The sequence below is a fragment of the Nilaparvata lugens genome, chromosome 1, assembly GCF_014356525.2.
Source record: "Nilaparvata lugens isolate BPH chromosome 1, ASM1435652v1, whole genome shotgun sequence".
Classification (NCBI taxonomy): Eukaryota; Metazoa; Arthropoda; class Insecta; order Hemiptera; family Delphacidae; genus Nilaparvata; species Nilaparvata lugens.
Genome location: NC_052504.1, coordinates 56372523 through 56433470, shown reverse-complemented (window position 1 = coordinate 56433470; position 60948 = coordinate 56372523). Strand labels below are relative to the sequence as shown.

Here is a 60948-nt window from a genome sequence, read left to right as displayed (position 1 = left end):
TCCTAAATTTTGACACAAAGATCGGATCTCCTCGTACTACAGTAGCTCACTCTTCTCGGCTCGTCAAGGCGGTTCTAAATCACATATATCATAGGCCCTAAGTCAAATTCGGACGAAAAAAGGGAATTTTATCCATGATTTTACTTTAAAGTAAAGTTCGATTAACTCGTTTCAAAGTAATCAAGAAAATGAGCACTGAAGATTGAGACCTCCGAATTATTCAATTTTTTCGAAAGTTTATTATCTGAAAAAAGGGGAAAGTGACCAATTTTTCGATGGCTCGATTTGGCAGAAATAAAAGAAAACTGGAAAATGAACCAAAAATACAAGGTTGTTGAGGCACTCTGTAAAAAGCTCCAGCTTCAAAAATAGGGATACAATAACACATAGATTATTATATTAACCTTTCAAATAACCATAGATTAAACTACAATAATAATTATTGGAAACATTGGAGAAATATGAATAAAAACATTTGTTTCAAATTGATCTAATATTTATTAAATAAATAAATATACTTACATCAACACATTATTGAGACAAACTTCTCAATAAAAATTCTTTGATTTATATATTGTCATAACAATCAGAAATACCTACATCACTTACAGAATCACAAATTTTATAACAATCCGTTCAGGAGTGAATGAATTTAGACTAAGTTGCCTACTTTCAATAACGAAAAATAAGAACTCTCTCTAACAATGTTATGTACAATGGATTGAGCTTTAAAGATGATATGAAAAATTTTTCTATCAATAATGGTTCAAATTTAAAAAACAAAATGATAAAAGTGGTCGAAACTTTAGGTTAAATATCCTTCTAACTTTTTCACGCATGGTATTTTTTATGTCAGGACAGAATACTTGCTACTCGAACAAACTATTCACGGATAAGCACCTACTTATAATACTTTTGCAATTGGTTATTGGTCTAGACAAAATCAACGTAGATTGTTGATGATTGCGTATGTGAACTCGTTGGTTGTAGACTGGCCACCAAGATCCTTTGTTTTGATCTGAAATCAGAAAGTTGGTTAGTGAATGGAAACCCACAATTAATTACACTGAAACTTATAGCAGAGAATACTTGGCCTTAATTGTTTTACGAATACTTATACTGTAAATTACTTAACGTATCAGGAAGTTCGGACCACAAAAAAAAAACAGTGGAAACACCGTGTTCCCCATATGAAATAACAGTGTCGGAACTAGCTTTCTCACCAAAAAGTTTATTCAATAAAAATGCATCTATCAATGAACACAATAATGACTGAAAACAATAGTATCCGTAAAACACAATACGAATGAAAGCAATAAACTTTGTAAACTAATGACAATATTCATACAGAAGAAAATACAATAGATTACAGCACCTAACAAACAATATTTACTGACAAGCCATCAGGATTTTAAGAGACCAATACATTTTATTACTGAACATTATATTTTTCAGGTCACACACACTAACATTAAATTATGTAAAAAAAAACACTATACTGTATGTAAAAGTTATAGAAGAATACTGTCAAAAACCATGCAATGATTGGCAAAGTTTGACTTTTGATTGTACATCAATAGAAGTAGTGAAGAGCTATAAGTACTTGGGCACAATGTTTGACAACTTCCAATAGGTCAGCGCATAATGTTAACATGAAACACCAAGTTGTCAACTTTTCGCACGCCATGTGCAGAGTGAATAGAATGTGAGAATCATCTATTTTGCCAACAAACAGAGCATTGCAATCGTGTGACGGCAAAAATATGGTATAAATTCAATGATCAATTTAGAAGTTGAAGAAACAGATTATTACCTTTCCTTCTTGGAGTACACTGTTGACCGCATTGCGAATCATGGTACCATAGTAACCCAGATTGACATGGTGCAGCATTTTAGCTGAGCACAGCAGCATGGCCGTGGGATTGGCTACATTCTTACCAACAGCTTCCGAAAAAGTATGTCTTGCGCCCTGCAACAATCAAATTACACCATCACTGTAATTGAACGTTCAACAAGAACTAAAAATTGAAAAATTTTAAAAATTTAACATTCCACCTCAATGGGAGTTCTCACCAACACTTGATTCTCAGCTAATCGGAGGACATTCTGAATGTCATGACAATAAATGCCAGCCGACAATCGGTGAGAAATTAGGATAGGTTTAGGGCAGGTAGCTTATAAAACGTTTTCGCATGAAACGTATAAAATCCAAACATTTTGCAAGAAATTTTATAATTTTCAAGACAATTTTTGCTGTTGTGTGTGCACCACTAGAGAATGGCTTTGGTTTAGGTTTATCAGAGGCGTAAAAGGAGACATAGTAGGTAGTTATTGGCGACTTTAAAAATGTTAGTTTATTAGCAGTTTCCTACTCTGAGTTGTTTGTCGGCCAACCCTGATATTCTCAAAAAAAATCTTTCTATATTACCAACATTCATTGTGTTATAATTTATTTATAGTTTATAAAATATTCAGATTAACAGCTGTGCTGAGAGTGAAAGAGTTGGTGAATCCTGTTGCTTCAATTTTTTTGAAATAACTCAATTCTATTCATATTAACGGTATTTAACGAGTGCAATATTCAATTCCAATCCAATGTCTTGGAGCCCCATAATGCAGTCAGATAATACTAATAATAATATATGTGGTCAAATCTTTGATCAACTATCTTTGATGTTAAAATAGGTCTTACGGTATCATGTTTTATTAAATTTTGATAGTCTTAGGCTGGCCACTAACGGTTACTTGTTACTTCTGTTGTCTTCGCCGCAGTCTGCTGACCGTGGAATCGTCATTGTCCCTTGAACGGGGTTTTCCACGGCACTAGCCGCTATCTGAGGTGGGTATATGTATGCTCCTCAATGTATTCTGCAACAGTGTAATAAGGCTGGTCCATTACGTACCTCTTCAAACCCTTTGCTAGCGCGTCGTTGTTTTCTAGTAGTTATAGACTATCTAGGAGCAAGTTGAACAGGTATGCCCCTGCATTAGACGGAGAATCGCTGAGCTTTTTCAATCTATGTTGTGGGAGGTCTATGTTGTGATTATGTTTTGTCCCATAGCTGTGCCTGTCTTGTCTCAAGATTGGATTTGATTTCTTGACCAAAATAACGACTTCCAAGATATATATGGAGACTACCGTTAGTAATCCTGTTTTTTTTTTGAAAAGGGGTTTCAAAGGGGTATCAAATTATCCACTTATTGTCGGCATTGACGTGTTCAACGATTTAGCATTCATATCTGCAATAGAATTGCTCAGTTTAGTAATGGAGACGAATCTAAAGTTTGTTTTCTATTATGAACACTCCAACTACCTTTCATTCGTGGATATACCTGCTGTGAATATAGGGGAGTCAACTGTTTCGACCGAGTGCCCGAGAGGGTTTCTTCCTGTTGTAACCAGTTCCGAGAGATTCATGAACAGTATGATGGAGCTGCGGAATCTGCTGCAGGACCACGATGAGGCCAACGGAAAAATATACAGAGAGGTGTTTTCTACTCTGACTGATAAGTGTCTGCTGTCTTCATTAAGTGTAATCCAAAGTGTAGTAAAGCATTAAATGAATATCTATGACAATCACCTGAAGTTCTACTTGTGGCCAACAACTATTGTGTATAGTATGGGATACTCCCTTGAAAACGGAGGTATGTACACCAAATTCATAGAACATAGTAGGACGTTTGAGACAAAAGAAAGATTTATTCTAGTAACAAAAGACACACAATTAATGTTATTAATGTTCAATAGTGAATTAATAAAAAATATAGTCAACATTAACATAGTTAATTGTAATATGCCCAAAATATCATGGATTGATGGTGTACCAGGTTGCGGGAAAACTAGTTATATATTAGAAGAGCACAAACATGGTAAAGACTTGGTCTTGTGTCAAACAAGGGCAGATGTGCTTGAAATAAGATCAGCAATTAAATAATATCTTTGTAAATAGTAATAAGCAATTTAATTAATAATAAATCAATTGATAAGTTGAATATTGACTACAGAACCGTTTCATCTTATATCATGATGGGTCGAATAGCTTTAGTGACAACTTTGACGAACAGTATATTAGTCCAGGCGCTGGCTTACATTGAGCATACATGAGAGAGGCAGAGAATTTGACTTCGGATTATTGTTAGGGGGTCTTTAGTGTATATGAAACTCGATGTCGTGACGTCCTAGGGTGGTCGACAGCTTGGGGGGGAGGGGGGTAAGTTGTGAAAAACGCGCGTTCATAAAATCGCCTGTCCTGCAGTTACTATTCATAGTACAGCTTTTAATTTTTTCTCAATATTATGAACACATAACTGGCTTTCAATGTGGTCCTATACATTTTTGCGATAAACCGCATAGTTTTTCCGTAAAAAAATAAAATATCTCGAAAAATGTATTTTTTTATTATGGACTTTTTGTTATTTCTCGAATATTCAAGTAATTAGCCGACTTAAAGGAAAAGGCTCCCAATAAACGTTGTAGGCCGTTTCTTGCTGAATCCAATGATATATATATAGTTTGGGGGTTACGATCATAGATGCGGCGGTGGGAGGGGGATAAGTAGCACTGTTACGCTGCGGCGCGGTCCTCCCCTATGATTAATGCGCGTAATGGCCTGTCTATCGCATCGCTCCTACTAGTCTATGCATTCAAATTATGTATTTCAGGAACGCTATCCTATGTATTTTCGGTCGCTGAAAACGATTTTTCAACTCTCAAGCCTTAATAATTGATAATTCTCATCATAATATACTAATTACGGTCAAAATTACAAACTTCATCTCATTCTGCAAGTAAACTAAGAAATGACTGTTTGAAATAAACGAAACTTGGGTTTCAAGAAGTATATTAGGATAGAATAAAGATAATATTCATATATGTTCATGTTCTATTGTTTTTATCTCAAATTAATTAATTTTGATGCAGGCTAAATTATAATTGCACACTGGCCACGCTTACTTGATATAGTGGTCAGTTAATTTCCAAGAATTATTTGTGGAATTTCTTATTTCTTCATGGTGGAAATGGAATTCATCATTCATTCATTATCATAATAATTATGTTTAGTATGAAAATGTTAATCTTTCGTGAATCTTCAGTTTGTCGTGAACTTTTGAGAAATTATATCCAATATAATAATAGATATGTGTCAAATCAAAATGAAATGAAAATTTAAATATTCATTCATATTATTTCTAACAGTATTATTATAATGATATTTCACTAACTTTTGGTTGATTCATCCATTATGGTATTCCCGTTCAGACTGTTTTGAAATGGTAACAAGTTATTCAGTATCTTAATTTGGGATTCGAATAGTTTTGGGCCATGCCTGTTATTCTTTCCCAAACATATTTGTATGATGTGTAATTTTATCCACAAATGAATGAATGAATGTATGTATCCCTGCACGTAGCTAAAGTATGGATTATTCCTTTATAGATTCTTGCATGCCACATTAATAAATCTCTGCCACAGATTTAGAAATCAAGTCTCGATGGTTTGGAGAGCATATTATTGGAGTGATTCTTTTACTCTGCTGCTTCTAATATGTTCACTACCTTTGTTTGATTTTAGACCATAGACATGAAAAGCTATGTCCACCTGTATCACTCCATCTTTATTGAGAATTTTCGTAACTCTTCTCATCACAGAGTTTCCATAATCTTGCAGCGTATTGAAGTCTTGAAAAGTGAAGTAGGAGTTGAATTCAGGAGAGCCATGTCATCATTATGCGAATTTGTCAACGATATTTAGGGATTTAGTCAAATCCACAACTAGTTCCACTTACAATTTCATGGGCCAAGTAGTGAGATTAAGAGTTTTTTTCAAATATCCATCAGATGTTGACAGAGATTGCGGTTATTGTAGAAATGCATGCTGCACTAAAACTTCAATGCTGAATTATCTTTAAACAGCTACCTAGTAAAAATACAGAGATCAGATCTTTTTGTTCTAGAATTAACTAAGACTAGGATTTTTGTTTGATTGCATCGTGGAGAATGAAAGAACTCTGTTTCTTTTTATAGGTGAGAATACGCTTTTACAATTTGCCACAACTATGTTCAGATAAAAATCGTTGGAAACCGAATAACTATTTCTTTCTATACGTTCAAAAGGGAATCACACACTTCTTCACTTGCTTCCAGACCATTGATAACATTATGCAGATTCTGTTGTCCATCAGAGTCTTGAAGAAAAATGTTATGTTCTCTTGAGAAGATTATGCTTCTGGAAATCATTCTCATCTCTCATTATTCTTGTTTTACTTCATTAGATGACTTTCTTCACAATCTCCAGTGATATCCATAATGATGTCAACATACTTGAACAGAATATCTTTGATGGAAGATTTATTTATATAGTAGCAGCCATTTTAGGAAAGCCTTTGAAGAACTAGCTATTCCAATCACTCAGTTTTGGATGATCGAATGAGGGTTTGCTCCAAAGCATGATCGGTTGTCACATTTATTAAATTTTCAAGGTTTCATTTGACAGAGAATCAATGTATTGACTGTATAGATTTAATGTTTCCTTATTGGAAATTATTTTCTACTTCTATGGGTATTTTTCTATATTTTCTAGATATAACGCAGACTTTATAGCATAGTTTGTGTGATTGAATGAAAAAAGTATGGGATCTTTTCTCGTACAGTTTCTATGTGCAATACCAGAGTCCTTCCTTATGAGCATGAATACAATTTAAGATAATTTAAACTATGTTACAATAATCAGTCATAAATTTCAAGTAGTTATTGATTTTGATTCTAAAAAACTCCACAAATAGCTCCTGACTTCTTTCAAATATACTTTGACAATCTCTCATATTTGAACCGTTCATGAGTCCTTGTAGTTGTTTCATTGAATTGATTGCTTGCTCTCACATCTTAATTATACTGATTGATTATACAATAGATTTCCAACAGTACTCTCTCCAAATATTTCAAATTCAACAAAGATATCTCTCATTCCACTTTCATTCAAGTACCACCCCAAGACAATCAGTCGAACTCAGCCAGATGAAAAGTATCTATTCGTGGATATAAGTTACAGAAATCAGTTGATAAAGCTGCGTTTACACCAAAGTTATTAACAAAATGTTAATAACTTAATCTTTATAGATTCTATCAGATTGAACGGAACTTGGCAAACACATATGTCTATCATTGTATGATAAGTTATGTTCAATCTAATAGAATCTATAAAGATTAAGTTATATTAACATATCCTTAATAACTTTGGTGTAAACGCAGCTTTAAAGTTGTATTTACTTTGTAATCAAATATTTAGTCATATCACATGGGAGTAATTGGCATTATTTGTGCTTCAACTGTAAATTTATATTAAGAAAATATTTTACTCCTGTTACACGGTGCTCTATATGGGGTAGCCTATATTATTTCTTTAACTTACTCCATTACTTGACTTTCGCAATTCCAAAGTGATCATTGAACTAAATCGAATAATTATCCTCTCTTAACGGAATATCAGTTTTTTATCAACTGAGAAACACATTAGGATTCCTAACAGGATGGTTTATCATTACAATGTAATCATAAATAATGATAATGAGATGAAGTTTGTAATTTTGACCATAATTAGTATATTATGATGAGAATTATCAATTATTAAAGCTAGAGAGTTGATTATTTTAGGTGATTCTAGGCAGATTCCTTATATAGAGAGAAGTGGTCTTGAATCTAAATGGTTTCATATTTTAAATTTTTGTGTGCCAGCCCAAACATTTTCAGTTACTAAACGATGTCCGATTGATGTATGCTATGCACTCTCTAAATATTATGATAATAAAATTCTAACCACTAATCAAACAGTATCATCTGTTAGGAAGACTATTACAAATGGAGCTGATCATCAACTGATCAACTTAAACCTGAAACTCTTATACTTACTTTTACCCAAAACGAGAAACGGTTATTTTGTGGTATTTTGAAAGATAGAGTAAACCTAAAAATACATACTACAACATACATGAGGTAAAAGGACTAACATCAAAAAGAGTTGTACTGTTCAGGATGAATACAAAGACACTGCAGATTTACAATAGTATACCGCATGTAATAGTTGCTTTAAGTAGACACACTTATAGTTTCAGATATATATCATGATGGGACGAATAGCTTTAGTGACAACTTTGACGAACAGTATATTTGAAATGAGTAACTCATGTTTGTTGAAGTGGCATAGGCAGCAAATATGTTTAGATATCCCGAAATGTGGTCCATAACTGATAATATTCTTGGATTACTGGAAGTTGAAAAACTCACGCCGAAAATTGACGATTATACAAAAATTATGTTCCTACAATAACGGACAAAAATGTCGAGTTCCTCAATGTGCTCTCCACTAATATTCGTAGTATAAATGCAAATCTCAACCAATTCATCTGTTGTTTAAATAGCTTCAAAACTGACGTTCATCTAATTCTATTAACTGAAACTTGGCTGACTGAAAATATGCCCTTTTTTACAACATCCCAGGATACACTGCAGTTAACAGTTGTACTAAAATTAATAAATGTGATGGTTTGTGTGTTTACATCAAAAATAATATCGATTTCAATGTAATTCATGAGAAGTACATGAATGGAAGTCATGTACAGATATAACATTTTGGAAGTCATGAGAGCATTGACACACTTGTTGAGAAATTCGTAAACTGTTTGATAAATGCCATAAATAATAGTAAAACTGTAATTAAAATTCCTCGTAAAAATCGTCCCCTTAAACCTTGGATAACAGAAGGTATAGTTAAATCAATAATCGTTCGTGATAAAATGCATGATAAAGCTAAAAAAGACCCTTATAATGTAGATTTGATAAACAACTACAAAACTTATAGAAACACATTAAATAGTATAATAAGTAGAACAAAAGAAGTATATCACAAAACCAAAATTGAAGCGTGTAATAATAATAGTTCAAAACTTTGGAGATATATAAATGAAGCCATTGGTGAAGATAAAAAGGATGGTTGCAAAATTGGAGTTGACGCCGCTAATTTAAATGATTTCTTCACAAATGTGGGATCAATATTGGGATCAGGAATTGATAATATTAGTAATTCAATCCTTAAAAAAAGCCCACATAATTTCTGAACCACTAACTATTATTTTTAATAAATGTTTTGAGCAAGGCTACTTTCCTAAACATTTCAAAAAAGCTAAAATAAAACCGCTTTTCAAACAAGGTGATCCCTCAGACCCAAGTAACTATAGAACAATTAGTATTATCAGTAATTTAGCAAAAAATTTTGAAAAAATCATTAAGAAAAGACTTGTGATGTTCTTGAACAAGCATAATATGATAAATAATAATCAATATGGCTTTCAAATATGTAAAAATACCGAAGATGCTTTAAATGAGCTCTTACTAATTCTGTCTCCCAGAACCTTAATTCTAATCTAAAAACCATTGCTGTTTTATTATATATGAAAAAAGTTTTTTATACCATCCCTCATGATTCTCTTTTTGATAAACTCCAAATATATGGCTAGGGGAGTCTTCCTTGACCTTATTAAGAGCTACTTGTCTGATAGAACCCAATCCCTAACTGTGAATAATGAAACTAATACCACCGAACTCACCCCTTATGGCCTCCCTCAGGTCACTGTTTTATCGCCATTACTTTTCATAATTTACGTAAATGATCTATCAAGTTTGAAACTTAAAAACTCACAGACATGACTATTCTATAAGAAATTAAAGCTTACATAATTTCCTATAATATTGATCTAACAACTTTTTCTATATCTCTTTCACTTTTCGAGATATCTGCTCTAAAAGATGTGACATTTTTGAAAAAACACATTTTCCCTCAATTTTTCGCTATTTTTGCTCTTATAACTTTTTGAATATTGATGGGGAAAATCCATGCTGATCATGAGCTTATAGAGCATCAAATTCTCTTCAATTTGATGTATAATTTCGCAAGTTTACGCACATCCCCACGACTGTTACAGCAGCTTCAGTGTTTAGTGTGAGATCTTCAGTTATGCAAAAATAGACCAATTGACAAAGGAATTTGGAGAGAATGTTTTGAACACAATTTTTGACTTTGCAGCTTTGTTGGGACCATTTAGGGGGTGAACATATCAAAAGTCCCCATCCCTATCCCTTGTGCTAAAGGGATGAGGGTGGTTTAAAAGTTGAATTTTTCAATGTTTTGCTTACACGCTCATATCTTGAGAAAAATGCGTTCAACCGACATGACACGAGTATTCAGAAACGAAGCTTGATAAATTCTCTACAATATTTGTTCTGTGGTGATTTGTGATATCTCCAACAGTTTTCGATATATACGCTCTTAAAAGTGTAAAATTGTTGAAATAACAGATTTTAATCCTATTTTTTGATGTTTCAGGGCCTAAAACTCTCCAACAATGCATCATAAAAATGAATGCTCACCGTAGATTTGTAGAGCTTTGTTTTCTCTTTAATTTGATGTATTATTTCACTACTTAATGATTTCCTTTTATTGTTATAGCGGATTCAACTCTGCAACAAGTGTCAACATAGCAGTTCCACGCCTTCAATAGTCGGGCTAGAGATGCGTATTTTGGCTTAATGAAAAGTTTTGACAAAATGAAAATTTCACCCCCCACATTGAATCCGCTATAACAATAGAAGGAGAACATTAAGTAGTGAAATAATACATCAAATTAAAGAGAAAACAAAGCTCTACAAATCTACGGTGAGCATTCATTTTTATGATGCATTGTTGGAGAGTTGTAGGCCCTGAAACATCAACAAATAGGATTAAAAGCTGTTATTTTAACAATTTTACACTTTTAAGAGCGTATATCTCGAAAACTGTTGGAGATATCACAAATCACCACAGAACAAATATTCTAGAAAAATAATCAAGCTAATCAAAAATTATCAAAACGATCAATATTATAGGAAATTATGTAAGCTTTAATTTCTTATAGAATAGTCATGTCTGTAAAATGCATAGTTTTCGAGTTATATGCGAGAAACCAAAAAATGGTACCTTTGAACCACCCCCACCCCCTTAGCACTAGGGGTAGGGGTGGGGACTTTTGATTTTTACCTCCTCACTACCCTGAACAGAACTGCGGGGTCAAAAATTGTCTTCCAAACTTTTCCTTCTTATAACACTTCGTTGACTGGGCTACTAGTGCATCTGAGAGTTTGTCATTTTCAGATTTTAGTATTGTCACTTCTTTCTTATAGTTGTTTATGTCGTCAAGAAGGATTTTGATTATAACATCAAATTGTTTGTTATGCGGTTCGCTGTTTTTCTCATCTGTGCAAGTATTTAGAATTTGCTCAGAGTTTGAGCTGTCAGAATTGTTTAGCAACATTGATAAATGCATTGCTTCGTCACTTGAATGTTTCTTACACCTTTCACACATCCAGGAATTTGCGTCGGGAGACTCTTTCTTCATTTGATCATATTGCTCGTCCGTTATGCCTATATGTGTTATGTGTGTGGAGCACGGTAGAACATGCATGATACATATGTAGTCATATATTGTTGTGTCATCACAGTGAAAGGCTTCGAGCAAATTTTTTGAGGTAAGGTTTCTGTATTTCCGTTTTATTGTAGTTTAATTTTTCTTTACTGCTCTATTTAAGGTTGAATTATTTTCTCTATCATTAAAATTTGTAATTTTCCAGTGGTTTATCTATTATCATTGTTTTTACTTTCCTTGCCCTACTACCATAGGTAAGGAAAGCATTGCTTTCCAAAAAAAATTAAGGTACCCCAATTTCAAGTTTTCTATACGTTTCAAAGTCCCCTGAGTCCAAAAACATGATTTTTGGGTATTGGTCTGTGTGTGTGTATGTCTGTGAACACGATAACTCCATTCCTAATTAACCGATCGACTTGAAATTTTAAACTTAAGGTCCTTATACCATGAGGACCCGACAATAAGAAATTCAATAAAATTCAATCCAAGATGGAGGAAAAAATGGCGGATAATTACTAAAAAAACACGTTTTTCACGTTTTTCTCGAAAATGGCTCTAACGATTTTCTTCAAATTTATATCATGGATAGCTATTCATAAGCCCTATCAACTGGCATAAGTCTCATTTCAGGGAAAATTTCAGGAGCTCCGTAATATTCTTGAGAAAAATGGCGGAAAATGACTAAAAAACCATGTTTTTCACGGTTTTCTCGAAAACGGCTCCAACGATTTTCTTCAAATTCATACCATGGATAGCCATTCGTAAGCCCTATCAACTGGCATGAGTCTCATTTCTGGGAAAATTCCAGGAGCTCCGTAATATTCTTGAGAAAAATGGCGGATAATGACTGAAAAGCCATGTTTTTCACGGTTTTCTCGAAAACGGCTCTAACGATTTTCTTCAAATTTTTACCATGGATAGCTATTTATAAGCCCTATCAACTGACATGAGTCTCATTTCTGAGAAAATTGCAGGAGCTCCGTAATATTCTTGAGAAAAATGAGTTACTAAAAAACCATGTTTTTCACGATTTTCTCAAAAACGGCTCTAACGATTTTTTTTCAAATCCATACCCTGTATAGTTATTTATTAGCTCTATCAACTGACATGAGTCTTTTTCCTGGGGTACTAATGGGGGTCCACCCAATCCTTGAGAAATGGACTTTGTAAACCTCCTTCTCGTGCATGAGATAGGTAGGTACACGGTTTTTACTTTTTCTTCTTCCATATACCGTGGGTACGGTAGGTAGAGCAGTTTATAAAAAGAACACAGTCATAGTCAAGATATTTCATCTGTAGAACAGCTGTTTTGACGAATTTCAAAAAAATCATCGAATTTCACAATTTACATAAAGGAAAAAGTACTCTGAAAACAATTGTATATACACATATACAGTAGTCTGATCGTAGTTGCAAATATGTTGCCGTCAATCGTCATTATGTTATTCCCCTAAATTATTCTCGTTTGATAATGAGGCTTATAGTTCAATGAGCAAGGAAAGTTGTGTGAGTGCACCACACCAGATTTTTTTATTTTATGTTCCACTAACGGTAGAACATGTACATGTAAGTATGGTTTGTCATCATCGAGAGGCTTCTAGCATAAAATAAACAATAAATAAACTACTAGAAAATTACAAATTATAATGATGGAAAAATAATTTGAACTCAAATAGAGCAAGAAAGAAAAAATAAACACCAAGAAATCGGAGATACAAAAACCTAACTTCAAAAGATTTTGCTTGATGCCTTTCACTGTGATGACGCAAAAATGTTTAACGTCATGAGTATCATGCATGTTCTACCGTTAGTGGCTAACCTTAGAAGCCTCTCGCTGATAATTAATATATGTGTGTGCATGATAAACACGCATGTCCTACCGTTAGTGGCCAGCCTAACACGGGCGTAACAGTGAATCAAATCTTGTAATGAAAGTTGATGTATGATCTCATACCGGCTCGAAGACAACACACTCGGGACTGTAGGATGCGCCGGCGACAACACCTGCGCCGCCCACAATTCCCGAGAAGATGTTGTCGATGATGTTGCCGTAGAGGTTAGGTGTCACCATCACGTCAAACTGCTGCGGCTTGCTCACCATCTGCATCGTGCAGTTGTCCACGATCATCGCCTCGAACTCGATCTTCGGGTACAGTTTCGCCATCTGAAACCAATCAATTATCAACTTATAACTTACACACGCCATTAATTGTTATCATAATTATTTTATTTTAATTGTTGTTCATGCTCTTCTGGTTCTTCTTTTTGTTGTTATCATTGTTCTTCTTTTTATGATATCATGATAAGATAATTAATGTCTACAATTCTAAACTGCAAACTAACCGCTTCTTACAATCTACGATGAAATAACTTCTACACATCTAAACCACAACCTAACTACTTGAATTACAACCAGACTGACACGGGCCAAACAATAGTCTTGTCGCTAGAAATGAAATTACGGTACTGCTACTCTAATCTGAGATAAAGTCTGTGCCTGTAGGTACTTTGTTGTTGCGACCGTTAATCGAGTAATAATACCATTGATTCTTATGTGAGTGTTCACAGATTGCACAGTCTGACAATGCGTGAACAATTCCATAAAAACTGAAGGTATTCTTTCTAGGTTGTCCGCCGCAGTCCAGTCGCATAAACCTCAAGTTAGGCAGAAACAAAAAAAAAAAAATAAAATTTAAATATTTTTAATATATATATATATATATATATATATATATATATATATATATATATATATAATGGATTTGATAAAACAATTTGGTTTTATTCATAAATGTACATCAAAATGTTTTCTCTCTTATCAAGTATTATAATGACAAAATACTCATAATGAATACTCACATTACAAAAACATTATTCTATTGTAATATCCAACTTTATATTACTAAATTATACATTTTGAGTACCACCATTCTCATGGATATAGCGAAGAAGTGTCATAACTGGAAATAATGCTGAATCAAGTCAAAAGAGCCAATATTAAGTCATTTAGCCAAAATTACACCTTATCCTATCATTTTTTTTTAAATAAAATAGTATAATTCCAAAATAACTATAATAATAATATCTCTGATTGCCAATGAATTGCAACCAGAGTAGTTTATTGACAAAACGTATACATAGTTGTTATATGATATATACAAAATTGCTAATACTAAACTTAGTTCTAATTATGATACCCCACTATAATAATATGTGTCGAGGTGATCATATAGGCCTACATTAATATTATTTTCTAAAACATGTATAACAAATGTATATTTTGATATATAGGCTAATATGAATAACCTAAATTATTAATCACAATAATAATTATCATCATTGTTTACTAAAAAACACAGAATCACCTGACAATTACGTGAAATAGCTAGATCAACCTGATGCAAGAAAATAAGCTATGGAACATGGACTTACCTCCTGACAACTTTTTAAAAATAATCCGTCGCCCAATTTCATAATGTTGGCCTTGTGGATTGCTGTCACCTTCTTTCTGTTATTCCTGGTGGCGTAATCGAACGCGAACTTGGCTATTCGCTGCGACTTGGCCGCGGTTATGATCTTCAGACACTCAACTACTCCCTGCAAAATAAACCAACCATATCAATTTTTATTTATATAAAACGGGAAAGAGTAAAATTAAATATAGTAAAATGAAGGAATTAAAAACTTGAGTTTTTTTTGCTGGATTTTCATTTTGTTTTATTTTATAAGTTAATTCTTCTTTGCACCCTAAAACACATGACTTGTATTTGACACCTTCTGGGTCACAAATCGAATTATGGAGCCTTACAACAGGATTATCTTGCAAATTTATCATCATTCCTGTATTGTAAATCCATTCTTTTCCACTATTAAAAAAGTAGATTCGTACTCGTAGTTAGTTATAAGCTTTTCTTCAGACTGAGGAAACAAACCCTTGTTTCAAGGCTATTAATGGTATGGAGTGTAGGTGATGACCAACAACAGGTCATTGCTGAGAAAACAATTTCACAGATTTTATCTCATATTCTTATCATGCTTCACCTTCACAAGACAAAGATTCTGTTTCCATGTCTTCTGCCTTACTCAGCCTTAGGGTAGAAACTGATGAAGAGTTATCTTGGATTGTACAAAAATATTCAAATTTTGTTGTGGACAATTCCGCAACTAACTATGAGCTTCTCTCTGTTAAAAATGAAGTTGACATTCTTAGGGAGGATTACAAGAAAATCCATGAAAAAATACGCTTGGAAGCCTTCCGTATATGATTGGATACCTTCAGGTAATCAATTTCATTTGAAATTAACTCTGAAGTTTCGTGAATTTGTTGTTGCAACAAAGGCCTCTTTGAGTGCATTTGAAACTCAACGCTCAAATACATCAGCAGCAGCTAGAAACCCACAACCAGCTCCTGCTCCTGTTTCAGGACAGCTCCAGGGTAGCTGTCCTGAATTTTTAGGATGTATTTGATTTAAAATAATATAATCTGTAGAATACTTATTTCAAACATCCAATGAACGCTATACTCCCAATAGAAGTCCTAACTAGGGACTTCTGCTACTGCAAATATTGACCGAAGAACTAAATAGCAGAAGGAAATTTGAAGAATGGAACTGTCCAAAAATCGCGCCCAATTATGATGTAGCCAATCCGGCCAGGTATCAAAGATGGGAGATTTTATTAGAAATTGCATTTAACCTGCCTGAATATTATAACTGTACAATAATATTTATTTTATTTCAAATCTCCAATGAAAGCTATATAAATAGAACTAAGGATATAATATTAATGATATGAAATTGTACCTCCTTTATTCTTATTTATTCCCTCATCTATTTATATGTTCACTCTGTTGATAAGTGCACAGGACTATCCTAGCTGAGTAGTGTCAAGTAAATTATTTGAGGTTTTTTGTGGCTTGCTTTCGCAATGTTATGTGTAGGTTGAATAATTTCTTTCTTGACAATAAAGATAATAATGCTACTGTATTCTTGGATCGCTGTCTTGCTGCTGTATGTTATGTGTAGGTTCAATAATTTCTTTCTTGACAATAAAGATAATAATGCTACTGTATTCTTGGATCGCTGTACAAGCGAAGCGGGTGTCTCAAATCGTGACTAGTGCTTGAGAGGTTGTTAGTCTGGCCACTAACGGTAGAAAATTGTAGTGTCATCACAGCTGTGATTACCGCGAAACGCTTCGAGCAAAATTTGTCGAGGTTAGGTTTTTGTTCTCCATTTTTTGTTTATTTTCTTTGCTGCTCTATTCGAGGTTGAATTATTTTTCTATCATTATAAGTTGTGATTCTCCAGTGGTTTATTTATTGTTTATTTTATGTTAGAAGCATCTCGCTGATCATGAACATGTGTATGTGTTCATGTAAACATGTCATGCAGGTAGTGGCCAGCCTTATAGCAGTGTATGAATAGTGTGTACCTTGACACTCTCGTGTTCGAGCGCCGAGTACTCGCCCTCGGTCTGCTCGCGGATGATGACGGTGTCGATGTTCTGGTGGCGACACTTGATGCCCGGCAACGACTTCACGTGCACTACGTTCGCGTACAAGTCCAACACGCGGCGCAGCTTCATGTTCAGCGTCTGCAGTTCGCCCGTGTGGCTATAGTCCGGTGTGGCCAGGATGCCCTGAAACCAATGGCAAATGTGGAATAGTTGATCTGTACTGAAAGCACACCAATCGGTTCAAGTCCGGCGTGACGAGGTGCACTGGAGGCAAATTTTTCAGGAATGGTTTAGTCTGACCATAGAGAAAAGATAGCATAAAAAGATATCCCATGGTTTCACGTTTTTTTCCAAATTTGACTGTTAACTCAAGCCGATTGAGAAAGTTTTCTTGTGAAGCTATGTGACGCTTGTAGTCTCTCATGTTCCGTTCTTACACTTTCACCCGGCCAAAACAGTAATAATATACAGTAGTCGGCTTGAGTTAACAAAAAACGACTTGAAATGTGAAACATAAACGACCTTCACCATGAGATAGCTTATTATGCTATCTTTTCTCTATGGTTTTACTGATAGCACACAAGTCGTGTTAGGAATGTCAAGTCTGGCGTACCGGGGTGTACTGAAAGCACATTATTGAATAGATTAGAATTAAACATATAAATAATGTATATAATATAAATATTTATATATTATAAACATAATAATTCATTCCATACATAATTATAACAAAAAAGACAATACTAGATTATTGATTTTTCACGATTTTTCTAAGCATAGTAACAAGATCATGATTGGCTAGTAAAGAGGACTTATTTGTTAATGATGTATTAAAAAATAATTTATATCAATTTATTAATCTAAGCAACAGGTCAACACACACAACTGCCTCCTCAACATACAAGACACACAAGTAGTAATTTGGAACCTATTATAACATAATTAAATACTATTGGAAAAAAATCTGGTGTGGTACACTCACACAACTTTCCTTGCTCATATTTGAAACTACGATCAGACTTCTGTATATATAATTGTTTTCAAAATACTTTTTCCTTTGTGTACATTGTAAAATTCGATGATTTTTTATTGTCATTTCTTAAAAGTCGTCAAAACAGTTGTTCTACATATGAAATATCTCGACTATGTGTTCTTTTTATGAACTGCGCTACCTACCTACCTCATGCACTAGAAGGAGGTTACTAAGTCCATTTCTCAAGGATGGAGTGGACCCCCCATTAGTTTCCAAGAAAGGAGACTCATGCCAGTTGATAGAGCTGATAAATGACTATACAGGGTATGAATTTAAAAAAATCGGTCAAGCTATTTTTGAGAAAATCGTGAAAAACATGTTTTTTTTTAGTAATTATCCGCCATTTTTCTCAATAATATTACGGAGCTCCTGCAATTTTCCGAGAAATGAGACTCATGTCAGTTGATAGGGCTTATAAATAGCAATCAATGGTATAAATTTGAAGAAAATGGTTAAAGCCATTTTCAAGAAAACCGTGAAAAACATGGTTTTTTAGTAATTATCCGCCATTTTGAATGATTTAAAAGGGCGTTTGTCACTTACATGACATGCAGTCGTGACATGCTGTAGGGTATGGCCATCATTTTGAAAGCAATTTTATTGAATTTCTTATTGTCAGATCCTCATGGTATAAGGAAGGACCTCAAGTTTAAATTTTCAAGTCAATCGGTTGATTAGGAGTTATCGTGTTCACAGACATACACACACACACACACAGACCAACACCCAAAAATCATGTTTTTGGACTCAGGGGACCTTGAAACGTATAGAAAACTTGAAATTAGGGTACCTTAATTTTTTTTGGAAAGCAATACTATCCTTACCTATGGTAATAGGGCAAGGAAAGTAAAAATAGTGTCAATTTAAAAATATGGTTATTATATTATCAAAATCACAATAGGCACATGACCGTCACTACAGTTCAAATCATAGTTATTCAATTTTCGTAATTCAAACTGTATCTCATCTTTACTCGTTCATTAATTCTTTAGTCATGAACCAATCATTTTACTCACCTTGAGGCAGATACCATTCTTCTTGATTGAGTTGGATACATCGTCGAGTGGTGCACTAATAGCATGATGCACTTCAGACAGGAAGAACATCTCAAAATCAACGGGTACATTAGCAGCCTGCACAAACAAGTTCAGCTCAAAAATACATTTGATTTCTAATAACATAGAAATTGTAATAATTTTCAGGAAACAGGAAACCGGTGCTACGCAAGGGTCTATTTTAAGACTTGACAAACTGAAAACTTTACCGAGTGGAATCTTGAAGAATTGAAAATAGACTAGTTCTATAACCATCCTCGGTTAAGGCTGTGCAAAGGCTAAAAATGAACTTTGTATATTTTTCAAAGTTTTTCTATTTGTATTATATATCATCAAGCTATCAAAATAAAAAAGTTTTCTCAGGTATTTTTTCCCGAACATTACTTTTTGAGATATGAGCGCATAAAGTTTAAATTTTTGGGACAGAACATTTCCAATTCCATGAGATTTAAAGGATAAATTCTTCATGGTATTGTTAATTGAATGAAATAAAAAAATTTCTGAAATATCAATTTTTGAGAAAGTTATTCATTTACTAAAAATGACCAAAAATAACTTTTGGTTTAGTTATTTTTGGTCAATTTTGGTAAATTGAATAACTTTCTCTCAAAAAATTATATTAAAAAATTGTTTTATTGAATCAAAAATAACATGAAGAATTTATCCTCTAAATCTCACCGAATTTGAAATGTTGTCCCAAAAATTTGAACTTTAGGCGATCATATCTCCAAAATTAATGATCGGAAAAAATGTTTTCCTGAGAAAACTTTTTCATTTTGATAGCTTGTTAATATACCATAATTTGTGTCAAGTAATCATACAAGATCTCCTGGTCACGATAACTTAATATTAGGGTTTCCCTTCAAATATCTCGAAATGTTCATATCCAGCTGCTTCACCCGTGCAGGCAGCTTGGTTAAGTGGCGTAGCGCTAAAATATATGGCATAGCCAATAAAGCGTAGCCTGGGAATATTCAACATCTCTCAATGCTTGGTATTGTAGAGTTGCACATCTGACAGGGTAATCACCAGGTTGATTTTTATGTACATCAGGCAGAGAACAATGGAGTGGCTGTCAACTGTTGAGATACCTAGCCTGAAAAAGGGAGTTTCAGTATAAATGATGATAGCCTCTTGACCACTTCCTGAATGTGACTGGCCCAGTCGAATCAAAGACAAATCCCACAACTTCAAGGAGACTAGATCACCAGGCAGATGATGTGATGAGTCTTGTACTCAGTCAGCTGGGAGCGAATGACCTGTAACCATGAGGTTAAAGACCACATTTGTGGATAAGACCTTGGTTCTGAAAGGTTAATATGGCTATGTGCATAGGGCATGGTATGGTGTGACTGAGTACCCCAGAGACATGACTTCTAAATTTTGTCAAGGTATGTAACTCTTGACATAAAAGCTAGCAAAAATTAAAATCCGAATCAATATTCTAATAGCTTGAATCACAATCATTTCAAGTAATCCTTTGAAACCGACCGCAACGTTAAGTTTAGGTGCAGCCTATTTAAAATGTTCTTGGCCTTTTTATTCTCAACTGTGATATCTATAGTCCGAGAGATATTATTCTATCAACACGGCTTTCATTCAGCGACACTTCTTCCTTCACTAATCACTCCCACTATCTAACAGCATTCTCCCTACTTTTATGTCAGTATACAATTGTGCGCAGCATGCTTACTCCACTACTCTGTCCATGTAACAAACTGTGGAAGGACATAGTTTTCCCTCTTCATGTTAAAAGTAATATCTCTCGGACTATAGGTGGCATTATTGTACATATCTTGCGGCATAAGCACAAGTTCTGTAGAACAGACTTCACTTGTCACGTCACTAGTTGAATGGTAAGTACTTTTCTGGGATAGAGCTTGTAATTGCTGGTACTTGTCTTACAAAAATCAACAGTTACCAATAGACTAACCAATGAGTAAAGAATAATTAATAGGTGAGGATATGATCACATTAGATGTGTGCAAGTGCAAATGAGATAATGCATGTATGACCACGAGGGCAGATGAAAGATAAAATCTGGAAAGAGCCTTAAAACAAGTTGTGACTTTGTCGCTGCACTTGCTGGTAACGTTCAGTGTGAGTGCTCCTATTCTTTACAGGCTTTGTTTCTCATCTGAACGCGTGTTCAAGCATGATCACGCGTGGGTAGTTGCACATACCTGCATCTAATGTGATTATGCCCAAACAATAGTGGAGGTTAGAATGTTAGATGAAATCTACCTTGAAAACCTCCTGAACTGAATACACCAATTCTGGCCCAACTCCATCTCCTGGGATTAGAGTACATTTGGTACGACCCTCTGGAATCTGAGAAAAATTTACAATAAGAAATAAATTATTTGAAGTGTGAATAAAAAACTGAAGACGTTATCTTATCTAAATACTTAATATCAAGGCAAGAAATATCTCAATAAATTTGTGCTTAATCAAGGATCCATTGATATAAAAATAGACAAACATTTTATAATATTATTATTACAATTACAAAAAATTATCATAGAAATATTGAAACGTTTAGTTAAACCTAAACAAGAAACAAAAATTATTGATAAGTAGTAAATTAACTTACGTTTTCTGAAGATGTGTGGGCAAATTTAACCAAGCTGGAAGATGTTACTGGATGAAATTTCAGTCCCTAAAACAGAAATGATCTTTGTAAAGAAAGTCCTCTTAATAAATGGAACTAAATACGGAATAACTAAAATTATGATATTTAAAATACTTACTTTAGAGAGAAGGTTGAAAAGGTTCTTGGTAGCTAGAGCCATTTTGAACGAGGAGAGGTTAAAAAGTTAAAACGGTTCAAGAAGAGCAGATGACACCACAGATAGAAGCATCTGCATAGAAGAAGCACTAAACAGCAAACATTATCTATAAATTGAGGTTAGCCATTAGAGAGAAGGAATCACTATTGGGTTCGTTCTGAGAAAACGGTGAACGGTGTAGTTGATTGGGGCCGCGAAATTGGAAATATCTGGAACTCCGAATATTTGTCAGACAGCGAAATTGGAATTATCCGGAACTCGGAATATGCTGCTAGGCGGAATTGGGAGTATCTGGAACTCAAATTATTTGTTTGTCAGATGGCGGAATTGGAAATATCTGGACCTCAAAATATCAGTGCCAAAGTGGGAGTACTGGTAATGTGTTTGTTATTGAGAAATGGTTCAAGTCTGACTTATTTTCTGGAATAATATGGACTAATTAGCCCACTTGGGGTAATTCATAGCTCATTATATATTAATTTTGGACGGAAATATTGGACTTGAACTTTAAACAGTAGAAACAACTTGGCTGATCTTTTTGGACTTGTTTTTCATTATCGAAATTTGGGAATAGAATACTTTTGGACCTGGTCTGTCTTCCTTTTCCAATTATATTCATATGATTTGCGATTGCACCAACAAATAAATGGAAGTGATATAATATTATCATAATATTTACGAACATGAGAGTCAGTTTCTTTCTTGTTATAATAACGATTTTTTTATTAGGTAGGCTACATTATTGCGACTTCATTTTATAACTAATACCATAACCAACCGTGAAAACACGAATTAAAATTATATTGGTTTATAAAATAATAGTCATGTACATATCATGCAAGTTTTCAAATCTCTGTTATCTGTTTCAACAAACAAGACTGACGACTGTTGATGTGTTGATGAATTTATTTTAGGTTAACTATAGAGCCCTTCATTCGTTTTGCGATAAATTTGTTTCATCCCACATCTACACAGTCTCGCTAATAACGATCGATATTGTGAATTCGATATATTTCCAAATCCACATACTTCCAATTCCACCAGCTGACAAGATATTTTGAGTTCCACCGGTCTGTACGATATTCAGAGTTCTGCCTGTCAACATATTCGGAGTTCTATATATTTCCAATTCCGGCCAGCTGCAAGATATTTTGAGTTCCAGATATTCCCAATTCATGCGACTCGTTGATGCAAAAAGTAGGAGAACATCCTCTTCTCTGTGTTCCATGTTACGTGACTATAGTGAGGTCCACGTTATAATAACAGTAGATAAAGATAGAAGAATAGCAATGCCGATTCTCTGCATTAATTAATCATATTTCTACACTTTCAAAAACATAATTGGCAAGGTTGTGGACCTAGAAAACGATAGTACAACCGGCTTTGTCGAATGATAGACAAGGATAGCAAAACCAAAGTTGATCAAATACTGTCATTATAACGTGGACCTCACTATACCTATCATCACATGACTGGTGCAAAACTATTTGTTTCGGAACAAGGCCCGGTGCACACTTGCATCACAGTATACATACAGTATGGAAACTTGGCTAGTACCCTGACGCTAAAATCCGCCATCTTGTTAGGAAGCGCCGCATTGTAAGGCCACTTTCACACGATAGGAGACGTGCAACTTGAACACTAAACAGTGTTCACGTTTTTTTGTCGAAGTACATTGAGTCCAATCGTGTCTTTCACATGGTGACTCCCAGCCAGGAACCTCCTTTTGTCACGTCTTTTCCCCTCGAGGCAAGCAGAAACCCATTTGGATCGAGATACTAGTGGACATATCGTCGCTTTCACATGGTGATTCTACGTCTCTCCGGTCCTCACTTTTTCTCAAAATTTATCTTTCTTGAAAATGAAGATAGAAAGATTCTGAAGCGTAAGTCCCGTTTTCGAAAATATCCGAAAACAAGGAAGTTATGGCTGTTTTTAATAAAGCTTTCTATTATCATATAATTATATGGTAAAAACGAACAGGTATTGTACTATACACTACGTAAGTACTGTAGCTATTATAATACAACTTAAACTGTATTCGTGTAGGAAATTTGGTAGGATATTTATCTTGATTTCTGAAAATACCCCAAAATAAGGGAGTAAGATAACTTTGAAAAACCAAAGTTTTCCTGCCGATTGAAGAAACATTAAAAATTAGTCTCAGACATATTATGTCTTAGACTAAAAATGTGTAACAAATATCAGATCACTATTCAAGCTATCAAGCTTTTCATAAATTTATTTGTCTCCTCATGGCAGAAGGTTTGCGCCCAACGTTTTCACTTAAACATTTCTGTGATTAAATTGTGATAGAGCACATTATCGTATTGATCTTCTAAATCCAGTTACATGTACATTGATTTTCGTAAAAGTGATTTTTTACCGTTCCTATGAATTCTTTACATTACAAACAACATTATGTTTGATTCAACAGAATTCATAAGGACGAAAAACATCAAACAACAAAAAAACACTTTCTGAGTAACTGGCTTTAACAAAGCATGACTTCACGAAATACAGTATGATAATTTAGAAAAGTTGTTACAATGGTTATGCTCTTTGCATTATGGCAGCACTGTGCTTGCTCACTCACTTCTTCAGTTGACACTTGTTGACTTGTCAGTTGTTTACTTGACTTGACTTTGACACCTGCCATTACACGATGTCTGGGTTTGATGTGGAGCTGTTGATTACTGCAGTTTGCAACCGACCTGCTCTTTGGGATAAAAGTCTTGACATCTACAAGGACCGGAATGAAGTCACCAAAAGTTGGATGGAAGTTAAAAAGAAATAGTCAATAATTGCTGGGAATTTAAAGTGATATTCAACGATTTGAACCTGATAAATTGGATTGTTGAATGACAACTGAAATTTAGTGAATTTTACTGTACAACATTCCTTTTCCTCCTATTTTATTGGGTGATGAGTGGAGATGATTTATGATTTCATATTTGGATTCATCTTTTCACAGTTCAATATTTTTTTGGAAATCTAGAACTTTTAAAAATTAAAAATGTTTATGTTTAAACTTCTCAGATGTTCAAAAACTTCTTGAAACCTTTGCCTGTCCCTTTGTGAGGCAGGAGTATTATTATTATCATCTTAGTACGTACTATAATCATATGATAATGGAAAGCTATATTAAAAACAGCTATAAATCCCTTGTTTTTAGGTATTTTTGAAAATGGGACTTACGCTTTAAATAATTTGGGGTCGCTGAATCCAAATCCGAAATCCGAAATCTTCTATCTATATTTTTAAGGAAGTTAGACTTTGAGAAAAAGTGATGAGTCATACTTTGAGCAAACGTCGGCGTAGTTGTTAGATATGTCAGCTTATTCGTAAGATCCCCATGTGAAAGTACAGGAGAGCTGCAAAATATGAAATATGATCTTCAGTAATATGATCTTCCAGGAGCGAGGACTCTGCTGTGTGAAACTGGCCTAATAGTATCGATGGTAGGTTTGGATCACTTTAATGATCCAGATCAATTGATCTCGTTCACTGCCACGAGCCAATCAGAAGACCAGGATTGGAACTTCCCAAAGTCACGTGACGTGTTTAGTATTGGGGTCATGTAAAAAGCATTGGTTAGATAGGCATTTGATTACAAGTTTCCATTCTGTATCTATTCTGTGGTTTTATGACCATCAACAATGTCACTGGCATTAAAGTTGTTAAAAGTATATATGGGTTCCAGACAGAGCAGTTGCACATTAGGATTAAGCGCCTTCAAATGGTCAAATAATGGCCTCGCGGCTATCAAAAATAATCAAAATTGAAGAAGTTTTAATTGTATTGGATATTAAGCCATTCTATATGTACAGCACTCAATATTTTTCAAATGTTTTTTCGGAGTTTAATCTAACTGTCCTAGACTTTTCTACTATAAAAATATGATATGATAAATGAAAATTCATAATAGGAACTATATTGTTTTGGATTTAATCTTAATACAACAATGTACTTTGTTATTGCATTGAGATAAAAGTAATAAAATTGTACTATTATTACAGTACTTGATCAATAACATCTTGCCCTGAATAAAATTCCGAGAACTATTACCGTATTGGCTTTAAATTATATCCAAGTTCTGAGTAGTTAAAGATGATTTTTTTATGTTTTCATTGTTTGTTAACTCCATTCATACTTGTGTTTCTGTTTCCTCTGATCATTATTATTATTATGAATTATAGGAGCTTCAATCAAAAGGCTAATTGGAACAATAGATCTTTTGAAATAATAGACTATATACAATAAATACGGTACCTAACTACGAATGTCAGCTGGACGAGATTGATATTTGCATTGAAATAAAACACTTTTTGATATATATGTGGTCTGGTCAGGGAATTCGAACTGTAGCGCCAAAATCCCAGACTGCAGATCTGCCAATAGTTGGCATGTTGAGAATGGTCTGATCTATGCTCAACTTAAGTTGGTTGTAGCCTTGTTCTAGAGCAAGGTTTCTTGTCAATTTGTATTTGTCTGAAATTAAATTTATTTCAGTTAAAATTGTAATTTTCCTGAAACTAGGCTCATTGTGCTCTTTTTCGGGAATTTGTTTGTTTGTTGGAATTTGTATTGTCCATTTTGTTATACATGTTAGTGAAGGTTAATCACCAGCATGAATTTGTTTGTTCAATTCAACAAGTTATTGTTTGTTTGTGAGTTGTTGTAGGAACATTATCTAATCATATAGTTTTGTCTTCAGCAGTAACTTATCTTGTGAATTGATAATCAAAGTTTAACTTTGATAACTTACTAGTCATGATTCTTCCTTTCATCTAGTTTTGAACTCATTCTTGTTTTATTGTCTGTTGTTTGTATTGTCGGGGCTGAATTGTTTTGTGTATGAGTTCAAGATGGAGGAAAAATTACAGAAACAAATCAGGGTGCATCGCGCTAAACTGGAACAATTGTATGCCAGATTGCAAAGAATTTATGAACTGTCTAAAAATGTCTCTGATCCAAAAGTTGCTGAGCAATTTTCAATCTTGTATCCTTGGGTGTCTCAGACCATTTCGGATTATGAAAGGACAGAATTAGTGGTTAATGAGTTGGAACTTGAGTTGAATAAAGATCATGTTGTAGCATTCAACGACTCACACCTAGATCTGTTTCAGTATATTGAAGTAGCGGCTAACACTCTCAAACAGAAAGAGGTGACTAATGCTATTGCTCAATCTTCGGCAGCTACAGCAGCTAGTGCACAGCCGGTCGTGTCCGAGTCGGTACTGCCTAAAATCGACCTTCCGAAATTTGATGGGAACCAGACTCAATGGTCGGTGTTTTATGAACTATTTAAGACATTGGTACATGACAACAAGAGTTTGAATGATCAGCAGAAGGTCCAATATCTTGTAAGTAGACTTACTGGACAAGCAGCAAATATTTGTCGTCATTTGCCACCATTGGCTAACAATTATCAAAAAATTTGGCAGGCATTATTGACCTGCTATAACGATCTACGGGCGCAAGTCGATGCCTATTTCAAACAAATTTTTGAATTTCATCCAATAAAATCAGAATCAAAGGCAGGTTGTATTGCGATTTTGGATGGGTTTTGCAGTTTAATCAATGCAGTGAAGAGATTGCGACTCACTGATTTGTCAGACTCAATATTCCTCTATCATGGCTTGAGATTGCTGGATCCAAGTTCTTGTAGAAATTTTGAATCGGCCATCTGTGACAAGGCTATGCCAACTTATACCGATTATGTCAAATTCATTGAAAAGCAAATTAAGACTCCTCCTCTGATGAGAAACAGACTGAATCGTTTAATATGAGGCACAAAAAGGATAATAAATCAAAGGTGTTTGTGGTTCAATCTGACGATGCATCTAGTAAAAATCCCAATTGTCTGAAGTGCTCAAAACCGGGTCATCGGTTAGTAGATTGTGCAATTTTTTTGAAAATGACTCCTTGGGATCGTTATTGTTTGATTAAAGGAAAGTTTTGTTGTTTTCGTTGTCTTGATGTGGATCATTTGAGTAGAGATTGTCGTAGTAAAACTCAGTGTGCTCAATGTTGAGAATCTCATCATTCTTTATTGCACTTTTCCAGATCAAGTTCCAATGAAGGTGTTGCATCCTCGTCGAACTCCAAGGCAGGTGGCACATCACCTATTAGTTGTTGTTCTACATCCAACGATGTAGAAAATTCGACCGTTGTGTTGTCAACTGTCACTGCACACGTTCGATACTGTAATGATCAGCTTTGTGATTTTCGTTTCTTGATTGACACCGAGAGTCAGTGTCATTTTGTTACAGCCAAATTGTGTCGGCGTTTGAGACTACTATTCCAGCCCATGAAAACCTAGAACTAGTGAAGTTCGAGGTCGTACTTGTGTGTCAATTCAGTCAAAGTTGCATCCTACCGTCAAGTTTTCAATGGATGCCACAGTGGTAGATAAAATCATTGACAAGTTGCCTTTTTGTGAAATCAACAGATCCAAACTTCATCATCTTGAAAATCTCACACTGGCTGACAACAAATTCTACCTTCCTAGTAGAATAGATGGCATCATTGGTGCAGAGTTAGTTCCTCACTTTCTATGTGGGAGTCCTAGTATAGGTTAATTGCACGAATTGATGACTGTTTATAGTGTCTTTGGTCACATTCTGATGGGGAGAGCGCTGATTCTCACTTCAACAACGAATGTGTCAAATTGTTTTACAGCCATCTGTAGTCCATTCGTTATTAGTCCATCGTTGGATAGTTTTGTGGAACGTTTTTGGGAGTTGGAATTGTGCCCTGCACCAAGCTGTCAACTGAAACCGGAAGAGTTGGAGTGTGAGGTAAATTTTCGGAAGTCTGTACATCGTGTGAATTCTGGTCGTTTTGTTGTTGCCTTGTCATTTGCGGAGCCACCCAGCAGCTTGGGAGATTTGTATGCTGTCGCCAAACGCAGACTGCTGACTTTGGAGAGACGACTAGAGCTTGACAGCAATACTCATATTTCATATCATGAAATATTGATCGATTACCTACGTCAGGGTCACATGTCGTTTGTAGCAGATCAGACAGACCGAGGTGGTTACTACATACCGCATCACGCCATCGTGAAAGCAAGCAGCACTACCACGCCCATCCGAATTGTATTTGATGCTGGTTCCAGAACATCATCGGGTTTGTCATTGAACCAGGTTCTTCATGCTGGTCCCAAATTGCAGACTGACATTTTTGTTTTGTTAGTTAATTTTCGTTTGTTCCCAATCGCACTAACTGTCGACATTAAACAAATGTATCGACAGATATTAGTGGAGGATTCATGCTGTCGTTATCAGCGTGTATTGTGGAGACTTTCGTCGGAGGATCCTATCAAAATTTATCAGCTCAATTGTGTTGTTTTTGGTGTTTCAAGCTCTCCATATTTGGCGCTTCGCACAGTCCACCAGCTTGTAGAGGAGGATGGAAATCGTTTTCCAGCAGCCAAGGCGAGAATACAAAGAGACATGTTCATGGATGACTTAGTCACATCTGTCGCCACAGAGTCAGAGGCCGCGGAGCTGTATCGTCAGTCCAAGCAGCTGTTTGAGGGAGGAGGTTTCTCGCTCACAAAGTGGACTTCAAATTCACCATCAATGTTGGAGAAATTCTCGGAGGAAGAGAAATCGTTTTCGTACAAGGATTTCGAAGCAGACAACTCCTTGGCTATCTTGGATTGAATTGGCAACCTAGTACTGATCTGTTTCAGTTTTCAGTCAAGAGTGGCGAGGTCGTCGCTACTAAGCGTTCTATTCTGTCAGTGATGGCTCGTATCTATGATCCACTTGGTCTCTTGTCACCTTTTACATTATTTCTAAAGTGTCTTGTCCAGAAACTGTGGAAATTAGGAGTGGATTGGGATGAGAAGCCGCCTTAGTCTATCTGCACTCTTTGGGAGAATTGTCAAAAAGAGTTGCCTCTATTGTTGAAATTTGCTGTTCCACGTCACGTTGGTTTGTTTCAGGATTCTCACATCAGTTTGATTGGTTTTTGTGACGCATCATTGTCTGGTTATGGTGCAGTTATCTATGTGAAGTTGCAGAAGGAGAGCGAGGAGCCAAGAGTTGTATTATTGTGTTCAAAGTCCAAGGTAGCACCATCTAAAGTTGTTTCAATACCTCGTTTGGAGTTGTGTGCGTCACTCTTGTTGGCAGAACTCATGAATTCAGTAGTCACTATTATTAGTGAACGTTGTCATGTGTCTCATATTGTCACACTCTCTGATTCTACAGTCACCTTGTGTTGGATTAATGCTCCATTAGCAAAATGGCAAACTTTTGTTGGTAATCGCATCGCAAAAATACAGGATTCTTGTATACAGGAGTGGATGCATGTTGCCGGAATTGAAAATCCCGCTGACTGTTTGTCTAGAGGTTTATCACCAGTTGAGTTTGTGAACTTTCCGTTGTGGCTCTCAGGTTCATCATGGATAGCAGAGGACAAATGTGATTGGCCCGTCCGAACTCGATTGGAAGAGATCGTGGATCCACCAGAGGCGAAAAAACCGTCAGTGTTGACAGTCACAAAATCTCCTGATAGTAACAGCAATGCAGTATATTCATTGATTGATCGTTGTTCGGATTATGGTCGTCTTTTGAGAATTGTAATTCTTGTTCTCAAATTCTTACGAATCTCACCCCAATCAGAAGAATCAGATTTCGATGTTGCTGAGAGGTATCTATGTAAAGTGGTACAGAAGATTCATTTTTCATCTGAATTTGTGCAATAAAAAAAGAGCAAAAACTCACCAGAGTTATCCAATTTGTCTACTTGCCCTTCGAAGCCTTTATTAGGTGTTTTGGTCAGATTCGAGGTGGGAAGAAATCTGGGAAAAAGATAGGTTTTCGCTTCCAGGCTGTTTTTCCGTGTTCAACTTGCAGGCTCTGTATTGTATTTGAACAAAGCTCAAACCTGGATTCTTTATAAATTCAAATCCGATTCAAATTAATTCAATTTAACACTATTTACGCTGTTATACTCAATTCACACACACTATACTCAAACAATTATCTACAAGAAATTTATGATTGAAATTACATTACAAAATACAAATTCGTTCTTGCACAACAACGGGCTGACAAGAAGAACGACGACTGAATGACTAATGGACGAAAGCAAGAACAACTGGGCAAAACAGCTGGATGATCTGTGCTTGCGCAAACAAGCCTACTATTGGCAGAAGCATTCTGGCATTTGGCGCTACAATTTGAATGCTCTGGCTGGACCATACCCCCGCCTCTGAAAAACTATTTTTCAGCCAAGTTACAAAACTGAAAAAACCAAGGAAAGGAAAAATCCAGACATGCCAAAAAGAACAAAAACACCAACACCAAAAAACAACACAAAGAAAAAATGCAACAAACACAACAACTATTGAGTTGGGAGTGGATACAATTTTGTTACTAGGGCGAATATGGAAACAGCGATTACACTTAAAAACACAAATATGAATAATAGAGCGAGCAGACAGTATCCAGAATTTCTGTCTGATCAAGGACAACAATAACGAAGGTCAGGCATGACAGTTCTTCTTGAGATGATAATCAATCAACATCAATACAAAAGCGTCGGATTTTGGTAAGATCATCTGATGACAAGTCTCAAATTCCAGTCCAGCATGAGACAAACGACCACTGACGCGAATCACACCCTTTATCAATGAATGGAGACAGGCGACGTAGGCGCATAGAACAATCTTCTCCCTTCTCCAATTGCACAAATTCAGATGAAAAATACATCTTCTGTACCACTTTACATAGATACCTCTCAGCAACATCGAAATCTGATTCTTCTGATTGGGGTAAGATTCGTAAGAATTTGAGAACAAGAATTACAATTCTCAAAAGACGACCATAATCCGAACAACGACCAATCAATGAATATACTGCATTGCTGTTACAATCAGGAGATTTTGTGACTGTCAACACTGACTGTTTTTTCACCTCCGGTGGATCCATGGTCTCTTCCATTTGAGTTCGGACAGGCCAATCGCATTCGTCCTCTGCTATCCATGATGGACCTGAGAGCCACAACGGAAAGTTCACAAGTTCAACTGGTGATAAACCTCTAGACAACACAGTCAGCGGGATTTCAATTCCGGAAAATGCATCCACTCTGTATACAAGAATCCTGAATTTTTGTGACGCGATTACAACAAAAGTTTGCCATTTCGCGGATGGAGCATTAATCCAACACAAGGGGGACTGTCGAATCAGAGAGTGCAACAATACGAGACACATGACAACGTTCACTAATAATAGTGACTACTGAATTCATGAGCTCACAAAAGAGTGCCGCACAACAACTCAAAACAAGGTATTGAAACAACTTAGTGTGCTACCTTGGACTTTGAACAACAATAATACAACTCTTGACTCCTCACTTCCTTCTGCGACTTCACATAGATAACTGCCACCATAACCAGACAGCATGCGTCACAAAAACAATCAAAACTGATGTGAGAATCCTGAAACAAACCACGTGACGTGGAACAGAAATTAAAACAATAGAGGCAATCTTTGACAATGATCCCAAAGAGTGGCAGATAGACTAAGGCGGCTTCTCATCCCAATCCACTCTCTTTAATTCAGGCCTTTTCCCAAGTTATAATAGTAAATTTAATACGCAATAGACTAGAGCCATTATTGTAAGTGAGTTAGCGAAATAAATTATTTTCTCTCTCTATTATGAACGGCCATGACTTCGAGTTTCCCATGATAGATATTTAAAAATTGTGGCTCCGAGTCGTCGAGGAATGTAGATTATGGAATTATCTCTAAAACTTAGCCTTCTTGTCGCGACATAAAATGCGATAAGTTGGAAAACAGCAAGCATTGAAATTATAACAAACTACCGATTTTGCAGTTACTATTTGGTCCAAAGGCTGTAGAAGCCACGCGACGATTGGTCAAATTGATTCCATTCGCCCAATAGGAGACCTGTTTCTAAATACAGTAGTGGGGATTCCCCAGTCGAGAGACCAGATTACGTTCGGAGGACACTTTGCTAGGAGCACTACGAGAGTAAAGATGTAGTCACTATGTTTCCCCCTTTTTGGGCAGGTTTATAAGTTTATTTCAGTAGTTAATGTAGGAGCTAGTTTTATTTTTATTAATGTTTAAATTTACTAGTAGTGCCATGTCCTGAAAGGTTTAATTGTGTTTCTTCATCATGTACGAATAATTGTTTCTTCAAATAACCGCTAAGGTACGTAAAATAAGGTTAAAATATAATTTAGGGAATTTAATTGATTGAAACTTCCATAAGAGTATTGAATTAATTAAGCCTGTTATTTTTCAAGTTAATAATATTGATTGAGAATAATCCTTTTGATTTTATTAGTGATGGAAGATACTTATAATTTTTTTCTACAGAAGTATAGAAAGTTTTCAGTTACGTTACATTTGAGTTATTGTTTCTGGAGATATATTATCGTAGAGTATTGCTGAAAGTCAGGAAGATAGCCTTTAAATTGGAATGAAACTTTTAAGAATTGTTCATATTGAGTTTATGACATTTTTTAATTTATATTTTTCAGACTCTGTTTTCTTATGTCATTAAGGCTTTTGAATGATTTAGTAAATTTTTTATGATAGAAATCTTAATAGATGAAGAAGAAAGTTTTTCTTCTCCAGGAAATTAATATTAATGAATGTTCAAATTTTAATACAATTTAAATTATTTTCTATGTGTCTACTAATTTTATTTAATTAAAGGTAAAAACTATCCACAAGATGAATCTTATAAGGCAAACATTATCTTTCCTTAAAGTGAAATTTTCAATATTTTTTCTTTTATTGTGTTATAAAGTGTCTTGTTTTATTAGGTGATAAATTCATAATTTCAGTTGATACTAGTTTTTGGACTTGTATTTGTAGGTAAATCAAATCATAAACTCTGGAATGTTCATTTTTAATTAAGGTTCTGAGCAGTTTTGGGCGAATGCCCGTTATTTACACTTGGATTGCGTCCTATAGTTCATAAATAATAAATAAAATAATGTTGGCTGGCGCACAAGTTTCCAACAATACTAGCCGAGCTACTATATGAAAAATTATATTTGATTTCGCAAACCAAACGAAAAATATCATATAAGTTAGCATCATTTCAATTTGAATTATTTGTGAAGAAAGATCCATTAATTCTGATAAAAAGAATCAGTAGTTTAAAGATAAAAATCTATATAAAATGAGGATTCAAAGAATGAGAGAATTTAATTAATTGTAATCAATAGATAACTCCTGTTTTAGCTTTTGATGAATTGTAGGAAGAGTTAGAAATTAATGCTGTAATACATTTATTTACAGCGGTTCATGTGTGTCCCCAAACCAACTTCTTGTACTACCACCCCTTTGGTTCCGCAACTTTATGTAACACCGCTTCAAGACACCCGTTCAGACGACAGGTCTAGGGACGTAAGAGGACGTCGCCGTCAAGCCAAATTCAACCGGTAAAAGCTCACCGCCAAAAACAAGGTACTGTAACCCCGACGATAAAGCAACGTACAGACCAACGAAAGTGCAGTGTAGTGAAACAAAGGTTCATTCGAGAATGTCAATCAAAAGTGGGGATTCAAAATTATTATGAAATGGGTTATATGGGTTACTATCGACGAAACTTGGGTTCAACGGGCTTTTCTTTCTTGAGTAATTTTATGTTGAAGTTAATTATTTGTTATTTGATGACTGATTGTTTGGTTTTGTGACGTATTGCTATCTAAACGGGGATAGTAATGCGCCCCCGAATCAGATGAAGAATGTCAACAAAGTAACATGAAATTGTTGTTTCTGTTGTTCGATTTTAGTTGCCAATGTTTATTGAAGATGTTTGTATTTTTCAATTATTTCAAATTGTAGTGTTTTTCTATAGTATAAACCTATTAAATCAGGCATGGCAAGATTAATTGAAGTTTTCTTGACTCTAGCCCGTTCACCTGCATGAATTAGGTATAGACTCAGGTATTTTCTAGATGTGTCGGCCTATTTCTAAATTCTAAATTTTATTCAAAATTGGGGCAGGCACACAACTGCGCCACTGCTGCTGAATTTTAGCGAAAGGCACACAACTGCGCCGACTCTGCTGTCTAGAGATATTTAAATCTCTGGAATTCAAATTTTCTAAGAAATTAAATTTTTCATAACTTACTCTAATAATACTAGATCAATTTTTCTGAGTCTATACTTAATAATTCATTCTGTGAACGTGTTAACTGTCAATATTTTAGGTTTGGAGTTGAATGAATAATTATTGTTGCTACTCCAATTTTTCTGAAGTTTAAATAATTGTAGATGAAACAGGAAAGTTATTCAGTTATGTTAAACCATTAAAATGAAAATCTTTTGAAGTGCTTAAAGATAAAGTCAAGTATCATTGAGGCTTAAGTTGAAAGTATTCTGAAACTTCATATTGAAATTGATCATTAAGAAATTAATGGTTTAACGGTAGAATAAAAATGAGTAGAAGAAACTAGGATATGTGAGAAAAAACTGATTCTAAGTGCTGAATAAATTTTTTGCATTCTGTAATTCCGTGAATGATGATAGAAATTATTGTAATGTCAACGTACGTATTCTGGTCTCACGTCTGGTAGTTGAATATCAGTATAGTAGTAGTGAAAGTGAATATTGAGATTTTAAAGGTCAACCCAAGTAAATTAGGAAAATTCGGAAATTATTATGGGAGAATGTTTGAGGAAAATAGGAAATTTTTTTTGATAAGTTTAGGTAGATCGAAGGTAATCAGAGAATAAATAGGAAACTGTTTTATTAGTTATTGTTGATATGTAGTTTTGAAAAGTTGATGAGTAGTTTTGGCCTTGAGATGTTTAAACTAAATAATTAGATATTGTAGATTAAAGTTGAAACGATGATCAAATCCTTGGGAATTTGTATAAAAATAAGTTGATTGAGATGAGGTTGTTAAGTCCCTTTATCAGTAATGTTTATTCTCGAAAAGGTGAATCAGTTTTATTATTGGAAATATTTTTTTTTAGGTGTGATTTTTGCGGTAGGCATGCGTAGTGATAGTGTAAAGATCCGTTGTGTTGGTGACGTTTCCTGTAGACTGTGGGGAATTTTTTTTTGTTTAGTTGAGACTCAAGATTTAGAGGAGGACAAGGGGATGTCCTGCCTGTGTGTGTTGTTGTTGAATTTAGGTAATCGGCGCGAGTGTAGGTCCGTGTCCAGAGAGAACGGAGCACTGCCCGAAAGTTGTCCATGTAACAAATCAAGGAATTTAGCTGTGACTAACCTTGCAAATTTGTACGGTGGAATTGTATAATTTTAGCGAAAGGCACCGAAGATGGTGTGAGCTAAGATTTTTTTGTATCTAGTAAACGGTCTGGTTCATTCGAGAGTTATGGGGCTCGTCAGTAGAATAACGTAAACCGAAATCTAGAATATTTAGTGAGTCTTCGTAGTGATTGTAAGGAAAACAATCAGCGTAATGCAGTTTAGGGAAGCCCAGTCAAAAGGTTCGTTAATGTTTGGTAGGAAAGTCAGCCGCAAAAACACAAGTAATAATTGGTAAAAAAAGGGGTATTATTGAGTTTAAAGTTGCTTAGAAATTTGGTATGGTAACGAAAATTGAAGTTTTAGACAATGAATATTTAAAGTGATTAGTTAAGGTATACAAATAAAATAACAGAGAAACTTTTTCGAGTACCTAGGTAATGTTAAAATGGTTATCAGTGAAAGTAGAAATAAATATTGGAACAGTACTGAACGGGTTAAATTAAAATAAAATTAACAGTGAAATTCTTCTAGTTGAATTTGAAATGAAAAGGGAAAATCTCTTGAGTTAAGCATGAGTTTAAATTATTCTGTAGTTGAGAGTTGAAAGGTTGATTAAAAATTTAATTGGGGATATGAAAGTAGAAATATGTAGGAAAATTCGTGTCAAAAGGAAATAGAATTTTTGTTGGCAAAATTAAATTGAGGTAATTAACAGTAGTAGGACCCTTTAGAGATAAGTAGTCAAAAAGAATTAATAAATAAAAAAAAAAAAATAGGAAAATCTTTAATGAAATGATCAATTTTTTTAATGATGAATAGTAAAATTGCAATCAAGTTTTCCATGTGAATAAGTTGAGATATTTTGAGATCTAGTAGAGTAATTGAAACTAGTTGGATATGAAGTTTATTGTTGAGAAATAATTATGTGAGGCTCCAGTAAGGTTGAAAATGTCAGTGAACTTGAGAATCAGTAATAGTGTATTAGTAGCCTATTAATGTGTTAGTGTATTGGTAAATTCAATAATGTTGATAATCAGAAGTCAAGCAGTAGCAGGCCAATGCTAAGATAGTTGTTCCATCTGAATTTTCATATTATTAAATCATGCCTTGAAAATTATTCTTCCAGTGTTTAGAGAAAATGTCACGTACTTTGAGTTTGAGATAAATAACCATGATCGCTGTCGAGTCAATTATCTAGTTGAAGTTGTAGGCAGTGAGAAAATGACAATACTCTAGTGAGAAGCAAAATACAGAATTATTATTGTAGATTAAAGCCTGGCACTCGATCATAGTTTTGTTTTGACTAGCGTTCTGTGGTAGAGGTTTCCTACTGGAATATTATAATGAAAAGTGTTTTTCTCATGATTGTGGAATGCAAAATCGCGCTTGTGTCATATAGCTCTCGCGTTGATCTAATAATGCAGTTTCAATCATTGTTATCTTTGAATCGTAGTCGATGTAGAATAGTATTGCCTACTGAATTGCTTTATATTGTTAAAAATATGTTGCACTCTCAACTCTATAGTAATGATAGTTAGATTTCAATACATTCAGCTGAGTGAAAAAGTTTCATCCTTTACTATTATAATCAACGTACTTCATATTTTACAACAGCAGAGTAACATAGAACCAATTAAAACTATGATGTCTTTTAAACGTTTTCCCTTGTTAGAGTTTGCCAAGAAAATAACCAGGGACTCAATAAAGTGATTGAAGTATTCAAGATTATTATACTCGGTCCGTCTTTAGTACCTACTTAAAAGGTGGACACGCCCATATTGTTTTGTCCTGACTCTTGCCACAGTTTTAAAGACTCTTGCCACAAATCTCAATTAGTTATACATTTTGCTGAATTTCGGAATGATTAAAGAGATTTCTTTTGAAGAGGGCCCGCTTCAAATTGGATCCTACTATCAATCCAGAAATTCGACTCTCCAAATCATACAGAATGCCTCTATGGTAACATATCCTGATTAGATTTCTTTTTGCGTGTTTCACACCGGAAGGAAGGGGAGTGTGCCGGGCACTCTCTTTAATTCAGGCCTTTTCCAAGTTATAATAGTAAATTTAATACGCAATAGACTAGAGCCATTATTGTAAGTGAGTTAGCGAAATAAATTATTTTCTCTCTCTATTATGAACGGCCATGACTTCGAGTTTCCCATGATAGATATTTAAAAATTGTGGCTCCGAGTCGTCGAGGAATGTAGATTATGGAATTATCTCTAAAACTTAGCCTTCTTGTCGCGACATAAAATGCGATAAGTTGGAAAACAGCAAGCATTGAAATTATAACAAACTACCGATTTTGCAGTTACTATTTGGTCCAAAGGCTGTAGAAGCCACGCGACGATTGGTCAAATTGATTCCATTCGCCCAATAGGAGACCTGTTTCTAAATACAGTAGTGGGGATTCCCCAGTCGAGAGACCAGATTACGTTCCGGAGGACACTTTGCTAGGAGCACTACGAGAGTAAAGATGTAGTCACTATGTTTCGCCCTTTTTGGGCAGGTTTATAAGTTTATTTCAGTAGTTCATGTAGGAGCTAGTTTTATTTTTATTAATGTTTAAATTTACTAGTAGTGCCATGTCCTGAAAAGTTTAATTGTGTTTCTTCATCATGTACGAATAATTGTTTCTTCAAATAACCGCTAAGGTACGTAAAATAAGGTTAAAATATAATTTAGGGAATTTAATTGATTGAAACTTCCATAAGAGTATTGAATTAATTAAGCCTGTTATTTTTCAAGTTAATAATATTGATTGAGAATAATCCTTTTGATTTTATTAGTGATGGAAGATACTTATAATTTTTTTCTACAGAAGTATAGAAAGTTTTCAGTTACGTTACATTTGAGTTATTGTTTCTGGAGATATATTATCGTAGAGTATTGCTGAAAGTCAGGAAGATAGCCTTTAAATTGGAATGAAACTTTTAAGATTATGTTCATATTGAGTTTATGACATTTTTTAATTTATATTTTTCAGACTCTGTTTTCTTATGTCATTAAGGCTTTTGAATGATTTAGTAAATTTTTTATGATAGAAATCTTAATAGATGAAGAAGAAAGTTTTTCTTCTCCAGGAAATTAATATTAATGAATGTTCAAATTTTAATACAATTTAAATTATTTTCTATGTGTCTACTAATTTTATTTAATTAAAGGTAAAAACTATCCACAAGATGAATCTTATAAGGCAAACATTATCTTTCCTTAAAGTGAAATTTTCAATATTTTTTTCTTTTATTGTGTTATAAAGTGTCTTGTTTTATTAGGTGATAAATTCATAATTTCAGTTGATACTAGTTTTTGGACTTGTATTTGTAGGTAAATCAAATCATAAACTCTGGAATGTTCATTTTTAATTAAGGTTCTGAGCAGTTTTGGGCGAATGCCCGTTATTTACACTTGGATTGCGTCCTATAGTTCATAAATAATAAATAAAATAAATGTTGGCTGGCGCACAAGTTTCCAACAATACTAGCCGAGCTACTATATGAAAAATTATATTTGATTTCGCAAACCAAACGAAAAATATCATATAAGTTAGCATCATTTCAATTTGAATTATTTGTGAAGAAAGATCCATTAATTCTGATAAAAAGAATCAGTAGTTAAAGATAAAAATCTATATAAAATGAGGATTCAAAGAATGAGAGAATTTAATTAATTGTAATCAATAGATAACTCCTGTTTTAGCTTTTGATGAATTGTAGGAAGAGTTAGAAATTAATGCTGTAATACATTTATTTACAGCGGTTCATGTGTGTCCCCAAACCAACTTCTTGTACTACCACCCCTTTGGTTCCGCAACTTTATGTAACACCGCTTCAAGACACCCGTTCAGACGACAGGTCTAGGGACGTAAGAGGACGTCGCCGTCAAGCCAAATTCAACCGGTAAAAGCTCACCGCCAAAAACAAGGTACTGTAACCCCGACGATAAAGCAACGTACAGACCAACGAAAGTGCAGTGTAGTGAAACAAAGGTTCATTCGAGAATGTCAATAAAAAGTGGGGATTCAAAATTATTATGAAATGGGTTATATGGGTTACTATCGACGAAACTTGGGTTCAACGGGCTTTTCTTTCTTGAGTAATTTTATGTTGAAGTTAATTATTGTTATTTGATGACTGATATTGTTTGGTTTTGTGACGTATTGCTATCTAAACGGGGATAGTAATGCGCCCCCGAATCAGATGAAGAATGTCAACAAAGTAACATGAAATTGTTGTTTCTGTTGTTCGATTTTAGTTGCCAATGTTTATTGAAGCTGTTTGTATTTTTCAATTATTTCAAATTGTAGTGTTTTTCTATAGTATAAACCTATTAAATCAGGCATGGCAAGATTAATTGAAGTTTTCTTGACTCTAGCCCGTTCACCTGCATGAATTAGGTATAGACTCAGGTATTTTCTAGATGTGTCGGCCTATTTCTAAATTCTAAATTTTATTCAAAATTATCTTCTTAGGCACACAACTGCGCCACTGCTGCTGAATTTTAGCGAAAGGCACACAACTGCGCCGACTCTGCTGTCTAGAGATATTTAAATCTCTGGAATTCAAATTTTCTAAAAAATTAAATTTTTCATAACTTACTCTAATAATACTAGATCAATTTTTCTGAGTCTATACTTAATAATTCATTCTGTGAACGTGTTAACTGTCAATATTTTGGGTTTGGAGTTGAATGAATAATTTATTGTTGCTACTCCAATTTTTCTGAAGTTTAAATAATTGTAGATGAAACAGGAAAGTTATTCAGTTATGTTAAACCATTAAAATGAAAATCTTTTGAAGTGCTTAAAGATAAAGTTAGGTATCATTGATGCTTAAGTTGAAAGTATTCTGAAACTTCATATTGAAATTGATCATTGAGAAATTAAAGGTTTAACGTTAGAATAAAAATGAGTAGAAGAAACTAGGATATGTGAGAAACAACTGATTCTAAGTGCTGAATAAATTTTTTGCATTCTGTAATTCCGTGAATGATGATAGAAATTATTGTAATGTCAACGTACGTATTCTGGTCTCACGTCTGGTAGTTGAATATCAGTATAGTAGTAGTGAAAGTGAATATTGAGATTTTAAAGGTCAACCCAAGTAAATTAGGAAAATTCGGAAATTATTATGGGAGAATGTTTGAGGAAAATAGGAAATTTTTTTTGATAAGTTTAGGTAGATCGAAGGTAATCAGAGAATAAATAGGAAACTGTTTTATTAGTTATTGTTGATATGTAGTTTTGAAAAGTTGATGAGTAGTTTTGGCCTTGAGATGTTTAAACTAAATAATTAGATATTGTAGATTAAAGTTGAAACGATGATCAAATCCTTGGGAATTTGTATAAGAATAAGTTGATTGAGATGAGGTTGTTAAGTCCCTTTATCAGTAATGTTTATTCTCGAAAAGGTGAATCAGTTTTATTATTGGAGATATTTTTTTTTTAGGTGTGATTTTTGCGGTAGGCATGCGTAGTGATAGTGTAAAGATCCGTTGTGTTGGTGACGTTTCCTGTAGACTGTGGGGAATTTTTTTGTTTGTTTAGTTGAGACTCAAGATTTAGAGGAGGACAAGGGGATGTCCTGCCTGTGTGTGTTGTTGTTGAATTTAGGTAATCGGCGCGAGTGTAGGTCCGTGTCCAGAGAGAACGGAGCACTGCCCGATAGTTGTCCATGTAACAAATCAAGGAATTTAGCTGTGACTAACCTTGCAAATTTGTACGGTGGAATTGTATAATTTTAGCGAAAGGCACCGAAGATGGTGTGAGCTGAGATTTTTTTGTATCTAGTAAACGGTCTGGTTCATTCGAGAGTTATGGGGCTCGTCAGTAGAATAACGTAAACCGAAATCTAGAATATTTAGTGAGTCTTCGTAGTGATTGTAAGGAAAACAATCAGCGTAATGCAGTTTAGGGAAGCCCAGTCAAAAGGTTCGTTAATGTTTGGTAGGAAAGTCAGCCGCAAAAACACAAGTAATAATTGGTAAAAAAAAGGGGTATTATTGAGTTTAAAGTTGCTTAGAAATTTGGTATGGTAACGAAAATTGAAGGTTTTAGACAATGAATATTTAAAGTGATTAGTTAAGGTATACAAATAAAATAACAGAGAAACTTTTTCGAGTACCTAGGTAATGTTAAAATGGTTATCAGTGAAAGTAGAAATAAATATTGGAACAGTACTGAACGGGTTAAATTAAAATAAAATTAACAGTGAAATTCTTCTAGTTGAATTTGAAATGAAAAGGGAAAATCTCTTGAGTTAAGCATGAGTTTAAATTATTCTGTAGTTGAGAGTTGAAAGGTTGATTAAAAATTTAAATGGGGATATGAAAGTAGAAATATGTAGGAAAATTCGTGTCAAAAGGAAATAGAATTTTTGTTGGGAAAATTAAATTGAGGTAATTAACAGTAGTAGGACCCTTTAGAGATAAGTAGTCAAAAAGAATTAATAAATAAAAAAAAAATAGGAAAATCTTTAATGAAATGATAAATTTTTTAATGATGAATAGTAAAATTGCAATCAAGTTTTCCATGTGAATAAGTTGAGATATTTTGAGATCTAGTAGAGTAATTGAAACTAGTTGGATATGAAGTTTATTGTTGAGAAATAATTATGTGAGGCTCCAGTAAGGTTGAAAATGTCAGTGAACTTGAGAATCAGTAATAGTGTAATAGTAGTCTATTAATGTGTTAGTGTATTGGTAAATTCAATAATGTTGATAATCAGAAGTCAAGCAGTAGCAGGCCAATGCTAAGATAGTTGTTCCATCTGAATTTTCATATTATTAAATCATGCCTTGAAAATTATTCTTCCAGTGTTTAGAGAAAATGTCACGTACTTTGAGTTTGAGATAAATAACCATGATCGCTGTCGAGTCAATTTATCTAGTTGAAGTTGTAGGCAGTGAGAAAATAACAATACTCTAGTGAGAAGCGAAATACAGAATTATTATTGTAGATTAAAGCCTGGCACTCGATCATAGTTTTGTTTTGACTAGCGTTCTGTGGTAGAGATTTACTGCTGGAATACAATAATGGATAGAAATTTTCATAGCTACGGAATGTACATCAAGCGTGTGTCATTGCTCTCCGATGGCTCGCTAGCGTTGCAGTTTCAACCATTATTATCTCTCGACTACTATTCTCAATCGTAGTCGATGTAGAATAGTATTGCCTACTGAATTGCTTTATATTGTTAAAAATATGTTGCACTCTCAACTCTATAGTAATGACAGTTAGATTTCAATACATTCAGCAGAGTGAAAAAGTTTCATCCTTTATTATTATAATCAACGTACTTCATATTTTACAACAGCAGAGTAACATAGAACCAATTAAAACTATGATGTCTTTTAAACGTTTTCCCTTGTTAGAGTTTGCCAAGAAAATAACCAGGGACTCAATAAAGTGATTGAAGTATTCAAGATTATTATACTCGGTCCGTCTTTAGTGCCTACTTAAAAGGTGGACACGCCCATATTGTTTTGTCCTGACTCTTGCCACTGTTTTAAAGACTCTTGCCCAAATCTCAATTAGTTATACATTTGGCTGAATTTCGGAATGATTTAAGAGATTTCTTTTGAAGAGGGCCCGCTTCAAATTGGATCCTACTATCAATCCAGAAATTCGACTCTCCAAATCATACAGAATGCCTCTATGGTAACATATCCTGATTAGATTTCTTTTTGCGTGTTTCACACCGGAAGGAAGGGGAGTGTGCCGGGCACTCTCTTTAATTCAGGCCTTTTCCCAAGTTATAATAGTAAATTTAATACGCAATAGACTAGAGCCATTATTGTAAGTGAGTTAGCGAAATAAATTATTTTCTCTCTCTATTATGAACGGCCATGACTTCGAGTTTCCCATGATAGATATTTAAAAATTGTGGCTCCGAGTCGTCGAGGAATGTAGATTATGGAATTATCTCTAAAACTTAGCCTTCTTGTCGCGACATAAAGTGCGATAAGTTGGAAAACAGCAAGCATTGAAATTATAACAAACTACCGATTTTGCAGTTACTATTTGGTCCAAAGGCTCTAGAAGCCACGCGACGATTGGTCAAATTGATTCCATTCGCCCAATAGGAGACCTGTTTCTAAATACAGTAGTGGGGATTCCCCAGTCGAGAGACCAGATTACGTTTCGGAGGTCACTTTGCTAGGAGCACTACGAGAGTAAAGATGTAGTCATTATGTTTCGCCCTTTTTGGGCAGGTTTACTAGTTTATATAATTAGTTAATGTAGGAGCTAGTTTTATTTTTATTAAAGTTTAAATTTTCTAGTAGTGCCATGTCCTGAAAAGTTTAATTGTGTTTCTTCTCTTCATGTACGAATAATTGTTTCTTCAAATAACCGCTAAGGTATGTAAAATAAGGTTAAAATATAATTTTAGGGAATTTAATTGATTGAAACTTCCATAAGAGTATTGAATTAATTAAGCCTGTTATTTTTCAAGTTAATAATATTGATTGAGAATAATCCTTTTGATTTTATTAGTGATGGAAGATACTTATAAATTTTTTTCTACAGAAGTATAGAAAGTTTTCAGTTACGTTACATTTGAGTTATTGTTTCTGGAGATATATTATCGTAGAGTATTGCTGAAAGTCAGGAAGATAGCCTTTAAATTGGAATGAAACTTTTAAGATTATGTTCATATTGAGTTTATGACATTTTTTAATTTATATTTTTCAGACTCTGTTTTCTTATGTCATTAAGGCTTTTGAATGATTTAGTAAATTTTTTATGATAGAAATCTTAATAGATGAAGAAGAAAGTTTTTCTTCTCCAGGAAATTAATATTAATGAATGTTCAAATTTTAATACAATTTAAATTATTTTCTATGTGTCTACTAATTTTATTTAATAAAGGTAAAAACTATCCACAAGATGAATCTTATAAGGCAAACATTATCTTTCCTTAAAGTGAAATTTTCAATATTTTTTTCTTTATTGTGTTATAAAGTGTCTTGTTTTATTAGGTGATAAATTCATAATTCAGTTGATACTAGTTTTTGGACTTGTATTTGTAGGTAAATCAAATCATAAACTCTGGAATGTTCATTTTTAATTAAGGTTCTGAGCAGTTTTGGGCGAATGCCCGTTATTTACACTTGGATTGCGTCCTATAGTTCATAAATAATAAATAAAATAATGTTGGCTGGCGCACAAGTTTCCAACAATACTAGCCGAGCTACTATATGAAAAATTATATTTGATTTCGCAAACCAAACGAAAAATATCATATAAGTTAGCATCATTTCAATTTGAATTATTTGTGAAGAAAGATCCATTAATTCTGATAAAAAGAATCAGTAGTTTAAAGATAAAAATCTATATAAAATGAGGATTCAAATAGAATGAGAGAATTTAATTAATTGTAATCAATAGATAACTCCTGTTTTAGCTTTTGATGAATTGTAGGAAGAGTTAGAAATTAATGCTGTAATACATTTATTTACAGCGGTTCATGTGTGTCCCCAAACCAACTTCTTGTACTACCACCCCTTTGGTTCCGCAACTTTATGTAACACCGCTTCAAGACACCCGTTCAGACGACAGGTCTAGGGACGTAAGAGGACGTCGCCGTCAAGCCAAATTCAACCGGTAAAAGCTCACCGCCAAAAACAAGGTACTGTAACCCCGACGATAAAGCAACGTACAGACCAACGAAAGTGCAGTGTAGTGAAACAAAGGTTCATTCGAGAATGTCAATCAAAAGTGGGGATTCAAAATATTATGAAATGGGTTATATGGGTTACTATCGACGAAATTGGGTTCAACGGGCTTTTCTTTCTTGAGTAATTTTATGTTGAAGTTAATTATTTGTTATTTGATGACTGATATTGTTTGGTTTTGTGACGTATTGCTATCTAAACGGGGATAGTAATGCGCCCCCGAATCAGATGAAGAATGTCAACAAAGTAACATGAAATTGTTGTTTCTGTTGTTCGATTTTAGTTGCCAATGTTTATTGAAGATGTTTGTATTTTTCAATTATTTCAAATTGTAGTGTTTTTCTATAGTATAAACCTATTAAATCAGGCATGGCAAGATTAATTGAAGTTTTCTTGACTCTAGCCCGTTCACCTGCATGAATTAGGTATAGACTCAGGTATTTTCTAGATGTGTCGGCCTATTTCTAAATTCTAAATTTTATTCAAAATTATCTTATCTATTATCTTTTAAAAAGTGCAGGCACACCACTCTTGACTGAAAACTGAAACAGATCAGTACTAGGTTGCCAATTCAATCCCAAGATAGCCAAGGAGTTGTCTGCTTCGAAATCCTTGTACGAAAACGATTTCTCTTCCTCCGAGAATTTCTCCAACATTGATGGTGAATTTGAAGTCCACTTTGTGAGCGAGAAACCTCCTCCCTCAAACAGCTGCTTGGACTGACGATACAGCTCCGCGGCCTCTGACTCTGTGGCGACAGATGTGACTAAGTCATCCATGAACATGTCTCTTTGTATTCTCGCCTTGGCTGCTGGAAAACGATTTCCATCCTCCTCTACAAGCTGGTGGACTGTGCGAAGCGCCAAATATGGAGAGCTTGAAACACCAAAAACAACACAATTGAGCTGATAAATTTTGATAGGATCCTCCGACGAAAGTCTCCACAATACACGCTGATAACGACAGCAGGAATCCTCCACTAATATCTGTCAATACATTTGTTTAATGTCGACAGTTAGTGCGATTGGGAACAAACGAAAATTAACTAACAAAACAAAAATGTCAGTCTACAATTTTGGACCAGCATGAAGAACCTGGTTCAATGACAAACCCGATGATGTTCTGGAACCAGCATCAAATACAATTCGGATGGGCGTGGTAGTGCTGCTTGCTTTCACGATGGCGTGATGCGGTATGTAGTAACCACCTCGGTCTGTCTGATCTGCTACAAACGACATGTGACCCTGACGTAGGTAATCGATCAATATTTCATGATATGAAATACGAGTATTGCTGTCAAGCTCTAGTCGTCTCTCCAAAGTCAGCAGTCTGCGTTTGGCGACAGCATAGAAATCTCCCAAGCTGCTGGGTGGCTCCGCAAATGACAAGGCAACAACAAAACGACCAGAATTCACACGATGTACAGACTTCCGAAAATTTACCTCACACTCCAACTCTTCCGGTTTCAGTTGACAGCTTGGTGCAGGGCACGATTCAACTCCCAAAAACGTTCCACAAAACTATCCAACGATGGACTACTAACGAATGGACTACAGATGGCTGTGAAACAATTCGACACATTCGTTGTTGAAGTGAGAATCGGCGCTCTCCCCATCAGAATGTGACCAAAGACACTATTAACAGTCATCAATTCGTGCAATTCACCTATACTAGGACTCCCACGTAGCAAGTGAGGAACTAACTTCGCACCAATGATGCCATCTATTCTACTCGGAAGGTAGAATTTGTCGTCAGCCAGTGTGAGATTTTCAAGATGATGAAGTTTGGATCTGTCGATTTCACAAGAAGGCAACTTGTCGATGACTTTATCTACCACTGTGGCATCCATCGAAAACTTGACGGTAGGATCCAACTTCGACTGAATCGACACACAAGTGCGACCTCGAACTTCACTAGTACCACCACTGAATCCATGAACAACGGTTTTCATGGGCTGGAATGGTAGTCTCAAACGCCGACACAATTTGGCTGTAACAAAATGACACTGACTCCCGGTGTCAACCAAGAAACAAACATCACAAAGCTGATCATTACAATCTCGAATATGTGCAGTGACGGTCGACAACACAACAGTCGAATTTTCTACATCGTTGGATGTAGAACAACAACTAATAGGTGAAGTGCCACCTGCCTTGGAGTTCGACGAGGACGCAACACCTTCATTGGAACTTGATCTGGAAAAGTGCAATAAAGAATGATGAGATTCTCGACATTGAGCACACTGAGTTTTACTATGACAATCTCTACTCAAATGATCCACATCAAGACAACGAAAACAACAAAACTTTCCTTCAAGCAAACAATAACGATCCCAAGGAGTCATTTTCAAGAAACTTGCACAATCTACTAACCGATGACCCGGTTTTGAGCACTTCAGACAATTGGGCTTTTTACTAGATGCATTGTTAGATGAATCATTAGATTGAACCACAAACACCTTTGATTTATTATCCTTTTTGTGCTTCATATTAAACGATTCAGTCTGTTTCTCATCAGAAGGAAGAGTCCTAATTTGCTTTTCAATGAATTAGACATAATCGGCATAAGTTGGCATAGCCTTGTCACGTACGTCCGATTCAAAATTTCTACGAGAACTTGGATCCAGCAATCTCAAGCCATGATAAAGGAATATCAAGTCTGACAAATCAGTGAGTTGCAATCTCTTCACTGCATTGATTGAACTGCAAAACCCATCCAAAATTGCAATACAGCCTGCCTTTGATTCTGATTTTATTGGACGAAATTCAAAAATTTGTTTGAAATAGGCATCGACTTGCGCCCGTGGATCGTTTTAGCGGGTCAATAATGCCTGCCAAATTTTTTGATAATTATTAGCCAATGGTGGCAAATGACGACAAATATTTGCTGCTTGTCCAGTAAGTCTACTTACAAGATATTGGACCTTCTGCTGATCGTTCAAACTCTTGTTGTCATGTACCAATGCCTTAAATAGTTCATAAAACACCGACCATTGAGTCTGGTTCCCATCAAATTTTGGAAGGTCGATTTTGGGCAGTACTGACTAGGACACGACCGGCTGTGCACTAGCTGCTGAAGCTGCCGAAGATTGAGCAATAGCATCAGTCGCCTCTTTCTGTTTGAGAGTGTTAGCCGCTACTTCAATATACTGAAACAGATCTAGATGTGAGTCGTTGAATGCTACAACATGGTCTTTATTCAACTCAAGTTCCAACTCATTAACCACTAATTCAGTCTTTTCATAATCCGAAATGGTCTGAGACACCCGAGGATACAACACTAAAAATTGCTCAGCAACTTTTGGATCAGAGACATTTTTAGACAGTTCATAAATTCTTTGCAATCTGGCATACAATTGTTCCAGTTTAGCGCGATGCACCCTGATTTGTTTCTGTAATTTTTCCTCCATCTTGAACTCATACACAAAGCAATTCAGCCCCGACAATACAAACAACAGACAAAACCAAAAAAAAAACAAGAATGAGTTCAAAACTAAATGGAAGGAAGAATCACGACTAGTAAGTTATCAAAGTTAAACTTTGATTATCAATTCACAAGATAAGTTACTGCTGAAGACAAAACTATATGATTAGATAATATTCTTCCAACAACTCACAAACAAACGATAACTTGTTGAATTGAACAAACAAAATCATGCTGTGATTAACCTTCACTAACATGTATAACAAATGGACAATACAAATTCCAACAAACAAACAAATTCCCAAAAAAGAGCACAATGAGCCTAGTTTCAGGAAAATTACAATTCTAACTGAAATAAATTTAATTTCAGACAAATACAAATTGACAAGAAACCTTGCTCTTAGAACAAGGCTACAACAAACTAAGTTGAGCATGGATCAGACCATTCTGAACATGCCAACATTGGACAAACACGAAACTGCTTAAGTCCAATGTGTGTGAATTAATCAACAAATTACAAATCTAAATTCATCACGGTTTGGAGGATCAAAAATGTTCTGAACAAAGCTCAGGCTAGAGCTACTAGAGGACTGTAATTTACTATTCAAATAATCGAATACAAACGAGGAGCAAAATTTACTCTTCAATTTGAGCCAGGTTATTGGTACAGAAAAAGAGCGAAAACTCACCAGATTTATCCAATTTTGTCTACTTGCCCTTCGAAGCCTTTATTAGGTGTTTTGGTCAGATTCGAGGTGGGAAGAAATCTGGGAAAAAGATAGGTTTTTGCTTCCAGGCTGTTTTTCCGTGTTCAACTTGCAGGCTCTGTATTGTATTTGAACAAAGCTCAAACTGGATTCTTTATAAATTCAAATCCGATTCAAATTAATTCAATTTAACACTATTTACACTGTTATACTCAATTCACACACACTATACTCAAACAATTATCTACAAGAAATTTCCGATTGAAATTACATTACAAAATACAAATTCGTTCTTGCACAACAACGGGCTGACAAGAAGAACGACGACTGAACGACTAATGGACGAAAGCTAGAACAACTGGGCAAAACAGCTGGACGATCTGCGCTTGCGCAAACAAGCCTACTATTGGCAGAACCAGTCTGGCATTTGGCGCTACAATTCGAATGCTCTGGCTGGACCAGTCATGCTGGACCTTCGTTATTGTTGTCCTTGATCAGACAGAAATTCTGGATACTGTCTGCTCGCTCTATTATTCGTATTTGTGTCTTTAAGTGTAATTGTTGTTTCTGTGTTCAACCTAGTAATAATGCAATTATATCCACTCCCAACTCAATAGTTGTTGTGCTTGTTGCATTTTTTCTTTGTGTTGTTTTTTGGTGTTGGTGTTTTTTGTTCTTTTTGGCATGTCTGGATTTTTTCCTTTCTGTGGTTTTTTCATTTTTGTAACTTGGCTGAAAAATAGTTTTTCAGAGGCGGGGGTATGGTCTGGCCAGAGAATTCGAACTGTAGCGCCAAAATCCCAGACTGCAGTTCTGCCAATAGCAGGCTTGTTTGCGCCAGCGCAGATCGTCCTGCTGTTCTGGCCTTGTCGTTGTTAAAAGCCCAGTCCATCTTGTTTCGTCAGCCCGTCTTGTTGTGCAAGACCGAGTTTGTATTTTGTCATGTAATTTCGATCGGAAATTTCTTGTAAATAATTGTTTGAGTGTCGTGTGTGTGAATTATGAATATAACAGCGTAAATAGTGTTGAATTGAATTAATTTGAATCAGATTTGAATTTATAAAGACTCCAGTTTGAGCTTTGTTCGAACCACAGTGTATGAACCTGCAAGTTGAACACAGAATCAACGTGAAAAGACAGCCCGGAAGCCAGAGCCTGTCTTATTCCCAGATTTCATCCCACCCTGAACCTGATCAAAACACCTAATAAAGGCTTAAAAGGGCAAGTAGTCAAGATTGGATTAAATCTGGTGAGTTTTTGCTCTTTTTTATTGTTCATTAATGCAGAGTTTAACTGTACAAATAACCTGGCTCAAATTGAAGATTAAATTTTGCCCCTTGTTTGTATTTGATTATTTGAATAGTAAATTACAGTCCTCTGGTAGCTCTAGCCTGAGCTTTGTTCAGAACAATATGTTTCATTCTGGTTTCCACATTAGTATATTATGAATATTTAAATGGTAGACACTGCACGCAAAACCAACTTGTTTCCGATGCTCGTCCATCTTGTTTGAATGCTCAGAAGAGACTGAATACGAAAAAAGAAAAAAGTGAGTATAAATATTGTAATTACATTCTCTACTCACTGATAAGATATTCTATATTCTATATTCTCCCCTGTCAAATCTGAAGTACTTATACATTGTATTAATGGTATTATAATTATTGAATTTCAACTGTTCCGTTATATTTCACACTATAGTTCCCGCTTGTTTATCGTCTATACGTCTATAGCTTACTATGAACTGGAAAGAAGTAATTATTATTACCCAATACTATTTAAAAATACAAGCTTCTTTAGTCCATATAGGAGTCGGACTTTTACCCCACTAATTGAAATAATAGTAATGATAATGTTTGTGTTTGATGATGAATGCTTGTTAGAGTGTTGTGTGTGCATGTGTTGCTCGCTGGTTGTGTTGTGCTGGCCTTCGTCTCGCTGCTGCCGCGGTCTCGTCGCGGCCGGTCGCTGTGGTTCCTGACCAGCCCGCCTCCCCGGGCCAGCTTCCGTTCGGTCTGCCCTCTGTCAAGCTCTCTCACACTCCAACGGCTTGTTAAAGGTTGCCCACATCAATGCCCAATCGCTACCGTGTCATATTGATGAGGTTAGGACAATATTTGATAGTAGCTTGTTGGATCTTGTCCTGGTATCAGAAACTTGGCTGAAACCACATATAAGTGATAAATGTGTCAAATTGACAGGTTACTCTCTGTTTAGAAATGACCGTCTCCATAAGGGAGGAGGAGGTGTGGCAGTCTATGTCAGATCTCATTTTCCAGTTACCATTCTACATGTGTCTGATAACATGATTGCTAATCAGATTGAGTTTATGTTCTTGATGTTTCTGTAAGAGGGGTTCACTTGCTTGTATGTGTTTGTTATAAGGCACCTGACATTGGTTCTATTAGAGAATTTGAAAAATCTTTATTAGACCTGATGACTGGTTTCAAGCATGTTATTGTCATGGGTGATTTTAATACCAATCTACTTGATTTATCTTCTGTGAATAGATCTAATTTTGTTTCTATGTTCAATTGCTGTAATATGTCTATTTTACCTATGCAGGCAACGCATCACACGGCGACTGCTGAGACCTGGCTGGATGTGGCTGCTGTTGGTGATGCATGTTTAGTTGCTCACCATGGACAACTATCTGTCCCTGGAATTTCTGAACATGATTTAATATTTTGTGCCTACCGACTGCATCCTCCAAAACCCAAACAGGAGTTCATCACCTACAGGAATTACAGATATCTTGATATGAATTCTCTTCTGTTGGATGCTGCCTCAATCCCATGGTATGAAGTTGTCCTAACTGCCAACGTGGATGAAATGATTGAAAAATTGAATACTTTTTTGTTGGTCCTATATGACACACATGCTCCTTTAGTTACCAGGAGAGTTAACAAGAAACCTGCTCCTTGGTTTGGTCCAGAGACTCGTGAGATGCAGAAAGTGAGAGACTCTGTCTTCCGTAGAGCCAAACGTTCTAAATCAGCAGCTGACTGGGCAGAATACAAACGACTGAGAAATAAAACTCAGCAGGAGATCAGGAATGCCAAGGTGAAGTTCTATTACCAGTCACTCTCACAACGGCAGCCTACTAGAACTCTTTGGTCAAAGTTGAAAAATCTTGGTATTGGTAAGTCACAAATTAAACATAATATTCCTTTCATCTTGGATGATATCAATAGACATTTCACCAATGTGCCTGTTGATCTGACTGGTGCTCATGACTACCTTAATGCTCTTACGGCTACTCCTCGTGCTGCTCCTGATCAGCGGTTCTCTTTTGCTCCTGTCACTGAAACTGATGTATTCAGAGTGGTTACAGAGATGTCAAGCAAAGCCGTAGGAGTTGATTGTGTTCCAATTAAATTTCTAAAAGATACCCTACCTTTTACCCTGTCTGTTCTCACCATAATTTTTAATGAATCTTTGGCTTCTTCAACTTTTCCAATGATTTGGAAGTCAGCTTTGGTTTCTCCTCTCCCTAAATGTCCTTCCATAAAATCATTTTCTGACTTGAGGCCAATCAGCATTCTCCCTGCTCTGTCCAAGTGCCTAGAAAAGCTTGTACATCAACAGTTCTCTGCTTTCCTTCAAAGTTTCCAGCTACTTTCCATTTATCAATCTGGATTTCGCTCAAGACATAGTACCACAACCGCATTGCTGAAAGTTACAGAGGATATAAGGTCTGCTATGGATAGAGGACAGGTAACTATACTCACACTATTTGATTTTTCAAAAGCTTTTGATTGCGTTTACCATCCCCTACTCCTTCTGAAATTGAAAAATCTTGGCTTTGAAGAGATTTGTGTCAAATGGGTCAAATCCTATCTATCTTATCGCCGGCAGTGTGTCAGAGCCAATAATGAGATGTCATCATGGAGAGATGTTACCCGTGGAGTCCCTCAAGGCTCAGTACTTGGGCCTCTGCTGTTCTCTATTTACATTGATGACATCACCAAGTGTATAAAAAACAGTAGGTGTCATCTCTATGCTGACGATTTGCAAATCTATAGACATTTTGCTGTTGCTGACTCTGATGCATGTGTGGAGCTGATGAACGCTGACATTGATGCTATAAGTAGCTGGGCTTATAATCATGGCTTGAAATTGAATGAGGGGAAAACGAATAGCATCATTGTTGCTCACAGCCGTTTGCAGACGAGACTCCAGGTGCAGAGTGTTCCAAAGCTGACATTGAATGGTGTTGAGCTGGAATACCAGGACAGGGTTGAAAATCTAGGTCTCATTATAAATAAAACTCTGTCATGGATTGACCAGGTGGAACTTGTCTGCAAAAGAATATTCTCCTGCATTTACAGTTTGAAAAGGTTTGCTCTATTTCTACCACAGAATATAAAAATCATGCTGGTCAAAACTCTCGTTATGCCTCATTTTAATTATTGTGACACTGTAATAAATGACATGACTGTGGAGCTCTCAGACAGATTGCAGCGAGCTCAAAACTATTGCATAAGATTCATTTTTAATTTAAGGCGATTTGACCATGTTTCAATTTTCTATAATGAGCTATCACTTTTAAAATTAACTGAACTCCATACCTTGCACATCCTAACACTCCTTCATTCCATAATTGAAACGAAATCTCCTTCCTATCTGTCTGAGAGCTTCAAGTTTCTGTCTGAGGTCAGTGTGCGAGCAACTCGTCGTGGGGACTCACTGCTGTCTTTTCCTATATACAGGACAGCAACTTTCGAAAAGTCGTTTACCATCATGGCATGCAGACATTGGAACATCTTCCCGATGAGATTAGGAGTATTGAAGGACGTGCTCGCTTTGGGGTGGAGGTCAGGCGGCTGTTATTGGCGGGTCTGCGGGGTAGTGCGATGGTGGCTAGTTGCAATGCAATTTGTGGGCTGTGTGATGTTGTATGAATGATTTTTGCTGAATTTTCTTTGTATCAGCATTCTTCCTATATTATTAACTTGAACTTATTTATTATTATTATTTAGTTATTTTGTAATTTATTGATTCACTAATTTACTTTTGCACCAGACAAAATGGTTGATTTTTATTTACAATTTTATGCATTATTCTTAGTTTCATATTGTTATAGTTCTTTTGTATTATTTCTTATTGTAATGTATTATTATTATTTGCCTGTAAGGTTGAGTGGTAGAAAGGACTTTCTAGTCCTAACTCCGCCTAATAAAGAGTATTTTCATTTCATTTCATTTCATAAGAAACTAGACAGCTGTGTGTCAGGACAGTGAGTATAATATATAAATATCAGGGCAATGAGCGTCACTCTTCAGGTACAAATTCAAAATAAATAAACATCAGTATTTACTAATTCAATATTACCATATTAAAACAATGTTCATCAATTTGTTGATTATAAAATCATAATAATTATACCGTGAGGCTTTTAATGTTATAATGTTTAGTATCGGGGGACCGAGCTTTGCTCTGGAGTGTGAAAACATAGAAAATTTGTAACGAAAGATTGAATTTATAGTTTATATTTTATTTATTCATTTTCTCAGTCGTACAATTATTTTTACTGTTATATGAGGAGGCACAACAGGCTTATGCCCAAAACTGTCCCTTTTCAAATTCATTCTTCATCTTCTAGTGCGTCTCTTATCGGAGGTTCACTATCAGCACAGCAATCCGGATCTTATTCACTGCTGCTCGAAGCAAGTATTTATGCTGCTGCAGTCAAACCAATCCCTCAAAATTCTAAGCCAGGAAACACGTCGCCTTCCAACACTCCTTTTTCTGCTGATGTTTCCTTGAACTATAGTCTGCAGAGTTATATATTTGTGGCTTCTCATTAGATGTCCAAGATACAGGAGTTTTCTCTTTTTCAAAGTGTTAACAATTTCACATTGTTTGTTCATTTTCCCTAGGGCTTCCATGTTCGTGACTCTATCCGTCCACGGTATCCGCCACATCCTGTGGTAGCACCACATCTCAAAGGCTTCCAACTTATGCATATGGCTCTTTTTGAGGGTCCATGATTCCATCCCATAAAAGAGAATGGAAAACACGTAACAGTGTAATATCCTCATTTTCAGTTCTATATTTATGTCCCGGCTTGTGAACATTTTTTTCATTTTTACAAATGTTGATCTGGCCATCTCAATCCTTGTTCTTATCTCTCCCGTCGAATCCCCACTTTCCTCTACCCACGTCCCCAGATATCTATACTTATGGACCCTGCTCTCTATGACTGTACTCTCCACCATTAGGTTTGTCTGAATTTGTCTATTCAAGGCTTTCCTGACCACCATTAATTTGGTTTCCTTCAGATTCAATTTCAAACCAAATTCACCACACCTGTCATGCAATTTTTGGATCAGTCTTTGCATATCCACTATATATTGCTTGTCAACAAGACAGTGTCATCAGCGTACCTTATATTATTTATGACTTTTCCATTTATGACTTTTCCATTTATGATTATGCCTGCGAACTCCTCCTCCAAAACTTCATTGAAGATAGCTTTGCTGTAGACATTAAAAAGGAGTGGAGACGGTCAATTGATCCTCGGTCAATTGATTCTCTATTCTTGCAGCCACCTTCTAGCCCAGTCAATGAATGTCCAAAAAAGCAATTTCGATCCGAAAATTAAATAAAAGCTGAATTCCTCACCATCGGTAAAACCGATGAGGGTCATTCTCTCAAAAGTCCCAAGAAATCCCCCTGGAGCTTTCACCCCAAGTCCCCTAAAACATGAAAAATGCAGATAATCACGGAAAATCAAATATCTCTGTAACCATTGATCGGAAAAAGTTCTATTATATGTCATTCAATTCTTTATATAATGGACTACAATATCAGTACTTTTCATTTTTTCAATAAAACTAACAGTTTTCTTGATAAAATAATATATATGTGAAAATTTAGGGGGGTTGCTATTTGATTTTTTTGTTTTCTCCGATTAACTTTGGAGCAAGTGATTTAAAAGAAAAATGAGACAAATAATTAATGTAATCACTTCCATTGCGTATTAATTGATGTATATCGTTACGTATTTGCGATTTTATTTGACGCCGTGGAAGGGGAAACAGCCGATGCTGTACAGCGCGGCTGACTCTCTCTTCGCCATAGTAAACAGTAAACAGGAAATTAATTATCTCTGTAATCAGAAAAAAATCTATCATATGTCATTCGATTTGTTACATTATTGACTACAATATAAGTCGTATTCATTTTCTCAATAAAACAAACAGTTTCTTTGATAAAATAATTTATATTATAAAATTTAGGGGTTTTCCGATTTGATTTTTTGTTTTCGCCAATTAACTTTGAAGCAGATGATTTAAAAGAAAAATAAGCCAAATAATTAATGTCGGCAATTTCATTGCAAATCCATTGATGTGTATTGTTATGCATTTGCCATTCGATGTGACGCTGTGGAAGGGGAAACAGCCGACGCGGTACGATAAGGCTTACTTTCTTCACCATAGTAAACAGTAATAGGCTATACCACAGAATTACTACAGAAGGCTAGCGGCATAGGACATACTGTTCATGCGTAATCGAGGTAGTTCCTTTGCCAGATTGTAGACTGCGCGCAGAACCCTACTCCGGTCACGCTCACCCCCCTTCCGCACTCCGTCCTCACAACAACTCTATCACCCACTCCACTGACAGGTAGTCGCCCCTCACTCCTTCAAACTATCACACACACACACACACACACACACCACACAGATGCACACACACAGTCAACTCGGCACCAGACACCTGTCAACATGTGAAGCAATTATAGGACTATTGTGATAATAATATTATTCAACCGCCTTCTGTTTTCTTTGCATTTCATCCCAACATTCTCACAGCTGAATCATGACTGTATCATTTATATTACTCTGTGTTCTGTAAGAATGAGAATTCTATGTAAAGAAGAAGTAAAGGAATAAGAAAAAGAGAAGTAGAAGAGGAAGAAAATATGAAGTTTTCAGTTCATCATCTTCTAAATATTTATTATTTTCTATCACTATTGTATAGTATATCTTCTCTTTCTTATCCTCTTCTCCTCCTTCATGATCCACTAATTCTTATTTCTCTCATATGCTACTCCTTCTTCTTCTTTTTCTCTTCCTCCTCGTAGAGAAGAAGAAGAAGAAGAAGAAGAAGAAGATTTCTTCCTTCTCTTCCACTATCTAATCTTCTTCATGTTCTACCACTCTTATTTCTATCTTGCTACTCCTTCCCATTCTTCTCTTTCTTCAATGAGAAGAAGAAAAAATAAGAAGAAGAAGAAGGAGAAGAAGAGGAAGAATAGAATGATGGAGAAGAGGAGAAGAAAAAGAAGAAGATGAGTAGATGATAAGAATAAAATGACGATTTTGAGTAGAAGAAGAAGAATAAATAATAGAACATGATGACAAAAAGATAATAGTAAGAAGCAGAAGAAGGAGAAAAAGAAGAAGAGCTACAACATGATGATGAAGAAAAATAAGTAGGAGATGAAGAGAATAAGATAACATGAGAAAAGAAGAAGAAGCTGATGTATTACTATTATTACATTCATTTAAACTACATAAGTCACCCTATCCATAATATTTGGTGAAGCTGAATTTTTGCAGGATGTTAGTATACATAATTAATAGCCTGGAATCACAATATACTCATTTTTCTCTCACTTGCTCTATAAGGTCAACTTTTGTAAAGATATCCAATACTCCAGAATCATTACCCGAAAAATGTTGCGTTTTCGGAACTAATTATCAAAACTGCCCTTTTCACTATCTCGTAACTGGACTATTATTAACTAATGAGCTGTTTAACATGCATTTGAACATGAAGATTCTGAATTTATCACTTTTATACCCTGGCCACCATGGGCGCCGACTTATCAAAATCTTTGGGTGGGCTCATTGGTTAGGGGTCTGGGGAGGGTTTTTTCCATAATTGATCAGAATTTTTTATGGACTCAGCCCCCCCAAAATATTTTTTGGGTGGGCTCCACAGCCTACCTACCTACCTACCTACCCAGACCTTATGGAGTCGGCATCAGTGCTGGTCACTTTTTTGAAAACTGAGTATCGTACCATAAATGGAGAACTTCGTTTCTCTGATACCTTTTTGGCTATTGCATTTTGTGTTTCACACAGAAAGGACTTGTCACGGTTGATTATAAGAATCGTTCAATGGTGGATGTTGAAAACACTGATGTCTCTCTTGAATGCTTGTTACCATCGGACTCCCCAATGCTTAATGCCCCCAAACAGAAAACTCTAACGGTGTAACATCCGGGTTGTGGGCATATTGTTCCATTCAATTAACCTTGGTAAACTCACACAGAAAACACACGCAATTCATTAGATGTCAATAAAGGAAGAAACTTGTAATCAGAAATCAGACCCATGTTTCCATTTCGCCAATCAACATTCAATATCATTATTTTATAACAATAATAAACAGCATCAACATAATGCAATGCTAATTTAAGATCTGTTTACCAAGATTAATAATAAATTTGGAGACACATTAGAGCTCGTTTCACTTTATTGCACTTATAAAATTATTATTATTTTATTGTTATAACATATTAATATTTATTATCACGTAATATCATGAAACTTGAGTATTTTTTTTTAGTTTATGAATTTCCTACTGGACTGACTGCTAAAAAAGTATCAGAAAAGAAGAGAAATGAACATCATAACTTGATATTTGACCGAGCGAAGTGAGGTCTAAGATTCATGTCGATGGTTAGGCATTTCTCTAATGTTTACATGTTAGAATGTTTACATGTTTAAATGTTCAAATGTTTATAAGTTGCGCATTTACGGCGAAACGCGGTAATAGATTTTCATGAAATTTGACAGGTATGTTCCTTTTTAATTGCGCGTCGACGTATATACAAGGTTTTTGGAAATTTTGCATTTCAAGGATAATATGAAAGGTAAAAGGAGCCTCCTTCATAAGTCGATATTACAGTAAAAGTCAGATTAAAGAATTATTCATCATAAATCAGCTGACAAGTGATTACACAGATGTGTGGAGAAGCCAGTCTATTGCTGTATTTCCATAAGGTCTATAGTTTCAATCAGGTGGATGAGAATACTGCGTGAGGTCTACTGTTCACAAAACTGCTAGTAGTTCTGTGAACAGTAGACCTCGCGCAGTTATACACCAACTATTCATTTGATCAGATCATGCTTACACAAGATTTAATTATCATATAACGCTCTCCGGAATTTAGCGCGAGAAAACCAGAAGACATCTAGGCGCCCAGACGAGCTGTTATAAGTTCTTTGCATCCTATTTATTAGGATAAATGATCAAAACTGTTTTAAATAAGGAATGCCGATATCCAAAAGCACAACTTTTTACAGAATTTACAGTTTTAAATGTAAGGCAATTGTACATTAAATCTTTATTGATCTACATAAAAACTAATAAACTTAAAATTTTATCAGATATTTTACATACCTATCCTACACGGTATAGAGCTAACTTCGGTTTTGCGACGCCGCAGGTGGTTCATGGAGTGGAGCTGAGGACACCTTTTTATTTGGCTCAAATGGTCTATCGTAATTTGCCCGCTGAGATAAGAACTGATATGGATGAATGCAGTGGCTGCATTCAAGAGTAAGGTGGAGGGGTGGCTATACCGCCTGGGCTGGGAGTCGTCAGAAGCCTGCTTCAGTCTGTTTATTGGCACTAAGATCATCTCTATTAATTTGATAGCTTTTCTTATACATACATAGATTTTTTTCATTTTTGAGAGCTTATAAATTTTCATAACTTACCTTTCTTCTCTATATTTACCACATACTTTATTTAATCGTTTATAGATTTACACATCTTCATTACTATTCTTTTCAATAGTCACTGTGGAATCGGCTGGTTTCTGTTCCTCGGTAACTTTTTATATGAGAAGCTACCATTATTTTTTACAATAAGTATATACAAAATATATTCCACTCATGCAATCTCAAGAATTTATTCATATTCCAATTCTCGAATCTGTATAATATATATGTTACTCTTTCAATCTTTTTCTGTTTATGAAATTTCGTCAATGTACAATGTAATAGGTAATTTTTAATTTCATAATTAAATACAAACTATCTTATACTTACCTTCTTCTTGTTAAAGTCGGACATTTATTACCTATATAATATTATGAATAGACTCA

At 35.2% G+C, this 60948-nt stretch overlaps 1 protein-coding gene across 1 annotated transcript; it reads right to left on the bottom strand.

The window, feature by feature from the left end:
• Nucleotides 1–478: 478 nt before the first annotated feature.
• On the bottom strand, nt 479–22183 carry LOC111063801 (isocitrate dehydrogenase [NAD] subunit beta, mitochondrial-like). The gene is made up of 9 exons (XM_039437403.1): nt 21746–22183; nt 21589–21654; nt 21240–21326; nt 18957–19073; nt 16884–17090; nt 14883–15047; nt 13405–13614; nt 1814–1969; nt 479–1018 (listed from the first exon to the last, which is right to left on the bottom strand). The coding sequence occupies exons 1-9, from the start codon at nt 21785–21787 to the stop codon at nt 944–946; spliced, it is 1125 nt and encodes a 374-aa protein (XP_039293337.1). The 5' UTR covers nt 21788–22183; the 3' UTR covers nt 479–943.
• Nucleotides 22184–60948: the final 38765 nt, after the last annotated feature.

Coding starts and splice junctions, on each gene's coding strand:
- LOC111063801 (XM_039437403.1), bottom strand. CDS start 21,787: ATGGCTCTAGCTACCAAGAACCTTTTCAACCTTCTCTCTAAA. Junction 19,074..21,239: donor CAGTTCAGGAGGTTTTCAAG/GTAGATTTCATC, acceptor TTGTTTGTGCAG/GCTGCTAATGTACCCGTTGA. Junction 1,019..1,813: donor GTGTACTCCAAGAAGGAAAG/GTAATAATCTGT, acceptor TTCTGATTTCAG/ATCAAAACAAAGGATCTTGG.